The following is a 72089-nucleotide window of genomic DNA, read 5'->3' as shown; positions in this document are numbered from 1 at the left end:
ATACAGACTGTTGGTTTAGCTCTCTGTAACTTTGTAGCAAGTACAGAGGGACCAACACTTTACATTTTGCGTACTTTTAGACTTTTACTTAATATTTTACTCTATTTTACTCGCTTTTACTTCAGATTTTTCAGTCATTTTCTATTAAAGGTATCTTTACTTTTACTCAAGTATGACAATTTGTCACAGGTGTCGTAGGGTTTAGAGCAAAACGCAGCGGGAAAATGTATACTCATCTTCTTTTATTAACGGACAAAGAAGGAAAACCAAAAAAAACACGTATACACAGCAACAGCACAAAGCTATACACAGCAACAATCTCCCACAAAATCCCATGAAAAAGAAACTCCTAATTATAGGACCTTCAATCAGAGGCAACGATAACCAGCTGCCTCCAATTGAAGGTCCAACCCCAATTAACTAAACATAGAACTACAATAGACTAGACAGAACATAGAAATACACTAACATAGAACATAGACTAACAAACCCCGAACCACATGAAACAAACACCCCCTGCCACGTCCTGACCAAACTACAATAACAAATAACCCCTATTACTGGTCAGGACGTGACACAATTGGGTACTTTTTCCACCACTGGAAGTAGCCATTGCAACTCTGAGATTAGATGACTCATCTGTCAAGGCTGCGATGATGTGCAATTTTATGTGTTCGGTGTCTCTGAGTGGTACATGTCGAAAGCCTGTTTTCCAGTGTGTCGTCTGCCCTTGCTGGATCCACAGATTTCTACCCAACAAAATGCTGAAAAACCTTGTTGTACAGCATAGATCATTCTTCAATTCTCTTACAATATATGACAGTCCTTGGTGTCTCAATACCCTTTGACTCCAACTCTGTGAGCAACTATGACATCGTCTCTTCAGGGTCAGACAACACCTTCTTCACTGCCAGTCTGATGTTGTCCCTGTCAGGACTTTTCACCACCTCAACACATTGCTTCATTCCCAGGTGCATGTTAATTATGCTCTTCCTTGTAGCCTTGGAAGCTGTAGGTTTGACAGCCAATACAGGAACTGGAACTGGTAGGAGTGACGGCAGCTTGCCAACTATTCCACAACACTTCCGAGAGCAACCTCCTCCCCCTGTGCCTTCCTCTGTGACTTTATAGGAAATTGGATTAAAAAAAAATACAAAATGAAATGCATTAGTTGTCATAATAAAGGACTAAATAAAACTGTTTCAATGACAACATTGTCATGTTGAAGGTATGTGCTTTGTGTTAATTGAAAGGATTGACATTTTAAGAGAAGGTCCAACATCATTTTTTCTTCTGTGCTATATACTAAAGCGCACAGAAGTCTGATCAAAGAATTAGCAGGTTTCACGCATCAGACACTCATTTTACAGGTCAAATAATACCAGGGCATATCAAATCATGTGTGGGCAATTGACATGTACACACATACACAATTAATACATACACATACACAATTAACATGTACACAAAAACACATGGCATGCCTCCCATCCCACATATCGTAGCTGTAACCAGTCGACGCAAGACTAGATAGCACAAAACTCAACAACGATATCTTGATTTGTTGTCTATGAGGGGAAGAGATGACAGAGAAGAGAAAGCAAGATGGAGTCATAATTATGACGCTCGGATTGAAAGACATTGAGAGCAGACTACTGAAATTAAGTGGCAGTGGAGTATCTTGTACAGTAGAGTGTCTTTGACTGTGAAGAGTTCAGAATGGAGTGTTCATTCATGATGGAATGCTGTGTTTTTATTGCCTCAGGTCACCCTGTTGTACTTCTGTTGCTGTCTATTGTCTCTTGCAAACTGACACTCGGCTCTTCTCTCTCACCATTTAGGAGAAAATCTGTCCCGCTTCTTTCTTTCTCTCTCCATCTCTCTCTCTCTCTCTCTCTCTCTCTCTCTCTCTCTCTCTCTCTCTCTCACTGTGTGTTGGCTGTGCTTCTGAGAGGAGCAGGAGACAGACTGGGTCTTTGACTTGGGCGGTGATGTTATCTCTGCTTTCAGCCCAGTCTCCCAGCACAGGCCACATATTCTTCTCCTCTCCACCGCCACTGCTCTCCTTTTTCGCTGCGCTCACTCACTCTACCTCCTACTGTTCCTCTCATCCCGCAGACTCCCTGCCTCAATAGACACACATATAAACACAGAAAAAAACAGAGGGTGAGAGAGGAAGCAGAGAGAGGTGTAGAGAGAGGGTGAGTGGAGGGGGAGGATAGTTTGGTTGGATGGTTTGGTTTCTCTTTTCTCTTTCATCAATTAAAGGGGAACACATCATCAAGGGGACCCACCACCAGTGTTGGAGTCGTTACTGCAAAAAAGTTATATATTACATGTTATTCGTTACTTCTTTCAACAATAACACATTATTTTACTTATTACTCGCTGGAAAAAGTAATTCATTACATTACTTGTGATATTACTTTGCGTTACACCTCAAAACTTTGAGCGTCCTCAGTCAGTGTTAACACTGTCAATGTTACGTAACGTAGGCGTGTACATCAACACAGGTAGCCTAATAATGACAGGTTCTACCATGGATAAGGGCAGCATTTCTTGTACTACATACCCAGGTATAAGCTTGTTCTTCAGTTTCTGGGTTACAGCCTGTGCTCCTGAATGATTAAAATCAAGCCTTGGTTGTTTGGATGAGGTAGACCTACAGTCAGTGGTCAGGTCTTGGGGGTCTTTCGCAACGGGTTTTGTGTTTACGTGTTGCCTTTGCAGATGCTTCAAGAGATTGGAAGTTGTGTTTATAGCAGTGGAGAGTTGTTTCTTGCCTGGGCACAGTTTACATTTGACAGTTGTATTCTTTCCATTTTGAATTTGGTGAGAGGACAAAAACAATTTACAGTTTGGGTGGGGGAATTTTTTATATTGAACCAACAGAGAGGGAATAATAATCCCAAATATTTATTTGATCAATATATGTCATAGGAAAGGAATGATAATAAAAGTAATAACCTATTTCTTTGATCAGTAACTGTAATATTACTATTCACATTGGGAAAGTAACTATTTTATACAACTCTTTATTGCAAAAAAGTAATATTATTACTGTAACATGTTACTTTGTAATGTGTTACCCCCAGCACTGCCCACCACCACTCTCTCTGTCTGCTGTGTTCACCACCATCACTCATTCATCTCTCCTCTCCTACTATACAAGCACACCGCACTGCCAGCTGCATACATTACCATAAGATATAATAGGCTTTAGTTCATTAGCTGCTGTGGTTGTGAGTTATGATCGCGGTAATGTGTCTTTCTCTCTCTCTTCCTACTCTCTGATGCACATTTATGTAGCCTATATGAGCGTATACAAATGGATCATATTGTATATCCCTGGGAAGAGATTTAAATCCATATTCAGAGCCAGATATATTGGGTAAGTGTCTGTGAAAATGTCACTATGAAAGATTATGTTACTTATTAGACCACACTCACAGTCATGATGTGAAGAACTGCTGCTGAGTGGAGTAAATCTAGGTATGGTTAGAGACATCTAAACATCAGCTGAAACCTAAGCTAAATGGTAGCATTTTCCATCTTATTGATTATTCAGATAGAAATGTACTGTGTAGATTAGAACAAATAGGATTCCTTGACATGGAGAGCAATTGTGCCAGTTCTGTATTTCACATTTCTATCTGCAATGTTCTGAACATGTCAGCCTTCTGATCACACCCCAGATTTAAACACAACAATATTCTAGACCTGGGGTGTCAACTCATTCCATGGAGGGCCTAGTGTCTGTAGGTTTTTGGTTTTTCCTTTGAATTAAGACCTCGACAACCAGGTGAGGGGAGTTCCTTACTAATTACTGACCTTATTAATACATCAATCAAGTCCAAGGTAGGAGCAAAATCCCACAGACACTCTGCCCTTGGTGGAATGAGTTTGACACGTGATCTAGACTTTGCAGCGCTTGCTCTTTTAGAAGGGTGTGGTAGCTTGGTGAGACGACAACAATAGAGCCATGTGGGCGGGCCAAAAGGAGAGCTCCTTGAGCTGATTGACAGGTGGGAACCCCCAATGAGTGGCTGGTATGTCATTAAACCTAATCAGTCAGTCAGTCTGTCTGCCTGTTTGTCTGCCATCTTGCACGCATGACGTACTCATCATCCGCCCACACACACGACACACGCACGCATGCACAAACAACCACATGCACACACAAACACGAACACACCAATCACTTCACTACATTATGTGGGCTTCCCGGCATATCGCCGCAGCAGGAGTGTGTGTTTGTTAGGCATGATGATATGAGTGAGTGGCAGGTCTGCTCTGGTGGTGGGTAGAATGGAGAGAGAGACAGAGAGAGCACAGGATCAGCGCAGTAACTCAACCAGGTGAGCCCATATACTGATAGTGTTAAACACAGGGCTCAGACACAAGCCACACGGAACCATATCAATGGGTCCCAGTAGCACTGTGTACACACACTGATCTCACAGCCTCCCTTAACGTGTCCCCATAATGTTGTCTTCTCATCCCGCCACAGTCAACGAGAAAGGTTGAAATTGACATGGACAGTGAGGCGACCTAACATTGGATTGAACTGGAAACGGGTCCCAGGATTTATGTAAAGCTATAAGAATAAGGATGGATTGTACAATATATATTCACCCCCAAAAAATCTTTGGATCTAGTTAATCAAATTTTGGAAAGTAGTTCCACATAATGGAAACAGATTATTTTTACATTAAATTATTAATACAGATCGATTTTATTTAACAGTGTAATTGAAACACTATTGAATTGAGAAATAATAATTACAAATGATTATGTCGGACTGAAAAAATTAATTCAGGTATTCATGTTTTAACTCACTTAGAAGTATCTCCCAAATTAATCAAATGTGTCAGTTCTAGCTCTTTGAGTTGAATTCATCCTAACTACTAAATGAGAAAAGCACTTCTTTACATTCAAAAGTTTGATTTCCAATTAACAATGGTATAGTGACAATTTCAGTAGGGAGCTTTGTGCACCCATCTGCTTCTTGCTCAGCCATGCACATCTCTGTTAGTTCTTAAACCAGCAGTTGTTGAAGTCCTACTTAACACAGACCAGTTAAACTACAACAACATTCTCAGTATCAGTTACATAAACATTTTATTTTTTACATGTGGTTGTTTATCTATCTTAATTGAATGCACTGACTGAAGTTGCTCTCGATAAATGCGTCAACTAAATGACCAAATTTGAAATGTAAATGTACAAATGTACGGTTGCAAAACTTGCTGGGTATTATTCTAATGAGCTCTGCCCCCCTCCTAAAAAGACAAACTCTTTGACCAAACGAAATTCAGACAGTTCTTTTCTACATTAATGAATCTGGTGTACATTAGGGTTGAATTGTGGCAGTCCGGTTACCGAAATTTAATGCCCAAAACCACTCCCCTTTTCCGGGATAAATAACTGTGAGAAACCAGTCAATTATAATAAATGATTTATATGAACAGCATGGCGTGAATTGGAAATGTTAAATTATATGCAATGTCTAAATCTGGCTTCTCTACGGCCTTCTCTCTGCTCTTTGCATGACCAATCATCAACGCTCAGGGTGTGGACATACAGCCCATCTCATTATGGAGCGCAGTTCACAATGCATGTAGACCTATCATCTCATCATGGTAACTTTTTTTCTTGTGACAGGTAGACCTGCATTTGCTGCAGCATAGCCTATGCTACATAGCCTATGCATGTTTAATTTACTCATCTCCATCTGGCTTTTGCGGGTCACCTTATTTTTTTATTGTAAATTGTCGTGGAATATTCTAATCAAGTGAGAGAGACTTTGTCATTTCTTCAAACAATTGTCTTTATTTAACATTGATTAATTATTGCAATAATGAAACTGTCGACCCCACACTCTTGAGTGTTGGACCGAGAGCTTCCCTGACAATGGAAAAACAGAGATCTTCTATAGGAGACCTAAAAATGCTTAGTCGTTGCTGGTTCCACCCCTCCCATGCAGATCGGGGGTCATTATAAGCCATCTTGGGTTCATCTTATGATTATCTGCACCTCGTGTCGTTTTAAACCCACCCCGGCTTAGTCTCCCAGATGCCAGGATGATGAGGAGAAATTAGGGTTTGTTTTATTCCTCCAGGCTCTCTCTATCTTGGGTCACACACCCCACATCTTATCTATGGAATGCCAGCTGTAGGTTTTTATCACCAAGTCATAAATCACTTGTCAGCTCAAGCTATCTCTAGTAAAACCAATGTCCTTTGCCATACGCCCAGACTAACTGCAGGAGGCTAGAGTGGAAACTATAAAAACACAGCATTAGTAGAACAGAAATGTCTTACTATTGTTCAGTACAGTATATCATTGTTAAATATCAAACAAATCAGGTAAATATGTACTTTTTCTCTCACAAAATACATATATATATATATATATATATATATATATATACGTATATACAGTGCATTTGGAAAGTATTAAGACCCTTTGACTTTTTCCACATTTTGTTACATTACAGCATTATTCTAAAATTGATTACATTCATATGTTTTTCTCATCAATCAACACACAATACCCCACAATGACGAAGCTAAAACAGGTTTTTAGACATTTTTGCTAAAGTATTAAAAATTACAAATCTGAATAGATAGACTAGAATAGCTTGCTGGAGGAACTGATGAGATGGCGGCAGAGGAGATGGCTGCCGTTTTACAGGCTCCTAATCAATTGCGCTATTGGGTGCGTTTTTGTGTATTATTTGTAACTTATTTTGTACATAATGTTTCTGCCACCGTCTGGTATGACTGAAAAGAGCATCTGTATATCAGGACAGTGATTACTCACCTCGTACAGGACGAAGATTTTCTCTTAAATGAGTTGGACGCAGAGGGTTTACTTCAGACATCTGACAAGGCCCAAATCCCTGTCATTCGCATGAAGAATAGACAGAGATATCGGGGACGTAGGCAGGGATCCGACGGAGAGTGAGTTATCCGCAGTTACCATTAGTCCTATTAGCCAACGTGCAATCATTGGATATCAAAATGGATGAGCGCCGATCAAGACTATCCTACCAACGGGACATTAAAAACTGTAATATCTTATGTTTCACCAAGTCGTGGCTGAACGACGACATGAATAACATACAGTTGGATGGGTTTTCGGTCCATCGACAAGATAGAACAGCTGTCTCCAGTAAGACAAGGGGTGGAGGTCTGTGTCCATTTGTAAACAAGAGCTGGTACACAAAATCTAATATTAAGAAAGTCTCAAGGTTTTGCTCGCCTGAGGTAGAGTATCTCATGATAAGCTGTAGACCACACTATTTACCAAGAGAGTTTTCATCCATATTTCTCGTAGCTGTCTATTTACCACCACAAACCGATGCTGGCACGAAGACGGCACTCAACAAGCTGTATAAGGCAATAAGCAAGCAAGAAAATACTCATCCAGAGGTGGCGCTCCTAGTGGCTGGGGACTTTAATGCAGGGAAACTTAAATCTGTTTTATCTAATTTCAACCAGCATGTTACATGTGCAAAAAGAGGATAAAAAACTCTAGACCACCTTTACTCCACAAACAGAGATGCGTACAAAGGGTTGTCAGTGAAATGGGAATATCTGGGCTCAGGTGTGTCTCACGGAAAAAATACACCTTTCCCCCATTCATTGAGGAGACACTCTCCACGCAGACACACTGTATTTTTGGTTGTGGCATTTTGTGGCTTGTTTGTTTTGGCACCTCTCAACAATCCTCATTATCACCATCTATGCACGCAACCATTCACTTACACTACTGATTACTGACAATGCACACCATTGCTAATTGTCTATAGTTTACTTTAGTTAATAAATATATTTTTGTTATTCCGATATCTCCACAATGTCTCCCTATTTGTTATGGGCTATGAGCCATTTCGTGACACAAGCAAAAACTAAAGCAGGATGTACCAGTGGTCAGAATGTTTTGCTAGTACTGACTGGAATATGTTCCGGGATTCTTCCGTTGGCATTGAGGAGTACACCACATCAGTCACTGGCTTCATCAATAAGTGCATCGATGACGTCATCCCCACAGTGACCGTATGTACATACCCCAACCAGAAGCCATGGATTACAGGCAACATCCTCACTGAGCTAAAGGGTAGAGCTGCCACTTTCAAGAAGCGGGACTCTAACCTGGACACTTATAAGAAATCCCGCTATGCCCTCCGATGAACCATCAAACAAGCAAAGGGTCAATACAGGACTAAGATGTAATCATACTACACGGCTCTGACGCTTGTCCGATGTGCCAGGGCTTGCAAACTATTACAGAATACAAAGGGAAGCACAGCCACGAGCTGCCCAGTGACACGAGCCTACCAGAAGAGCTAAATAACTTCTATGCTCGCTTCGAGGCAAGCAACACTGAAGCACGCATGAGAGCATCAGCTGTTCCAGACGACTATGTGATCATACTCTACGTAGCCGATGTGAGTAAGACCATTAAACAGGTGAACATTCACAAGGCCACGGGGCCAGACGGATTACCAGGATGTATACTCCGAGCATGCGCTGACCAACTGGCAAGTGTCTTCACTGACATTTTCAACCTGTCCCTGACTGAGTCTGTAATACCAACATGTTTCAAGCAGACCACCATAGTCCCTGTGCCCAAGAACACCAAGGTAACCTGCCTAAAGGACTACCGACCCGTAGCACTCACGTCTGTAGCCATGAAGTGCTTTGAAAGGCTGGTCATGGCTCACATCAACACCATCATCCCAGAAACCCTAGACCCACTCCAATTTGCATACCGCCCCAACAGATCCACAGATGATGCAATCTCTATTGCACTCCACACAGCCCTTTCCCACCTGGACAAAAGGAACAGCTACGTGAGAATGCTATTCATTGACTACAGCTCAGCGTTCAACACCATAGTGCCTTCAAAGCTCATCACTAAGCTAAGGACCCTGGGACTAAACACCTCCCTCTGCAACTGGATCCTGGAATTCCTGACGGGCCGCCCCTAGGTGGTAAGGGTAGGTAACAACACATCTGCCACGCTGATCCTCAACACGGGGGCCCCTCAGGGGAGCGTGCTCTGTCCCAGCCTGTACTCCCTGTTCAACCATGACCGCATGGCCAAGCACGACTTCAACACCATCATTAAGTTTGCCGACAACACAACAGTGGTATCACTGATCACCAACAATGATGAGACAGCCTATGGGGAGTAGGCCTTCGACTGCCAGGATTATAACCTCTCCCTCAACATGATCAAGACAAAGTAGATGATTGTGGACTACAGGAAAAGGAAGACCGAGCACGCCACCATTCTCATCGACGGGGCTGTAGTGGAGCAAGTTGAGAGCTTCAAGTTCCTTGGTGTCCACATCGCCAACAAACTATCCTGGTACAAACACACCAAGACAGTCGTGGAGATGGCACACCAACACATATTCCCCCTCAGGAGACTGAAAAGATTTGTTATGTGTCCTCAGATCCTCAAAAAGTTATACAGCTGCACCATCAAGAGAATCTTGACTGGTTGCATCATCGCCTGGTATGGCAACTGCTCGGCCTGCGATCGCAAGGCACTACAGAGAGTAGTGCGTACAGCCCAGTACATCACTGCGGCCAAGATTCCTGCCATCCAGGACCTCTATACCAGACAGTGTCAGAGGAAGGCCCTAAAAATTGCCAGAATCTAGCCACCATAGACTGTTCTCTCTGCTACCACACGGCAAGCGGTACCGGAGCACCAAGTCTAGGTCCAAAAAGCTTCTTAAGGGCTTGTAAGTAAGCATTTCACTGTAAGGTCTACTCTTGTTGTATTCGGCACATGTGACAAATACAATTTGATTTGATTTGATTTAGATTTTTTTTTAATACCAATAGACTTTTCAAAGAGGGATGCAAGCTCTTGTTTGCTGAATGTTAAATACAGCAGGCAATAGAATTCACAGGTAGAAAAAAGAGTGAACGCATGGCGCTAGACTATAGCAGTTATTTCTTCAGACCCATAACCATTCAATCTTCGTGAAGAGCAGTGAAAGTTGTCTGCATCTAATTATAGTCCTATATTAAGCAAGCATATCACTAGAATGATGAAGATAAGGACAACAAAACATATTTCATTTAACTGTTGAAAGAGAGGAAGGAATGAAGCAACAGTAGAGAGAGAAAGAGGAGGTAGGCTGTAACATTATGGGAAATATTTTTAAAAGTACTGTATATATGAGTCAGTCTACTAATTATAGAAATAGGCCTATTATATTTCAATATTAAAATCAAATTCGCTAGCTTATACTTGTAACTTTGTAGGCCGCATGTGCTGCACCATAATTAGTCACACCCTGATCTGTTTCTCCTGTCCTTGTGCTTGTCGCCACCCCCTCCAGGTGTCACCCATCTTCCCCATTATCCCCTGGGGATTTATACCTGTGTTTTCTGTCTGTCTGTGCGAGTTAGTTTTGTTCGTTCAAACCTACCAGCAGTTTCCCTTGCTCCTGTCTTTGCTATTGTCCCTGTTTTCTAGTTTCCTGGTTTTGACCTTTCCTGCCTGCCCTGAGCCTGCCCGCCTGTCGTTCTGTACCTTTGCCTTTACTCTAGATTACCAACCTCAGCCTGACCTGACCTTGAGCCCGCCTGCTGTTCCGGTGCCTTACACCCTCTCTGGATTATTGATCCCTGCCTGCCTTGACCTGTCGTTTCCCTGCCCCTGTTTAAAGAATAAATGTTTGTTTCTTCAACACTGTCCGCACCTATGTCCTACCTTAAAACGTGATAGAATTGCATGTTCTCTTCCAACTATATCATGGTTTGAACGAGGTGCGTAATTCCAGTCCACGTAATACAGTATAATACAATACAGCACAGTCCACACTCAAAAATATTAGCCTACTGGAGCTTGATTCATTTATTTACCCAAGAGAGCATATAGCTGGCTACATCTATGTGCTTTTATGTTTTTATGACGTGTGTAATGTGCAGTAGCATATACTGTATATTGGATAATGGCACAATCGTTTGGGCTTGCTTGGGCTCATGAAATGTCTTTAATGTAAGGCTCACTAAACATATTTAACGTATGGCTCATCAGCCTCAGGTAGCATCAGGCTTGAATTTTTTATCAAAGCTCTAATCAAATCCAGACAGGCCTATTTATATGCTTTTGAATTACACTTCCGATTTTGGCGCAAAATACTGGGTTACACATGAGAAAAGTGTTTTTTCTCAGAGTGGAACATTTGTAAAATACCTGTAAAATATTCAAACCTAGTGTACATCAAGTTCCACGGAGTTAAGTCAATTCTACAAGAAACAATTACATTCCGCCATAAAACATGAATTGATTGTGTAATTTTAACAAACCACTGCATGTTCGAACAAAACCAATTTTTATTCTTTGTACAGTATTGGCCATCTAATATCATGGCTGTGCGTTTTCCACCACAAATCAGAGAAGATTTAGCCTGCGCCATCACAGGACAAATATAATGTTATTCATGCACTACGAAAGAAAACGAGAATTTGACTGTACTAACCATGCCCCATCCCTCTTTGTCACCTCGTACTTGTCCTCTCTTCTCTCTCTCTCGTGCTCCATCCTTCCAACATCTTCACTTCTTTCCCACACCCCTTTCTCTGTCATCATCTCCATCCTCATTATTCCCTCTCTCTCTTTTCTTAGTCTCTTTGCTTCATTTTTGCCCGGCCCCACTAGCCTCTTCTTCCTCAAACACATCGCTCTTCCTCCCGCTCTTTCTGTTTCTTTCTCACACACACACACAGGACGCGCATATACATTCCTCTCACACATCTCTCTCTCTCTCATTTACTCTCTCTCTCACTCACACACACTTATCATCATCACCAGCCCTTCACTCTGATCAACACAGAACACCAATCTGGAGGATTGTGGGTAAAAAGGCTAACTAAACTATTTTAGCAACCAGGAAATGGCAGAGCAATTTCTGCATATTGCACCTTTAACCAAAGGTCTAGAGGTGTAAAAGCACCTGCTTTAGTTTACTTCCCTCTCAAGCACTGAGAGGGTATGATATATATACACACACACACACACACACACACACACATGCATAAAGGGGAAGCAGAGGTGTCATATATGTCTAATGAAAGGGGAATCTGTTCCGTAACTCTCTCCTCACTCAGAAGAGATGAGAGCTCTGTTAGTGGTTAGTATTAGCAGCTAATGTTAGCGTTAGCGACACAGAGAGACTTCCACTGATTAAAGCCACCGTGTCGCTAGCAGAAGGCTTTGCCGCTCGCTAATGGGAGCCAGAACAGGGGACACTTCACGTTGACTGTACAATAATGTTAGTATCAGAAGGATATTCACTTGATCCTAGCCAATTACTGGAGACTCTCGGTGTGCAAGCCTGAAAAGGAATTCCATGATGTCAAACAGTTGTGAGACTGACTGAAGTCATATGATTAACAGCTGAGAGATACGAGAGGAGAAAATGTGACTTTAACATGAAACATGTTTCCATATAACAGAGAAAAGAGGAAGCAAAATAACCAAGTTTAAAAGTGACAGAAAGGAAAAAGAAAGAAGGGCAAATGAGAGAAAGAAATGAGTGGGAGGAATGTGGGATGAGAGTAGTGAGGAACAAGAACATCAGAAAAGTATTTTCTCCTATTCCTCCTTTCTGTAACATCCACTAAACACATCTACTAAACACATCCACTAAAAACTGATCCATCAGTACTTTGACACAATGAAGGGCTGGGCCGTACATGTGTACAATCAGTAGACAAACTGGCTGAGGCACATTTAGGTGAAAAGGAGGGAATGGCCAGCGGTGTTTGTAAACAAAGACACAGGGTTAGTTTCAGGGCTGCGAAGGTGTTGTCTACAGCAAAACAACTAGCTCATTGTCATGGTAACAGCACAGGTCACCACCACCCAGGGCTTAGCGAAAAAGTCCCCACAGTGAATCATACAGAGAACTGTACTCTGCAAAAAAACTGAAACGTGTGTGTACAGATCTGGGTATCGGTAGAAATATGACACACCATTTACACCAATCCAATTCAAGGAGAAGTTAAGAAGAGCACACTTCAGGGAGAGAATCAGAATTGGGCCGCATTGTTTCTATGTTTGTCCTGTGCTACAGTACAGAAGTAATGAACACTGACGCGTGAAGTGTCTGCGGTTTCTCCTGGGCTAGGAATACTGTATTAGGAAATGGATGCTACGCTACAGGACTGTTTTGCTAGCACAGCTGGAATATGTTCCGGGATTCATCCAACGGCATTGATATTTTCAAGCTCTCCCTGACCGAGTCTGTAATACCTACATGTTTCAAGCAGACCACCATAGTCCCTGTGCCCAAGGAAGCAAAGGTAACCTGCCTAAATGACTGCCGACCCGTAGCACTCACGTCGGTAGCCATGAAGTGCTTTGAAAGGCTGGTCATGGCTCACATCAACACCATCATCCCGGAACTCTTGACCCACTCCAATTCGCATACCGCCCCAACAGATCCACGGATGATGCAATCTCAATCACACTCCACACTCTATGCAGTCATTTCACCCCTACCTACATCTACAAATTACCTCGACTAACCTGTACCCCCACACATTGACTCGGTACCAGTACCCCTGTATATATCCTCATTATTGTTATTTTATTGTGAAATTTTTGTTAATTAAAAAAAAGATATATTTAGTAAATATTTTCTTAACTCTTTCTTGAACTGCATTGTTGGTTAAGGGTTTGGAAGTAAGCATTTCACGGTATGGTCTACACCTGTATTCGGCGTATGTGACAAATAAAATTAGATTTGATCTTCACATGGTAATAGGGTTAAATTACAGACACACACAGAGCTTCAGCCTCTTCCTCTATGATGAACCAGAAATCTTCCTTGAGTTAAAACCATATTGAAGCATCGCAGTGCCTCGTCGCCCCTCCACAGCCCTCTGTGGTCCCCGGCTTGAAAGAGAAGAGATGTAAAGGAAACTTTAAATGAAAAACATCTTAAAGTTTGGCAATCAGAGCGTGCCGCGCAGAGAAGATGATGACGGACCACCGTGACAGAGGGACGAGGGACGATTGGAGGCTTGATTTGTTTTCTCGCTTTGTTCGTTTTTTTCCCCCAAGTCATCCTCCTCTGATAGAGTTTTTGGATCAACAGTTAAGGGAAACCCCACACAAGCATAAGAACATTTGAATGATATACTGTAAAGTAAGAGTTTGCCAGAGAGCATGGCTATTGCACAGTTATATAGACCTAGACTAGTGAATGGATTGTGATATGTTGCACACAGCACAGTAATCCAGGATGTGCTGTTATTAACCTCGACCAGTTGCTGATTTATGGAGATTTTGACCTCGACACAGGAATCTATTTGCTGTTCGTGTCCTAGGTAGTAGCAATGGTGACATATGTAGCTAGATGGAGGACAGCGGCTGGGTTTAGAATAGTCCAGCCCCTAGTTTAGACTTGGCCCAGGCAGGGCAGTGGCTGGTCTGGTCTGCACTAGGCTGTTGAGCTGTTGGGCCTATTCCAGAGAGCCAGTGTCCCCCGCTGGGAGCCGAGAGGCCCCCTTAATCACAGCCCCGCTATGACATCATCACCCCTAGCTAACACACAATGGACCACCCTGCACAGGGAGCAGAGCAGAGGACCACACCTATACAACTGTGTGTGTGTGTGTGTGTGTGTGTGTGTGTGTGTGTGTGTGTGTGTGTGTGTGTGTGTGTGTGTGTGTGTGTGCACATGCGTGCGCATACGTCTACTGACATGTACAGGGATACTACTGCATTCTAACATTACAGAATATAGAAATATTGGCCTGGACATAAACATACTCAGACAATGAAAATACTTTTGCACACACAGACACACAACATAGAGAAACACATTACTTTTTTCCTAGCAACTACACACGAATATGTAATTGTCTCAATGCTTATATTAGCATTGACAGACCATATTGTAACCACAAGTCTTGCATAGTGTGATGTCCTGTAGAGATCCACATGTTCGTAAACTCCATCTATTTCAGACATAAATACAGACAGACGGCATGTCCATAGGAAAAACATTTTATTGAAAAACATTTTCAGTTCGTAACAGACTGGTGGAATGTGTGTCATTTTTCCTCACTTTCATTTCTTTCGTTTTTTGAATGTTTAATCATTTCAACGGTCTGGCCATCTCAAACTGCAAGGGGAGTGGCTACGGATACAGCCACCTGGAAACCTATCAAAACAGACTAAAGAAACCAGGGAGACAAATGAACAACGCAATCATAATACTGTGTTACTTAAAAACTGGACAGAAATCAAATCAAAAACAGAAGAAAAAAAACTAATTCAATAAATATTTATGGTACACACTTATGGCACGAATATGCAGCAGTCGGTTTGGCAACTTTTTCTCAATTTTTTTTTAAAACCAAATTTCCATGGAAACAGTGCAAAAGGGGAGGGAGTGGGAGGACACGGGGCTTTCCAACGAGCACTAGCTAAAATACATAGCAAAAAATTGAAATTTTATACAAAACATCTTACTTTAAGAGTTTATAAAAAAAAAATTTTTATTGGGTTCTTGTCAATATTTACACAAGCTATTTACCAAAAAAAGTAGTATGCTCTGTTTTACTGAAGTGTATTCTGTTTTTTCATTTTTTTTTTCATTTACTTTCCTAAAAAGGTGAATAAGGCTATCGTAACAACCCAGGATCCATATACAATACAAACATTAATGTATTTACAGTTTCTTACCTACAGAAGAACGGTGCAAAATTACTGAGTCAGGTGACCAAGGGCTGACCAATACGAGCAAGGCATTTTACAGTAGCCTGAAGTACTTTTCCTAGCCAGGTTACTAACATTCTCTCAACATTGCCGCGATATTTCATCCATATAACAAGACAGAAAATCTACCCGAGGAATGTTAGGAGGATATCAGTTGTACGTTAGCTAGGATAAGGACATCAGATTCAAAGAAACTAATAAGATTGTCATATTCTGCCGCAGTCAGACAGCAACTAAACAGCAATTTGTATGTGATTCCTAGTGTTTTTCGCTATTTCTTAAATAACTGTCCAGGTGCATTTCATTTTGAAAATGTTTCTTTTTTCACAGTTTACCTTGGAACTACGGCACACAGTCAAAAACAAAAAAAAACGCTTAAAATAATACTACAAATGAAAACCTAACAGCAGGCTCGTGTGACGTACTTTGCTAGTTTTGTTTTTGTTTCGTTTGTTGTTACATCTCTCAGTGGTTTAAGAACACTTTCCATAGGTGTAGGTTTCTCTCAATTCTTAAAAAAATAAAGAAAAATTGCATATTGCAGATTTTGTAGCCTCTTAGAGGCACAAACCTTGTATCATACAAGGCTTGGCTTTTTCGGTGAAATTTGATGTTCTTAATGAACTAATGAGAATGTTGGTAGTGAGCAGATACATGTTTGGGGCGTGGTCTAAGTCACAATCTAGTTCTCGTTTTCTTTAGTGAATAAACAGGCAAATAGCTGTCTCACTGGACTTGCTCAAGAGGAGGTACACACACACACACACACTCACTCTCACACACAGAGAAAACACTACCACGTGGTAGTGAGGGGGAAGGGGGCACAGGGTAATCGTGGGAATCTTCCCATGGTCCTTTGGGAGATGCTACAGTGGAGTGTGGGATATACTGCTGGTCTGCCTCGTGCACCCGGTTATGCTATTTTGGGTCCAACAACCTCCTCTCCCCTTCGGGACATGCGTCCAGGCTGCCCTCCCTGTCCCCTTCCCAGGCCCTAGCCCTGTATATCTGGAAAAAAAGGCAGCCATTTGGGTGGGAGTTGATGAAAAGGTGGGACATTATGGGTGAAATAGATATCAAATCATCAAAACCCTAGCTTGCATAATGTGCACTTTTATACCATAATATATTAACGTTAACTTCTCATTTCCGCCTTTCTGACAACACCTGTGCTCTGTGTCTATCATAAATATATTCTGCATTTTTCAGATGTTTTTTTGCCTTCCTTTTTTGTTTTCAAATGTCCTCCTTTAAAATGTACACCTATTTTGTTACAAAAATTATAATAATCAAAAACTCACAATAAGGAAATGCTAAAGATGATGCTTGAAAAACAGTGACAATGCGCTTTGATGTCCCTGTGCTTTTTAAAAGTTGAGTATGAGAGCACCAGTCCACCTGTTCGGGCCATTTGGGGGCCTCCGGGGCCCTTGCTGCCCCTGGGAGCAGACAATACAGTACCTAGAGCTGTTTTAGCCAGAGGCTGGGTTAAACTCAACTAGACCTGGGACTCTCTTATCTTTACCTTTCTTCAATGTCTCGGAAACTGCAGCAGTAAGGCAGGTTGGGATATCTGATTGCCTGTACTTCCAGTTTAATTAACACCTCTTCATGTTGTAAAGTCCTATCTGTGGAAAATTCAAGCCAGCCCTCGCTACTGTTATCCATTACTGAAGGGATACAGTCTCTCTCTCACACTCACACTACCACTGCCACTCTCTCCCTCTCTGTGACTGACTGCCTGGGTGGAGGGATATCAGGGGGGTTAAAAGTGCTGCTCTATTGTTCGCTTAGCTCCCACACCCTTCCCAGAAGCCACCTGGCTAGCCCTGACCCCACAGAGGGGGTATAATGAGCACCCTATACCCTGACGGGGTGGAGCCCACATAAAACCCCTCATCTTCTTCTCCCTCTTTAAGTCCTGCTCTCTGCTCTCCCAGTCCTGGGTTGCAGGGTGTGTATGTGTGTGTGTGTGTGTGTGTGTGTGTGTGTGTGTGTGTGTGTGTGTGTGTGTGTGTGTGTGTGTGTGTGTGTGTGTGTGTGTGTGTGTGTGTGTGTCACATACACCATCACGACATGAGCTGCGACAATACCACATCACAAAAAATATATATATCTGCAAGTTCAACAATACCAGCAATGAAAAGCAGAAATCAACCAACAACATGACACTACGAAAAGGAATCATGTTCTTTTACAAACCTTTTTTTCAAGTAACAACTTTAATGAATCATGACGCTAGAAAGTAAAAGGTGTCGTCGGACAATGAGGGAAAAGTGGGCTGTAACTAGTACGAGGACCTGAACAGTTCACAATGAGTGAGAGTGGGTGAGTGTGTGGGTGGGTGGTAGGGTGAGTGGTGTCCATGTGTCAGTCAGGAAAGTCCCAGAGTGGATATTTCCAAATCCCTCTTGTTTTTTTCCCCTCTTCCATCATTTAATCCACAAAGTGTCTCTGGCCAATGAGGAGAGGGACTGACTGACATTACTGACATGAGTTCATGGTCGGGCCCTTCCTTCCTTTTCCTCTTCTAATCTCTCTGCCATCCCTCTATTTCTCCCTCCTTTGTCTCTTCCCCAGCAATAGTCTCTCTCAGGGAGAATACCAGGGTAGGATATCGACCTTCTCCTCATCTGTCCATCCTATTTCAAAACAAACGCGTGGGTGCGTCTTTCTGTCTCTCCGTCCGTCCGTCTGTCCGTCCACACACAAACACATGCGCTCGGATCCCCCAGCGTCAGTCGTAGTGCGCAAAGAAACAGAGAGCTACTGTTAGAGGAGAGGAGCGGAGAGGAACGGAGAGGAGGGATCCCCAAAAAGCCCCAGAGAGCAGCAGCAGCTTTACTCTGTGAGATCTCCAACGAATCCCAACAATGAAGAATAATAACAGGAATAGTAAAGTTCAACAAGAAAAACAACAGAGATGTGGGGGAGGATGGAGAGATAGAGCGTTCTGGGGGGCGTTCACGGAGGAGCGGTGCCTGGGGGGAGGGGGGGGGTGGAGCTGAGCTCAGACCTTGTAGTAGATGTTGGCGGGGCTCTGGGGGGGCATCTCCTGAACAATGTACACCGGGTGACCGTAGTCCCCGCTGACTTTCTCGTAGTGTGGGCAGAAGACGCTGTCTGCAGTCCTGAGCGGGATGATGATGTCACTGGGCTCCGAGCCGTTGTTGTTGCCGCTGCCGCCCCGTTTGGGCGTGGCCAGTGTGCTGAGGGACAGCGTGGTGGCGTGCTGTGGCGAGTGCTTGCGGTGCCGCCGCCGGTACTTGAGCAGCAGCACGACCAGCATGATGATGATGATGATGAAGATAACACTGCCCGAGGCGATGCCGGCAAACAGGGCCACTTCAGAGCCGATGACACTGGAGGATTTCCCGCCCGTCCCTTGGTCGCCCTCACCCTCCCTGTACGACGGACCTGAGAGGAGAAGGAGGAGAAAAAAGAAACAGTGAGCGAAAATCTTTCTAAAACAGAGTGTCAGGTCATACAGATTGAGAGTGACATGGAGGGAGGGAGAATGGAGAAAGAGAGGGTGGGGTCGTAGAAGGATTAGGGGTCTCCTTCCAGTTTTATCCTTCCATTCTCTCTCCATCTTCATTATGTCAGAGTGAAGGTGAAAGGCAGGCGGATGGAGCACAATGACCAGAGAGTAAAGGCTCCTTTCACACAGCTCTCCCCTTAAGGTCACATTCGATCTCTGGTCTATTCAAATACAGCTGGTGGTCACTACGGCCTTGGAGCTACGGCACAGTACAGTCCCACATAGCACAAAATGGCTGAAGTGGGTTTTCAATGCAGTAGCATGTCAATGAAAAACATGTCAAAATGAATGTAGAGACGTTCCTTTTCTACTTACGACTAAGGAAGTTGATAGTATTATACGATGAAGCAACATTCACTGTAAAACCCAAGCAAGCTGTGTCATCTCCATTAATAACAACGACTATTGTATACATCCAGGACTCAAGGGCAGGTCGATTCCCTTCTCCCCCTAGGATAGGGGCCTGGGAAGCAGGATTACTGTGTCTCCCTGTCTGGCTCCACTCCCCTGAGGGCTAGTGCTGGAGCTATGGTGGATGGCAGTGGGCCCAATGCAGGTACCCTTCCGTTGTTTTACAAGGGGATTATGCTGCCTCAGACACTTTGCTCGAACCACTGACGCCCATGTGCTCCTGCTCCGAGCCGAGGAGGAGGGATGAGGAGGGGAGAAGATGCTGAGGTCTGCAGATTGGGTTGCCAACGCGGATTTAGTGGCGCGCTGGCAGATTTGTGCGCCGGGTTGTCAGAGGGATTTGAGTGCGAACACAGAAAGGTGGGGCTAAAGGAGCCGCGCCCTCGGTAACAGGGCAGCGAGTGTCTCTACGCCTCCACCGCAGCAGCGTTTATATAGGTCAGCTTGTTTTCACTCCTCGACTGATTTTTTTCCCCCTCGAAATAAAGTTCATTGCGGAAATTGCGGGTCTGGTTTTCTTTGGAGATTTTAACTGCTATTTAATAAGAGAGATAAGAGCGGTCGGTGTGTGTGTGTGTGTGTGTGTGTGTGTGTGAGGAGAACAAATGCGAGTCTGTGCTCCGAAGCCGGTAATATGTTGGATGGCGATTGGATCATTTTCCTGAAAATGTCACTTTGCGGACAGGAAGTGGGGCGAGGATGGTGACACTTTAAGTTTGGGAGCCCAGCAGAGATGCCTATCAGTTTTATGGGCAACTTTCAATTACCAGGAGAAGAATTGCTGACCTTTATTTCCTACGCTTACCCACACACACACACTCTCACACACATGCTCACAGACACTCTCAACCTGCTTTTACCTAAACTGTCTTAGAAAGGTAGACCTGAATGCCTGATGATTTCGTAAGTCTCTCTTAGTACGCTTACCTTTCTTCTCCAGCACTTCGTTTGGTTTGTATGACTCCTTGTCGGGGTGCTTGGGAGGGTATCTGGTGGGGTAGTCTTTGGGTGAGATAGGGTCAGAGGGATCTAGAAGACATAGATAAGGAACACAACTATCAGACACAATGACATGGATGATTCACTTTCACTGTGTGTGCGTGTGTGTGTGCTGTGCATATGTCTCGCGCAGTGTGTGTAGCATGCTTGCACGTGTGTGTGTGTGTTGTGTTGTGTTGTGTTGTGTGTGTGTGTGTGGCGCTGCTCTTAATGAAACGCAGCACTCCTGATTAATTCCCTGACCTTCAGCAGTTTTCAGTGAGCTGCTGCTGTTGTGGATGGCAACCTCAGGAAATTACCCCATTGGGTGGCGAGGCAACTGATTTATGAATAATCATGGTCATTAATTACCGGCAGGTGCCGGGCGGCGGGTGTCACCACAGAGGACAGATGTGGTGTGTGTGTGTGTGTGTGTGCGTGCGTGTGTGTGTGTGTGTATGTCAACTGGGGACATTTTGCTCGTCCCCAAATGGTCAAATGCTATTTCTAGGGTTAAGGCTAGGTTTTGGGGGTAAGGATAGGGTTAAGGTTAGGGAAAATAGGATGTGTGTGTGTGTGTGTGTGTGTGTGTGTGTGTGTGTGTGTGTGTGTGTGTGTGTGTGTGTGTGTGTGTGTGTGTGTATCCATCTCCTGATCCATCACAATTCAGCTCCATTAAATCTGGAGACCCACCACCAGTCCCTCTCTCTCTCTTTCTCTTTGTCTGTCGTAAGTGTCATGGAGGCTATTGGGCTGAATAATGAAATACCTCACAATGCCTCAGATAACCTTACTGTGTGTTATGTAAATACAGTCTCATACAATTATGCTGTCCCTCAGTCTCATACTCATTTCAATTTTCTATCAGGTTATCTGTTTATAACTATACGCCGCCAGCACTCACATACACTTACAAATGCCATTTGAATGAAGGAGTAACACTCACTTTGTCCCACTTTCATGATTATCTTCATGGACTTCATCTTGCACACCCCTCCTTCCTGGTTCTCCAGGCCCTCCATTGTGCCATTTGATGTTGCTGAGAGAGAGGAGGGGGGAGGGGGGGGGGGGGGGTTAGCATTAGCCACTGTGCTAACATCATCGCAAACAGCAAAATAACAGTACAGTGATATGTACATTACGTCTGTCTTGGGCTGAACAGCCACATTTGAAAGACGTCAGGGAAACGTTGAAAGCCCCTAACAAGCGAGTGATTTCTTTTTAATAAAGTCACAATCCATCCCCTCGCCACCCCAGTCACTCCAAACTGCTGCCAGAATATTCCACGTAGCCCACGCCTCCAAAGTCAATTAGCTTGAGTAATTGTGTTTGTAATATCTCTAACTGAGCTGACTGGCCCAGTGGAACAGCCAGTTACGGAGACAGAGAGATTCGGAGACAATAGAACAGGAACAATAGGTGCTGAGACACAGGAAACTCTTCAGTGGCTTATAGGACATTAACACGTACGACACTCTGGAGAATGCTACAGCGGTATTAGAAGAACCGACTAGCGCAAATACAACTCTCAAACACTCTAACCTAAACCTGCTGAAGGGTATAGAAAAGGGAAAAAAACAGGAGGAAATAAATGATTAATAAAAGAGAGGGAAATAAACAATCGCAGGAAAGGTCAAATCTTGTTTGGGTTTTTTTTTCCCCGTTGAAGGCGAGATGAAAAGGCAGTGAAAACAACTGAGGGAATGGATGGAGGTGCTAAATATTTCAGTAACCCTTAAATATAAAAGAGCTTAAAGGGTTTGAGAAGCTGTTTAAACAGCGGCAAGAGCAGCAGAAGTGGTGCACTAAACACTGTGTTTTGGGGAGCGCTGAGCAGCGGTGAGCAGATGTCGGAGAGCGGATATGAGGGAGGCGAAAGACGTCCCACATGTGATAGAGGAACAAAATGGGCCCCTAAACAGATGCTGGGAGGACTTTTAAAGACAGAAAAGCAGATTAGAAAATAACATTAAAACGCTGTATACAGATGTAGCCTGCACGCCCATGGGCAGAATCAGTAGACTGTGACTAGCTACATTATAAGCAGTGAGTGCTGCTCTGTGGATATAGCCATGGCATGGACCTCCATACTGATTTCACACTGGACCTCCCTGCCTGGGCCTATTCTCTCCCAAACCCTCCCTGCTTCAGCCTATTCTCTCCCAGTCCCTCACTTCCTGGGCCTTTTCTCTCCCAGTCCCTCTGCTGCCCCTAGAGGCAGCTGGTAGCACTGCATCTGGCATGGGGGGTTGGGAGAGGGGGCTTGTGGTCTATCAGGTCAGTAACACAGAGGCTAACGAGCAGCCAGGGCTTAGCGGGTTGGCCTCCCGCCAGCGTGCAGTGGCCCGCATTCAATGTTCCCCCCTCCTGCTCCTCTCTCTTTAAACTCCCTCCCTCTGTCCAATGCCCCCTCTCTCTCTCTCTCTCTCTCTCTCTCTCTCTCTCTCTCTCACTACACCCCTCCCCTCCACAAGAAGACAGGCGCCTCACAGCCTGCTCCCTCCCTCCTACCACCCTCACTCACCACCCCCCCTCGCCCGCCTTGCCCCTCACCCCCTGTCCCCATCTCTCCCACCCACACCTCCTCGCGCCAAAGCCTTTTCATCAACCGGAAGGGAATTTAAAAGCAGGTGCTTCTGTGCTATCCCTGCGAAACCAGCGTTGAAAAAAAATTCGGCTCTGTACTGCCCACCGCTTTCTCTAGCTCTGTTTTTTTTTTTTTTTACATTCCTCAACTTCAATCACTTTTATACGAACATTTTGGACTGGGATGGAAATGGACCGACACAAAGAGCATGTTTACAAGGACTGTGTTTTTCCTTTCTATCTCTCCCTCGCTCTTTCTCCCTCTCTCCCTCTCCCAATCCAACCTATGGATTTTTGTGGTGGGACGACAAGCACATTATGTGCAAAGCTTCTTAAAACCTTGTGCGTTCTTGTGTGTGTGTGTGTGTGTGTGTGTGTGTGTGTGTGTGTGTGTGTGTGTGTGTGTGTGTGTGTGTGTGTGTGTGTGTGTGGTGTAATATGCGTTATATAGCTCTGTTTGTGTTATCCTGTCTTTTCCTCATTATGAGATGATTATAATATCGCTGATAATGACAATGTGTGTGTTTGCGCGTACGTATGTGTGTGTGTGGGTGAGTGAGTGTGCATGCATGGGTGTGTGCATGTGCATGTTTGTGGATAGCAGGACAGGGTGCAGGCTTGAGGTCTCAGGATGAACTGCAACAGCAGGCATATATCTGGGTCTTCTGTCCCTCCAATACCTCCAAGGTGCCCTGTCTCTCTCTCTCTCGCCTCAGCCACTCCTACAAAACCCCTTTGCACCACAAACACACACCCAAACAGTCAACCCCCTATAAAAACGTGACAACATAGGCTGCTAAAAGTAGTGGCCCATCGGCACAGCTCTAGGATCAGCTCATCCTCCCCAACTCCTTACCTTAACCATTAAAACAAACACACAAAACGGATCAGTCTCTGGGTGAATATTCATTCCTACTGAGCTAAAAGCACACAACCTACCCCCTAGCTGGCTTCCTCGGCAGTACGGCAGGGGCTGGAGGCTAGCAGCAATGAACTGGTTAAGAACAGAATGGGATTTTTGACTGGCCTGCCTGGCTACCTGACTGCCTCGTTACTCTGCACTGGGCTGTTTGGCAGGAAAAGCTAGCTGCTAGCTGTAATCCCTGTGCTAAAGGAACGTCAGGGAGGATAGACTTCACTCATACATGCCCCTCACAAATGGATTTTCTTCCACCACCAGCGCCTTACAGAGCGCAGATAAGACTTAGCTAGGCAGAGAGAGAGAGAGAGCGAGAGAGCAAGAGAGAGAAAGAGAGAGAGGAAAAGAAAGATTATTCCATCATGCCCAAAGATGAGAGAGTGGTTCGGCTGCTGCTCGACCTAGCCCAGAGGAAGAAAAAAGAGTGAGAGATGGAGAGGACGAGAGAGGGAGGGAGCGGAGAGAGATGTGACGTGTCACTTTTCCTTCAGGCCACATTCACTCAAATGTCCTTGCGGATTTAGGAGTCCATTTTGTCATGCTAACTCTTTTAGCTCTCACTCAGGTTGCATGTTTGCTGGGGCTAGTTCCTTTCAGAGCACTTCCAAAGCATTCTGTGTTAAACCACAAATTCACCGCGTGCACACACACACACACACACACACACACACACACCACCGAGGGAGATGGCTGATCAAGAGAAATCCCATACTGGAAATGGCAAATCACCTCAACGGATAGAAGTGACAGCTCTCACACACCCACGACCAATTTAGACGACACACAAACACATACTCTCAAACAGCAAAACACACACCAACACAAACTCACAACATACAGCAGTAAGTGTGGCCAAACGTTCATCGCTTTGAAGGCTTTTTTAGTGTGTGCGAAACAGCAAGCAACAGAAATAGCACTGCCATAAATATCCCAAACTCTCCTAATTCTCATCTCTCAACCACTACAGCTAACTCCCTTTGTCTCAATAGCACCGATACTTCAAAGGCTATCGTTAATCATTCAGCCCCTTAACTCCATTTATTTGTTTTGATCAAATCAGGAGACTGAAAATAAGAATATGCCTCTTTAATGAGCGCTATTCAATTGTGTGTTTCAATCAAGACCGAGGATGCAGACTTTCAGCACTTAACTCAATTTCCCCGCCCGGCTAATACAGCTCCTAGTAACAAACCCCCTCTGTGCGTGTGAGTGAGCATAATTAACACACCACTCTGAGCCAATGAGGAGCCATCAAAACACAGAAATAGAGTGCGCGAGAGAGATAGAGCGGTAAAGACAGAGAGGTAGAGTGAGAGAGAGAGAGATTCAGCTATGGTATAAATGACGCCCTCTCTACTTGCTGTGGGGCATGAAGCCATCGTCATAGCGCTGGGGTCGTGGGCTAGTTAGCGCTAGTCAGTGTCGTGTACCTTAATCTCCTGCGACAGAGGGGGCAACCTCTCATTCAGGCCCACCGTGAACCCCCAGAACAGGCCGGGGAAAGGCAGGGTCAACCCAAATATCTACCAACCCCCCTCCCTAACCCCCCCCAATCACATCTCAGCCCTCCCCCGCTCCTCTGATGTCTTAATATGGTCATGTAATAATATAGTCATTAATCAGACATTCATCCAGAGAGACTTCAATAATATTCACATTTCATCAATACGTGTGGCCCATGTGGCAACCAATCCCCCCCAACCATCATCTGTCTGTGTACACACACTGTCCTACGGTTGAGAGGTTGGAGCGAAGTTGTGACAGTAGGAAATCCCCTCAGTGCATGAGTATAATAGAGACAGAATAGTTTTAAAAAAAAATCTATTTTCTATTTTGACTGACAAATAGGTGATTAAAATCTTAATGGAATTCCCCCATGCAGCTCCATAAATTCAGTCAAATATTCTGTCTCTCCCTTGCTCTCTGTCTCAAACCCCCCCCCATCCCTCCCTCCCTCCCCCCCTCCCTATTTAGCTCATGTAATCATCTTGCTCACTAAGTTCCCGGCTGCAGGCAATGCTGCCTACCACAATCACATCAAACTCATCTGCCTCCAACTGGAGCAGCATTGTAGCCCAGCTCTTAGAGTATGCTGCTCTAAAAGGCACACACACACACACACACACACAGAGAGAGAGAGAGAGAGTAAAGCAAATACACACAGTGTAACAATGTAGCTTTCAAAATACAGAAATCTGGCCCGTATGGTGCATTTTGAAAACTTGATTGCTGACTTGAGTCCCAAAATGCAAAAACATTTTGGGACTATATCAACAATGGACTAATGAAACAAATACCAAAATATATTTTTGGGGAGGAGTTTTCCTTTAAGGTTTATGATAGGGTTAAAAAGAAATCTCCCAGTGGATGCATCTCTGGGGACCTGGACAAACATGTAATACTGCAGTGGATCTGGTGTGACCAGGCTGAGAATGCACAACTACACTGACAACCAACTACGTGCACACTAATAATTCCCTATTAAACTGATTATGGCAATAGGCCGAGAATGACATTAGCCATGTAAACACCTTATTCTGCTTATCATAATCGAAGTAAAGTAAGCATACGTCGATTAAAACATCTGGTTTTCTGAGCAATCCTTTGAATTACTAGGACATGTAAACAGCTTAATTGCCGTTCAAGCGGTGCATTTGATTTTATCTGCGCGTGTGTCAGCACCGGTAGCCTCCCTCTTATGCGCGAGTGAAGGGAGTTTTGGAAAAACTGAAAATATGCATCTTAGAAAAGTGTTTTCATGTACAAACACACAAATGTCCGAACTCAGAATCAAATAGGCTTCACAAAAATACCACGGCCGCTCTGGTAGAACGTTTATTTCTGATTGGCCATTTTCTGTGTCTATTTAAGTGTAATCAGGCGGCCTGATTTCAGTTGTGTCCATGCAAACAGGACTATTAGGGACGTCGTTCCTCTTGCAAAGCATGTAAACGTTTTAAACAAACGATTATATAAATCTGACTATCCACAATAATCGTATTATGGTCCGCATGGATCCGTACTCAATAAGAGTGGGTCACGTTTAGTTTATGAGAGGCGGGTTGCGATGTGTTTAAATCCAAAACATTATTTGAGACACAAATTGAAGAGCTAATGTCACAGTTGTTTGAATAGAGCCTGAAGGGACGTTCCTCTTGAGTCTGTGTCTGAGCTAAACACAGCTAGGCAGAGCTAATCCATTCGGTTGATTCAGAGATTCCATTGATGTGGGCCAAACTGATTAAAAGCCGAAATCAGGATTAAACACTCTTTAATTAATTACTTATTGAGTGCCGCTCACCACCAAAAACCCAATGAAAATCCCAAGTGAACTTTTCCAAGGCGGAATTGGTCACAGTTCGATGCGTTTTTTACTGCACGACACACACACACACAAAATACAAAAACACACAGTCTCACAGACACCGTCACATTTTTTTCCGAGGCGGAATTGGTCACAGCTCGATGCATTTTTACTGAAGAACATATGCACATACACACACACACACACAAAATACAAACACACAGTCACACATAGTTATAAAAAAAAATGTTGTCTAAAATAGCCTTTGTCTATTTAAGATCTCACACCAAATAGACAAAGGCAAAATTCACAGCAGAAGTCACTCACATAACCACATTTAGCAAACACAAACCTACTCTCCTTCTTCCCTCCTACACACACTCACATTCATCCCTCCATTCCTCCTTGTTCTTCTCTGGCCCCGGTGCTAGGGCTTGTGAAGAGGAGGCTGTGTTATCTACCTAGTGTATGTATATACATGCTGCAGTGCAGCTCTGCCTTGCCTTCTTGCTTTTCCAGCTGCAAGCCTCTAGCTAGCTACCATGCTACTGAACAAGAGGCAATTAACAGCTATGTGAACCCATGCTCGGCTGGAGAAATGGCCCCTTTCTCTCTCCCGGCTATACATTACCATCTAGGTAAAAAAAATGAATAGGAGAGGTGGGAGGGATGGGGCATGGGGTGGGCACCATGAATCTGCAAGTGCAGCAAAATTGGATTTTCTTCCTTTTCTTAAAAGAAAGTTTGAATAGAACTTCTCTCTCATCTCTCTCTCTCACACACACACACACACTCTCTTTCCCTCCCTCTCCCTCCCTCTAATCTAATCAGCTTGCAAGCCTGATTGAGTGTGCTGGTGTTTGAGAGGAGAAATGGTGTGAGTGTGTCAATTTGAACTCTGAACTGAGAGAGTTTCTGTGCGATAGAGAGGGATAGACTGACAGAGAAATGGATAGATAGAGAGGGCTTTGTTGACATAGCCGGGTACTGTGTGTCTGTGTGTGTGTGTGTGTGTGTGTGTGTGTGTGTGTGTGCGTGCTCTATGTAACCAAGTATCTGTTGGTGTTTACCTTTTTTCTACACAGCCCTAGCTGTGGAAGCCAAATAGAGAGATGTGCCGGGCTCATCCCAGAGTGTGATCATAAGCAGCATTGGAGACGCAGAATGAATAAACAGCAGCACAGCCTCATTAATAATGAACGTTGTGTTGAGGCAGGCGGCTCTACTGTACTGTGTAGTGGCTGCTGTAGAGGTGGGGGGGGTGTGGTCTCTCTCTGCATCACCCTCTCTCTGCCCTGCAGGTAGCTACTGAGGGAGTTTGATCAACCCTTTGTAGTCCCCCCATCAACCATACCACCACACACAGACCTGTTTATACAGCTGTGTGTGTGTGTGTGTGTGTGTGTGTGTGTGTGTGTGTGTGTGTGTGTGTGTGTGTGTGTGTGTGTGTGTGTGTGCGTGTGCGTGCGTCAGCTCATCGGGTCCTTTTACAGTTCATCTTAACGTAACAGAGTGTCAAGAGGCGAGACGTTCAAAGCCTAGCCTGCTGTTAGAGAACACAACCCATGTGTCTGTGACCCTGGCATAACATATTGAACTGTGACTGTTTACCTAACACTTTGCACGTGTCTGAAGGGTAGTTCAACACAAACTGTATCTACTAGTCTCCACTACAGGCTACTGACATGGCTAGCTCGCATAAAAACGTGGTCCATCTGCAAACTTAGAGGACTCTATTTACTAAGCTGACTGGGAAACAGTTTCTATTCGTTCAACGTATAAATGCTAGCCCTCCTTTCCTTCTCTTCCATCCTCTCCTCCTCTCCAGTCAGTCAGAAAGAGGGCCCTCCCCTGGTTTGACAGCTCACAGATGGCAGTGGCAGAACCACCCAGATGGTGCTGTTCTCCCCCCCCCCCCGTCAGCACACCACAGATGGTTCAGTCCAACACCCATCTTTTAAAACCAGGGGGTTGTCACAGCATCACAAAGTATGAAGACACCCTAGTAGTAAGGCACCCTTGCCATGATCACACAAGAACTGGAAACCAAAAATCAGTCATCTTTGCCTAGCGACAGCAATACCTAACTGTGATTGGCTATCAAACAGCAGTGAGTGCTCATGATAAAAACAGAAAAGGAAATGCACTTATATATGTGTTACTATGAGGCACTTACAGATGATGTAGTAGTCTTTCCCTCTGAAGAACTCCAGGCCCCACAGGTTGGGGCTGAACTCCTGAAACTTGAGTGTGAACTTGACATCCTGGTCAGGCTTGTCACAGTTGAGCAGCGGCGTGTCAGCCTTGGTGATGGTGCAGCTCTCCAGCTGCTCCCTGGGAACCATGTGGATCTTGTAATACTCCACCCCATCACGCACCCCTCCGTCCACCCGTGGGCACACTATGTCCAATTTATCTCCGATCTGAGGATATAACACCAGGCCCTGCCCTGGCACGAATCTGGAGAGAAAGAGATGGGAGAGGGAAGGAGAGGGGGGGAAGAGATGGAGAGATGGGGGGAAGAGAGGGAGAGATGGGGGGAAAGAGAAGGAGAGATGGGGGGAAAGAAAAGGAGAGATGGGGGGAAAGAGAAGGAGAGATGGGGGGAAGAGAGGGAGAGATGGGGGGAAGAGAGGGAGAGATGGGGGGAAGAGAGGGAGAGATGGGGGAAGAGAGGGAGAGATGGGGGGAAAGAGAAGGAGAGATGGGGGGAAAGAGAAGGAGAGATGGGGGGAAAGAGAAGGAGAGATGGGGGGAAGAGAGGGAGAGATGGGGGAAAGAGAGGGAGAGATGGGGGAAGAGAGGGAGAGATGGGGGGAAGAGAGGGAGAGATGGGGGGAAGAGAGGGAGAGATGGGGGGGAAGAGAGGGAGAGATGGGGGGAAGAGAGGGAGAGATGGGGGGAAAGAGATGGAGAGATGGGGGAAAGAGATGGAGAGATGGGGAAAGAGATGGAGAGATGGGGGAAAGAGATGGAGAGATGGGGGAAAGAGATGGAGAGATGGGGGGAAGAGAGGGAGAGATGGGGGAAAGAGATGGAGAGATGGGGGGGAAGAGAGGGAGAGATGGGGGGAAGAGAGGGAGAGATGGGGGGGAAGAGAGGGAGAGATGGGGGGAAGAGAGGGAGAGAGGTAAAAACCAGTTTGATACGGTCAACAATTGACCTCTCGTTCTAATTCATTAGGTATTCAGTATTTGTGCACATTAATGAATGTTCCTTTCCCAAAAGAAGGCAAAGTCAGTTGAATTATTGATGAGTTAATTACTAATTAGCTTCATCAATCCAAGCGACGATGAAAGATAATGACAGTGTGTAGCAGTCGTTTCGGCAGAAGTGACCCCAATATTTCAGGACAAAGTCAAAGAAGTGTTTAACACTAATCTGGCCGCGATGGAGGGAACAAGTAATTACACAGATAAAGGACGAGAAGACAAAAAGATAAAGCTCCTACACACTATCAGGGAGATGTTGGCGATACTGAACGTCCCCGTGTACAAATTAGGAAGATCTTGCTTATAATAAAATAAGACAACTTTTCACACAGACATTCACACCACACACACTATGCCTAGAGGCCAGGCCTATTTTTACTGGTGGAGTTTCATCCCCCTACCCTCTGAGGTATATTCCCCCTAAATGCAAAACATGAAAGTTTAGGAGCTTAGTGGAGAGCCCCCTCCAGCATTCCCTGTCTGGCTTTCCTCTTCTCTCCTCTCCGTACACAGTCGGAGGCGCTACCTCATATTCATGGTGTTAACTAATCTGCCCCGTGCTTGAATGAGAAAGGAAATGTTTTCCAATGTTATCCTTGAAGCACAACAGGTTCTATCCAAAATACTAGGGGGGGTGAGAGTGGCAGAGCAAAGATAAAAAATACAGTTAAATACAGTTGAATTTTAATAGCTATAAGGACATGTACAGAATAGGCTTAAATGCTGACCCCCCCCTTGTTTTTTTTATCGGAGTACTACTGTATTTGAAATCTTATCCATTGGCTTGGGTCTATCTGACACAGTGTTGTGTTAACCTCTGGAGGGGGGTCACAATACTTTGACCCTACTGTTGGGTTTATATGGGGTCTATATGGGGAGCTAGAGGGACACACACACAGTCCTCAGGGGTCGCTTTTGCTTTCATTTCTCTCTCCCGCCCTCCCCATCTCTCTCCCTCCCTTCTCAGCTCCTTGGGTTGTGTGTTGGATTGTGCTGGCAGAGGGCTCATTATCTTCAGTCACCTCTGACCCCTCAGAGAGCGCATGAGGAGTTGAGACTAGGCCATCAAGGGTGATTATCAAGCCTAAAATACAGCACTTCTCTCCTAATGGAGGGAAACACACACACACACATTTTCCCTGACTACAAAAGCATGAGCAAACTTGAGGAACTTGTACGCAGGCGAATGGTGGCAGCCATTGTACTCTGACTATATTCCAATTAACAAACAGTTCTAAGTAATACTAACAGTGAAAACTGCAGAGCAATGCTACAGACAATCACTATTTACAGGCTACCTATACCCACACTTTCTGAAACAAACACATACAAATCTAGGATCATAATTTCAGCCAGTTTGATAAAGCAGGAAAATAATCCTGCAGCAACACGAAATGTTAATTATTATGTGGATTATAATTAATGAACATTTCTGTAGGAAAATCAAGTGGAAGTGGACATTTCAAACTATAGAATACTTTTTGAACCTCAAATACACAACAAGTTGTACATTTCCTGCATTGCAGGAAGTTCTCCTGCAACATGGTGATCAAATTAAGATCCTACATCTGTAATATCTATTTCTCTCTGTCTCTCACACACACAAACACCCCATGTGCACAGTTGCATGCACACACGGTCAGTGTGCTTATCTAGGGCGAGAGAGTGTTGTGTCCCCCCTGGGGCGCTACTCAGCAGCGGTACAGTACAGCATGTCCACTGAGAGCCCAGAGAGAGGCAGAGCCGATGGGAGACTAAATGTATGGATGTAGTATCATCATACTACTACAGAGGAGGGGAGGGGTCGAGACAGAGAGAAAGAGAGAGAATGAGATAGGGAGAGAGCGAAGGAGAAAGGCCTACAGTGGCTTCAGCGATGAGGAATGGAAAATGGAGATATGATTGTAGCGCTAAGAGATATATAGAACAATTATTGTGTGTGTGTGTGAGAGAGAGAGAGAGAGAGAGAGAGAGAGAGAGAGAGAGAGAGAGTTGACGGGCCAGGGAAGTAAGTGTTGAGGCGTTTATCTCCATGGCTGATCTAGCATTGCTAAAGCCTGTGGCTGGTGCGGAGGGCGTCATGAGCGTAATGAAAACACTACTGCACAAAGAGCTAGACATCAGATCACTATCTCTCTCTCTCTCTCTCTCCTTATCTATCTCCTTGCTCAGTTTGTCCCTTGTTTGGATAGTCAGGTTGAGGAAACAGTCACTGCCCACCACTGCTTTTGTGCTTTTGTGAGTATGACTGTATGTTTGCATACGAAGGTGAGACTTCTCCTCCCGCCCTCTGTCCACTCCCTCCACACACAAGGAAACTTGCACGCTGACACACATTCAATCACACACACACACATTCACACACACAATGACGTAGTCTGTATAAAGATTTCATTAGAACCTCGACTGACAATACTATCGGAGTCAGCATCATGCAGCATTCTCCTGGAACCACTTAACTTCCCTTTAATACTAGTGGTTTTGACTGCATGAAAGCTATCTCACAGGGAGTTGTACCTTCAGGAGATGAATATAAACACCTCCACACTCACTCACACAGAGAAAGACAAACACACACTCACACAAATGTCTTCTGTCAAACACCTGACCAAACACACACACACACAGTAGGCTACTCGACCTCATCCTTTTCCTTCTCAGAATTTTCATTTAAAATGGAGATCTGCCTTCGCCAGGTGCAGAAAGACACAGAGAGAAAGAACTGTCTTACTCTGAGACAGTTACATTTCAAAAAGGGGGGGGGGCGAAATAGAGAAAATTAGAAAAGAAAAACGGAGAAATTGTCTGCTTATACACGCGTTCTTTTGTATCCCTCCATCACTCTCTCCCTGGGTTGTCCTGTGCGGAGGGATCTGTTTGTAACACACACCCGTCCCCCTGTCCCTCCCACTGGCAGCCATTAGAACAAAACACCAGGTAGGCAAGGTCACCTAGACGGGTGAGGAGACAGAACCAGACATTACAGCTCCGCCTGCCCTGCACCTCAATACAGTCATGACAGCTACCGCTCAACAGCTGCATCTCTCACACCCCGGGTACAGGCCAACGGGAGAGAGAGCGAGTGGACGGAGGGCGAATAGTGTGATGGAGAGAAGGGTGGAAAAAACGGAGGGAGGGGGTAAACAAGTAAAAGCCTGTCCTAGCTTCTCGTGTTAGTAAATGGCTTTAACCCTCGCTTTAAGGCACACTTGCCCCTTCACCCCTCCTCCTCTCCCTCCCCTCCTCCCTCCTCCCCTTCCCCCTGTTTGTCCCTGCGAGTGACTGAGGTTCTGTGGGTCATAAATATATCCAGGGCTGTGCTTCATGGCTGTGCTTCAGGGCTGTGCTTCGTACAGCACTCTGCTTGAGTGCTGTACGAAGACCACTATACGGTGTTTATCACTTGGCTGTACTGCTGTTAACAAGCCCACCATGGGCCTCCACACATACATTATGACCTGCTATAATCCCAGAGGCTGGGCCATGGAGAAAGGTATGGGGATGGAGAGGTGAGGGGGACAGGAGAGTGTGTGAGTGTGCATACGTGACGGTTTGTGCGCATGGAGATTAAAGAACAAACTGAAGTCCAACCCTGTGGGCATGGAGTATGTGTTTGTGCATGCATACGTGTCAGTGTGCAGACGTGCATATGTGCGTGTACGTCTGCGGGCCTACCCGTGACGTACAGGGTCCGGAGAATAGGCACAACAGCGCCCACCTCAGGAGAAACAGAAGAAAAGCGATCACAACCCCTCCTATACCCCTCTGATCTATTACGTTTCTTCTTGAATTACATACGACCCTGTCTAAATCCACTGGTGCTGCGCTCGCCGCGGCCCGGAGAAAAGTCACAATGTGGGTAAAAGCAAAAGTAAGAGTGTTGCCTCGGTTCGAGCAGGCGGCTCTCCTATAAACCTACTGTCACTCCATTTGGTGCCGAGGTGAGAATAGCCACAGGTGCCTGCTCTTACTACAGCTCTCTCTCTCTCTCTCTCTCTCTCTCACTCACTCACTCTCTCACTCACTCACTCTCTCACTCTCTCACTCACTCCAAGGATACGTGACAGAAAAGAAACGAGCCGGAGCACAGGTGGGTGAGACACGAAAAAAGGGTCTTGACAGTAAATCAACGAGCTGACATCTGTTTTCCTCATACATCTCATCCCCCTCTCTCTCTCTTTCAACTTTGGTGTCTTTTTTAGGGGGTGCCGTGGGAGGATGGGGGTGAGGTTTCGGGCCGGGGAGGGGAGGGGAGGGTGGTGTTTCTGCTTCCTGGGGTTATGACCGTCCCATCTGCTGCCAGTAAAAACCTGTAAGATCTATCCTTCATTTCTGTCTTTCTCACCCCTTCTATCTCGCTTTCTCGCTCTCTAAATCCTACATTTCTTCTCTCTATCTTTCTAGGTATCTTTCTTAAATCCCGGACGAGCTATTTGTGTGGCCTGCCAAGAAGAAAAAAAATACCGATATAATGAGAGCCAAGACATAATCCTGTCCCAATAGCCCCTGCTCCTCAATCCCAGAGTTCTAAGAAAGCCCTGAAAAGAGGGAGGATAACAAAGGAGAGGAATATAGAACGATGGAAGACAACACAGTGGGAAGGAGGGAGGGATACAGCAGTGTCTGACTTTTAATCATAGGCCCACTATGGATATGAATTAGTCTAGGGGGACAATGAGACAAGACAAGGGATAGCAGGAGTTAATCCACCCACGCTGTAACCTCTTCGCCCTTTGTCGGCCAAGGGGACAGGGGTCTTTATCCCTCCTCAGTAGACTGCCACCCTATCCCCCCCCTTTCCCTCTATGTCTCTCTGCCTTCGGCCCTAACTTTCATCCACTAATCCAGGCCTATGGGGCCCTCCTCAGCCCACCCATAATTACCCCACGGCCCCTACAATTGTATATGAAAACATACAACTATAAGGCAACCAGCTGCAATAGGACCTTGAGTTTGCTCAATCCAATTTTCACATAAACCTTTTGTTAAGCACCCTCCAATCCTATCGCAGCTGGGTGCCTTACGATTGTACGGTGAACCATGTCTTCTTTTTTTTTTTACAGTGTAGGGGCCCACGCTTCTCTCCTTCTCGCTTTACCTCTCTTTCTCTCAATCTCTTTCCCTTTCCCTCCCTCCGACTTTCATGAATGCGACCTTAATCATCAACTTTTCTTCTGGGCGTTGTCATGGGAGACCTGTCTATTGAACCCTACCTCTCAGTACACTGTGTTAACACAGGATGATTTCACTCTTTCCCCCCACAATCCCTCTCTTTCTCGACTCCCCGTTTCCTTCTCTTTCCATTTTCTCTCTGCAATCCCAGCACGAACCCGACCCACCCTTCCCCGATAGACAGAGAGCTAAATTAAAACAAGGGGATTTTTTGGGGGTATTTTCTTTCCTTTGAGAGAGATAGAGGGGGGGGATAGACAAAATCAGTGGGGACTCCCTGGGTAGATCGTGATGGGGTAAAATGGTAGAGGGCGAGATGGGGTGGGGAAGGAGGAGGACAACGTTCAGCCTGCCCTCGTCACTCATTCATGATGGATCTACATCTCTATGCCCCCTTCCCCTCCCTCCCCCCCCCCCCCCCCCCCCCCCCCTTCTCCCCCCATTCACAAAAGGACTGTGCCTGCCTGCCTGCTACAAAGGCCCGGGGTTCTATGTAATCTCTTAATGAACTGCACTGGAGAAGAGGGACCGTTCCCTCACATAAACCGTGTAAAGCAGGCCTCCCTTTTGTTTCTCGCACCCAACTACAAAATGGATTACTAGAGGAAGGAGGCAGGGGGGTGGCTGTGGCATGGGGGAGTTGGGGCGCTAGTCTTTCTGGGGAGGCTCAGGCATCAGTGGTAAAGTAGTAAAGCATAAACGACAATGAGGTTTAAATCGACACACTGAGGGCCCTATGGTGTGAGGAGAGTGAGAGAGAGATTGTCAGAGAGAGAGAGAGAGAGACAGAGAGACAGAGAGACAGAGAGACAGAGAGAGAGAGAGAGAGAGACAGAGAGACAGAGAGACAGAGAGACAGAGAGACAGAGAGAGAGAGAGAGAGAGAGAGAGAGAGAGAGAGAGAATAGCATAGCTCCGGCCTTCTCCACTCTCTCAGCCTACACACAAAGCCATTGGACTGGCCCAAAGGCAAGGCAAAGTAAAGCAATTTAACATCCCCCCCTCCCTGAATACTAAAAGAAGAAAACGACTCAAACTACTAGGGAGAGAGGCTCTGTTCAACTTATTGGACTTGAAAATCAAAGATTCTTACGCTTTATAGAGAAAGGCATATCATTGAATAAAATGAAATATAAATAAATGTTTTAATGACAATAAAGTAAAATGCTTTACGGAACCGCTATCTTTCATGACAATCTTATAGCACATTTAAAAACTTCAATAGAGAGATAATGAGATTAGGCATTCAAAATACATTTAGAGGCTGTATTTCAAGGCCCACTCAACAGTTTGATCCCATATCACTAGGTAGGCCTATTCCAATGATGTAAAATGTAATTAACTTTGTAATTCTGCCAGCAGAATATAGCAAAGTTGAATTAGGCTACTCGGGGTCAAAGGGTTAGTATATGGCCAGAGAATAACGTCCCCTGACCTGATCATTAGCTTTGAACTCGTCACCCAGACAGAACGTAAAGAATGTGCAAACACGCTCATTCCAACGCTAGAACACACGCTAATTCAGTGGAATGCCCGCTGTCTTTGTGGGCCTAGTAAAGGCCTAAACTTGCTTCGAGGGTAGACCATTTTTCGGGCTATTTTCAAAAAGAAGAGTGACATGCCACATTAAATGACACATAGCAATTTGAAAGGCATGCTTTCGCTGCTATAAATGTGGCATGTGTTCCATTTAGAACGTTCCCTTTACAGAAAAGAAAAGATAGGCTATTTCTACAAGCACGTATTGTGGAGGTCTAGGCCTGCTAAAAACATAAAATAGATTAGAATAGGCTTTGACATACGTATAGGCTAGGCATATGCCAACCAGGCTATTGTATTATGATTAATTGATGATTTTAACAATGAATTATGTATTTTATTGATGATGTTTTTACCCTCAATAGACAACAATGTGCCACGGCGGAAGGTTAAAAGTCGGCCTAAATAAATTCACATTAGGCCTCGAGTGGTGTGTGACCAATTTTGACTTTGCGGCTGGCCTATCTAGCAAAAACCGCTTTTAGCTCTGCCTCCAGGACAAGATTCATCCCAATAAACATGCACCTGCAAACGCTTAACGCAAAGCAGGTGTCATTGCGACTTGGTGTAGCCTATTCGCATCAATCGTCTCGCATCCGCGCTACAGACCCACTCAACTCCAAACGGTGATCTAAGAGCATAACCACTGCGAGTGCGTCTCATACCTCTGTGCAACCATGCATCTCCATCTCACACACTCGAGGCTGCTGGTGTAATGATTTCAAAACATGTACAGTAAATATTGTATAACATCGAGAGAGAAAACAAATATATATACGTATTTGTTAGTGATTTATAGGCGATTCAATGATAACGACTTCTGCCAATCCTTCTTCGTGATCATCATCATTCCTGCCGAGTGCAAACGGTTGTTGCCGCCATCATTCCACGGCCAGAAAAGCCTACAGGCTAAAGCCAGACACCAATCTATACATGCGGAGCAGCTCTTCATTAGGATCCATGCTCAAGGTAAAAGCCGAAATCCTCTAATAAATTCCGACGATAAATAGTACAGCAATAAGGCCAACAACGCCATCAGAACTCAGAGGTGAATCCACAATCTGATAAAGGATAGAGCGCGCATTCATAAAAAGGTGATTATCAATCATTAAGAAATAGTAACAAGGGACACCTGTTAGACTTTCTATCGTAACGTTCCCGATACCACTTGTTTCATATTTACTGATCTATGCCTGTTTGGGAGGGATAGCTAGGCTATATTTGCAAGATCCTTGTTGAATTGAAGCCAAAAGTTAAATTATTAAGCGAGTTCGAGTTTCGCCGTGACGAAATGGGCACAAAGAGGAGAGCCCACCCATTGGGGGTTTGACCCCCTGAAATTTCTCGTCTGAGGTTGCAATGTTTAATGCATAATTCAACTCTGGGGGCTATTTTCTGTCCGGTGAAATTCCATTTTCATGGGGCTGACTAGAGTTAGTGATGGTTGCAAATGAGACCACAAGTTAAAAGGGGATATAGGCCTTCTGCCTTTAACGTATTCAGTTCAATAGTAGTGACTACACTATCATATTTCATCTCATATTATGCAATTTTTACTGTAAGTAGATACTTAAACCAAGTATTAATTTGGACTGGGCCCCTACTGTAAATTCTGAAGTTGGTTAGGCCTACCAAACTAAAAAATGTGGCCCATAGAACAGCTACATCGACTAAAACTAATGTCAACAAATATGATCCAACTTTCTGTGAATAATATACAATTACAAATAGGCCTTATGTGAACATTTATTTTGATATAGGCTAATAACATTCGGTTAAAAAGCCACGGATGTATTTAATAGGCTATCCAAAGTGAATGTATAATGTAATGTATTCCATTTAGTGCGGAAAATGAAAGCAATGAAGAAAAAATGAAAAGGCTTTATCATATGCCTCCATTTGAATTCAAATTATTTAAATTGTACGATTTTCCATATTTTGGTGAAGTAGGCCTGACTATTACTGACCAAGAAGAAGTGGGGCGTAATATTAATTCCAAAGTCTGTTTGGCTCAACATGCTATAAGCACATCTTGTCGAAAAGCATCCGTTATCCCTGGTGTGCACAATGTACCACTATGCCATCTACAGAAGACACACGACAACTAAGAATCTTCTAAATACCTAGCATTCATCATCCAACGCATCATCTCACTATCAACATCGCCTATACGTGTACATTACCACCATCACCCCGTGCGCGGCCGTCAGCGCAAACCGGCATCTCAACGCAAAATCACCCCATTAAAATGGATATCAATGAGCTGTTCTATCACTTTATACGTTAAGAGTATTACACCTATCATGTCAGGTAGCCTATTTCTATAGAAACCTCTGTAATAAAATAACGTCACAAGTCTTATTTACAAAAGTCACGGACAGCGCTAAATACTGTATTTTTGTACATATTTTCCCGTGTTCAATGAGTGTGGACGACGCGTGCTTCACTTACTTGGTATTTGTTGTGTTCCAATATATGGACTCCAGAATTATCGCCCGGGACAAGTTCACCTTGCACGCAATAAACAAAACTCCAAAATAATATCTCCACATCGAGTCCCCCATTATTTCTGTCTTCGGGGAGGGTCACAATCCGTTCCGAAATGATATGTCCAAAAAAAGAGACGTGAAACGCACAAGAGAATGACCGAGGCAATTAGACTCTATATCCCGATCAAATAAGCTAAAAAGGGACGAAGAAGCAAATGCGTACGCCGAATCAAATATAGAGCATTTCCAAGAAAGGACCTGGTGCCGAGTTAGTCCCTTTATAAGAGCTCCTCGGGAATACAAAACCAGAGGCGCACGGCAGTCTTTCATACAGAGAGAGTCGAGAAGAGAGCGCGTTGATATTCTCCCTCAGTGAGCAGACCTTCGCACCGGGTACATTCCTTACAACAGAAAGGCGACCCGTGTCGCCGCCGATGTCCACTTCCACAAGCGCAGACGCAAATAGCCTATTAAATCCCCAGTTTGTCGGGTTCTAGGTAAACCAGCCAAGGTACCAATCCAAAGTGCGCGAGCTTCTCTCGAATAGCAGCAGACAAGAGAGAGAACGGCTCGAGGTATAGTATTCCCCCTTTGAGCTGGTGGTGTGCAAACTGGCTGCAAATGAACTGTGGATGAGAGTAAAAAAATTAAGAAAAAACGATGATATCGAATGAACAAAAATAAAAATGAAAGAAACCAAATCAACTCAAATGAAAGTTATCATACTATGGGTCCCTTTCGGTTGCAAAATAATTGCTGTGGGTTGAATCCTGCAGATCCGAATGAAATGCTTGGCGAAAACGTAGGGATGCTTGAATGCAGCGCCGAGCCTGGATTGCAAGTAACTGCAAGTGATCGCGACTCGGAATATTTGGCAGAGCTTGTTTTACCGAGACTCCGCCCACGTTTATGTTCATTGGGCAGCTCTCCGAAAGTCAATAGGAATACTCCTGTCAATCAAACGAAGCAGCTCGGCAACTGGTTCAACTGCAAAACAGCAGTATTAGCTAATGGAATAGAATTGGAGAAAGCAGTCGAATCGCGTTATATTGTATCAATAGGCCTAGCGCATTGACCAAGACGGATATTTTATCTAAAAAACGGTCTTTAAAATAAAGTGCAATAGGCTATGCATGACACTTAGTGCGCTGAAAACATCACTTTAGGCAACATGATGTATAGGCCTAGCCTTTATCATACTATAGGTCAAGTAGTATAATAACCAGGGAATATGAGCATTTGATCATTAACTGTAAAAGCCAACCTCTCACATTGGAACACTTGATGAAATTCCTACATTGTTAAAAAAAGCCCTCCCCCCCAAAAAAAGTCGCCACAGCATGCACGACTATTTTCTACATGTGGTTTTGTTAAATCAATATAGGTAAATATAAATATTCCACATTTGAAAATGTATCATAGTGTACATCAGATTGTATCTAAAATGTCCCATATTAGGATCCACATTGAGCGCCTCACACGACATGGCACTGAAGCCAAGTTTTTCCAAAAGGCAACAGCGCACACTAGCGGATGCGCGATTGAAGAAGGGTGAGTCTACGTTTTGAACCATCGAATATTTATTTTATTATGTTTTTATGCAAATGTGTGATTAACATTTAACAATAAGTTATTTGAAGAGTGATTCTAAATCTTTATTATCGATAATTATTTAATTTATCATCAACAAAGCTGGCTATTATAAAACACAAATCTTTGTCTTATGGTTTCAGTGTTTGATTTATTTCCGAATACAATTCTTTATTTTATTATAATTATTTTTATTCGTCTATTATAATAATAATTATTATTATGTTATTACAAGCTTATCGCCACCAGTCTACAACAATGTGATTTCTAGATAATAGGCCTATAGAACAAATGTTTTTTTTTTTTACGAGATTCACCACATGTAACCTAAAATTAACTTTTGTAGACGAACCCGGTAAATTGAGACAGCTCAAGGTAGCCTGCAATTTAGTTTAATGGACGCTGATTTGATGAGTCATTGCAACCCACACACCTTTCCAAACTAAATTAGGCCTACGTGTATCAGTCCAAACGTGTGAAGTTGACACTTTTGAACAGCTTAATTTAATCAGTGGTGTATTTAAGGCTACAATTGCTTATTGCACTGTTTGTTTAGCTGATAATCAACGGGGTAAAGTCGCAGGAGATAGATAATTGGGGGGTCAGAGTGGAATGCGGCGGCCGGGATTCGATTCTCTTGACTTGGAATCAACACACCGCGGACTGTGACAACCTTACCAGTCGGGCTACACCGCTAGAACACCCGCCGTCGAGTTGATGTTTATTGGCGAAGATTAAGAGCATTAGGCTACATTCAAATGAAAGATGAATGAACGGTTAAGGAGGAATAACAAAAGATCGAGATACACATGTTAATGTTATGAAGAAACGGATGCCTGCATAAAGTGCTAACGTGACACTAAAATAAGTTCCTTGTTTCTTCATTTTATGGGCCTAACGTTACTTGTAAAAGTGATCAAATAAAAGGTGCAGCCTATATAGACGCTTAGCCGTTTTACCTTCCCTGAATACACCGTAGGAAGAGTGTCCTGAAATAGTGTCATGAGTCCAGATAATATCCTGCCTTCGGGAGAAGAGAGGAAGCGGTGAGTTCCTCTGTCTTAAAAATACCCCCTTACCTTGCTAAAATAAGCCGTGAACGATCAGTAATGACTGCTCTGCTCTTTTCAGTCAGCAAGTCTAGAAAGGGATCGGGAAATACACACAACCTCTCTTCAACACATTGGATAAGCCTCTGAATACTGCCTTACACTTTTATAGCACATTCAGCTTCAAGGAAAAACTAATCATTTGTAAGAGGAATTTGAGAGTTTTGTGAAGCATATAATCATTGAATATGTCCATTGTGAAATAGGCCTCAGGTGAAAGGCCGTAATATACAGGCCTAATAATAATTATAAATGTATGCCTCCTTACAATATCAAAACGTTTTAAATTAAACACCAGACAGCCCAATAAAGTATTTCAGTAATTATATTATGATTATTATCATGTACAGTTTAGCTAGAATAAGTCTCTAATCAGGAACGTATAGGCCTTTGAAAAAGTTCAAACTTTCCATCTGTAATTAGTCTTGAATTGCAGTACTAGGCTACGAAAAGACTGTAAAAACAATAGGCCTAAAGCATTGCGTTGTTAAAAGAGCACTAAACATTAATAGAAATTAGTGTGTGAAATTGTAAACTCTCTTTCTCTTATATAAAAACTATATATAGTGGATTAAATTGAATTTCATATGAGGCTATCACTGAGAGTGTCTAAATTGCTGGAAAACGTTTCGGCAAAAATAGTTGGGCAGAAAATAGACAAGCAATTAAAAAGTGTTTGTGTTGCTTTTATCTTTACATAGCCTACTTATTAAACAAATGAAACAAACAAAAAACAAAGACTTGATGTGGCTATACTTTCCATATTTTCTCATTTGAAAGGCCCTCTAACCACAGGGGCGGTTCTGGAGGGGGGCCAGTGCCCCTGTGACAACAATTTTGGACCCCTTTGTGGCCCCCCTAAATGTGGAGTATGAAATCATTTTTACAATCGTTCTTTTTTTACATCCGTTATTAGACAGTGGCAACGCGGAACACTAATGATTATGAACATGGTCTTTTGCCTGCTAATGCCTGCAATGCAGTGAAAGTAACAATATGACAACAATAACGTCTAATGTAACTGGCCCCAGCTTGCCCCCCCCCCCCCCCCCCAGTTGAAATGGTCTAGAACCACCGTCTAACCAGCGGGACTGAGTTCTCATGGGCCGTACCTTTGTTTATTCAGTTGCTCCTTAGTGTTACCAACTTAAAACGGAGAACATATCAGGTCCATGGGGGTCCTGAGCCTTTATCGTGATCAAACGGAGTCCTGCTGAACTCCCTATGCACCATGTCGCTGAAAGTACACTTGCCAGTGAAAAGTGACCTATAGCCTTACTCTATTTTCCACACTTTTCCCGGACCTAATGCTTCGTTTCAGAGCTGATGGGCTCTTTCAGTTGTGTTACAACGGTGTCATATTGGTCTTGGCACTTAGTTTCTGTGTGCGTGTGCGAGAGAGAACATCACTGTCACTTTTTACCCTGGATGGCTATATAGTCGAGGTTCGAGCGAGGGTATAAAGGTGGTTACTCACGCATGGACGGTCGCTTTCACGTCCAAGGTTTGTCATGTCAAATATGTCAGTTGAATCTTGGGGCACGAGGTCCTATGATGCACCTGGAAGTTCAGTGACTCGGAGACTCGCGTCAGGTACCGTCTTCCAAAGTTGCTGAGTAATTACAAGCACATTGTTGATTTGACATTGATAAATAGGGCCCACAGAGAACGTAGGGGTCCCTGACAGATAATTTGTGTTGCTATTATATTGTGTAATAACTTGCTGACATCAAGATGTTGCCAATACTTTCATTACTCTATGCATTTTGACAGGACAGCCTTGCCATTAAAAGAGACTAGATAAAATTATCCAAGCCATGCGCAAATTACGCATTCAAAGGTGTGAGGAACAATACTTACCTTGGGACCGCAGAAGAATTGAGACGTCGCTGAGACATTCAATTAAATCAGCCAATCATGAACCTCAATTTACATCACTATAGAGACCAACTAATTGTCCAAATACAAATGTATTAAAAAAAACCAGTACAAATTGCAAATCTCCTCCAAAATATCTAAGCCATTAATTCTAATTAACAATATGTTACTATTTGACAAGTAAATACAACTCTAGAAGGGGTTACAAACTGTAACCCAGCTCAAAGGTAAACTCCCCTGGAATGTGTGTGGAGAGATCCAGTAAGGAAATCCTAATCCATGAGCAAAAAGTGATACTGTATCTTCTGCACCTACATCTTTTGACCAATCAGATATTTTGCCAATAATTGGGGATGCCTATGTAAATGCAGCAATTTACATTAGGAAGTAACCATTGACTAAAAACCACAATCTGAGACAGTTGTACGCATTCAAATGGTTTTATTGGTGTATTGTTCAGTTCCCATTAACACATCAGGAAATTACCACAAGACAAGTTTCACTTACTCAAGAAGCCCCTTAAACCTACCAGAGATCAGCCAGTCAGACATACTGACACACACGCGCACACACACACGTCCAAACATGCACATACACCTGGTCAGATCTCAACATGTAGCTAGTCAATCTTACCTGGACTTGGACATCCTTTACGAACCAATAGTTATTTTAAGGGGACCCTTTAAGGGCGAGGTTAATATACTACACCAAAACTAAGGAACAGAGGTGCACTGCTTCCACCGTCTACTTGACTTGAGAGCACAATTCACTCGGCGATTGAACAGTAAGAGTTCAGTAAAATGATGCAAGATTATAAATCCCTGTCGCTTTTGTCTTTCGTTGTTGTGTGGATTCATTTCTATCTTACAGGAGTAGGACACCAAATCACAGCGATTCTAATATTACATAATACAGGAAATGTCTGCCCCCCCCCTCCACTCCCCTTCCACCTCCTGACCATGGATGAGACGCATCATTTCCTGTTCCAATCCTGCAACGCGCCCCGGAGCCGCTCTATGGGCAGTTTGGGAATTGGCTTGGGTTCACCTGTGCAGCAGAGCGTCTTTGTTCACATGCTTGGTTTTTCTATTTGCCGCTAAACTATCGAGGAGCAAAACATTGTAGAAACCTGGTAAAAACGTGAGGATCAATCATCAGAGCAGATGTGAGGTGTAGGGAGGTGGAAGACAATCCTGTCAGCTAAAGTGGAGGTGACTGTGTGCTTTACTGCATATGTTACCTCTGCCTTGTCAGCTTTCTACGTTAGACACACACGGCACAGGAAAACCCAGGCCAACTTCCAAACCACCCACAAAGTTTTAATGAGCCTTAACTGGACACACACAAGTTGAGTTTCTGTCCTAGCTTGCTCACTGTTCAGAGTAAGACCTAAGTAAGGGCAGAACCAAGTAGTGACAGCTTTCTACACGACAGTTCAGATCCTTAAAATTGGAAATAACCCCCCCCCCCCGAAAAGATCAATAGTCACTGGGGGGTGGGGGGGGGTGAGAGGCCGAGGAGAGGGAGGGGGGGTCAGACAGGTGTTTGACGGTGTGCGGGCATCCCTCCCTCCAAGGCTTGGTTGGGAAAGGTCTGTAAAGCAGGGAGGTGCGTGACAGGAGAGGAGCCATGCCTCTTCCAGTGCCATGGGCTGCCCTTCGTTCAGCTTTCCACACTTAAAAACACACAGCGAGCGTTCCAGAGAGGAGGAGAAGGAGAGCACTGGGGGGGTGGGGTGATGGAGGAGTGCAAGAGAGGAGGGATGAGAGGCTCATTCGGTGGCCTTGAGGGAGAAGGAGAGCTTGGGCCGGGACTTTCCCTTGCCCAGGATCATTTTCTGCTCCTCCTTCTGCTGCCGCTGCCGATCCTGATCCAGCTTCATCCTCTCCTCGTGAATCTTTCTCTGCTCCTCTACGATACGCAACTGCTCCTCGGCCTGGTGGGGGGAGACACACACAGAGAACGGGTCAGTTCAGGATAGAGAGATCCTGCAGTGCCAAAATGCCACAAACTGTTTGCTGTTACTTTTGATAAACTGTTTGATATTAGCCTTGAGATATTAATATAATGTTTGTTTTGCTTTCTGTCTTGTTTACTACAATCTTGGCGTGTCCATGTCGTGTCCAAATCAAATAAATAAATCTTATAAACGAGTTAATTGCCAGACAGAATATAAACAGGCAAGGGAAAAACAATTATTGTTAACGGCTATTGATAACCATCAATATAAAACCTATGCCAGCATGCAATACTATGTTGTACTTTAGTTGTGTTTCTCATAGTTTCCCTGGAAATCTGTCAATAACCACAATTTCATAACAAAAATGCCAATACCACTTTCGCATGAAATCTACGATGACCACGTACTTCAATATCAACACGACCACATTTCATTATGGAATTGCCCCGTTTGCATTTTGGGGTTTGGGAAAGTAGCTAAATATCTTTTTCTCTTTGTACAGAACAGAGAGGAGAAGCAGAGGCAAGTAGAAGAGGGCGTACCAGCTTGGCCTGAGCGTCGGCAATCTTGCGGTTATTCTCCTCCAAGATTTTCTCCAGTTCCTCCCGTTTGGATGTTTCTTCCTCCTAAAGGGGTGACACGATGCCATGTTAGCGCGCACACAGGCTACGGCCGCACAACATCCCTGCACAGACACACACTCCCACATCATTGACCGCTCCACATACACACACACATTGGCACACTCACTTGTCTTCATCCTACCACAAAAGGAGTCTGCTCAGGCTCTCCCTCGCACATCATAACCACTCTTTCCCATTCTTTCTCGCAATCAACCGGAATGCTTTTAGAACACAGGAGAACAAAATTTGTCAAAAGGGAAAAATAACCCCCCTTTTTTCTCTCCCGCTATTCGTGACAATACCCTCCCACATAGGAATCACTCAATCACACCTTTAGCCTTCACTTGATCATTAAGACATTAAAAGGGAAACCCACTCGGCACACTCATAAGAGACAGAAACAGGTATAAAAAGACAAAACATTCTAAAAAATCTATTTTCCTCTTTCTTATCATCATCATCATCATCAATAATAAAGAGAAAAAGGATACAAAAAAGGAGTGAATAGTTTTGGCTCACCAATGTACGTATACCTACGCATTTTCCTTGCCTGTGTATCTACACAACTGGTGAAAGCATTCGTCATTAAACGGTTGAATATTTACTGTCTCGTCCAGACTGTGTCCCCTGCAGAGAGACAGAAGCGCTCCTGGGGAGGGGGGGGGCTGCCATACGCGCCCGGCCCGCCTGTGGCCTTCCTCTTTAAAACTGATCTCTGTACTGCTAGCCTGCCGCCTGCAGCCCAGCTCGCAGTGACTCTTTAAAGCCGCTCTCAGCTCACATCGAGACAACATAATGCAGCAGCAGAGTACAGTGGTGTACAGTAGTGGAGCAGTACTGTGCGGAGGAGTAGGGCTGAACACAGTACAGTACGTGAGTGAGCTGGGAGCTGTCTGCAGGCCAGTTCAGGTCAAAAGGTGTTAAAGAAGGTGGTGTTAACACAAGTTGTGTCCAAAATCAAAATCATGAACAAAAATTTAAAAAAAACACCCCTAAGGAGAAGCAAGTCATGAGGACGTCACAAAGAGTACATGTTGTTTTTCTTTAAAAACAAGTTAGTTTCAACACAAAAAAGGAATATTAAATAAAGAAAGAGGGTTAACAGACAGGGATAGACCAGAGATTGTTGACCTTGCAAACAGGAAACTGGAAATGGAGGTCCGTCATTGTTATGTATTCCAGAGCGGATGCCTTCTAATGGGAGCTTTTCAAAACAAGGATTATTAAGAGCGGGGAGGATAATATCAACTTTATAGGACACAATAAACTAAACTGTGTATGTAATTGTAGCCTATTAAAACAAAATTCACTCAAAACAGAAAGCGGCCCTCCTAGTGTCAAAGTAACTATTACCCTCCCTCCCCAAAAAGTACGTCTAGGATGTGTGTGTGTGTGTGTGTGTGTGTGTGTGTGTGTGTGTGGGGGGGATCTGAATAGGAGAGATGGGGGAGGGAGAGCTCAGCGAGGCGCACTGGGGCCACATTTCTCACCCGATTAGTACCGAGCCACTGGCCGATTCCTGTTTGAGTCAGGGTCGCTGGGCATTGGCTGCTCCTCTCATTCACATAACATTATGACTGTACAAACCATGGCCCTCATTAATGAAGCCTGGAGAGAGAAGGCCCCGCGTCTAGTCTACTCAGCAAAGTGAAGGGCCTCAAGACGACTACAGTCCACACTAGCTGCTAGAACAAATAGAAAAAAGCTAAATTGGGCTAAAGGGGACTGATTTGTCACTAATAAGCCAAAGCTTCTCATCCCTATTTGTTTGTGGTTGGGCAAACCTGTGCTTGCTTCCTACCTGGGGCAATACAAATGTGCACTGAATATTGGACACAAACAGAGAAAGTGACTGATAATGGAATGTCAATTTGAAGACAGCTCTTTATTAGAGATGTAAAAAGGAGACATTTACAATAATGAAAATAAAAGTTATGAATAATTCTGAATAGGAATGTATGAATGGGGAAGGAGGGAGATTTATGAGATTGAATAAAGGGATGAAGTCTGTAAATTCTCATGTCTGCCATGGCAAAAGTTTCACCTGAATCCCCCAGTGTCTTACTTTGACTGTCAACTGCCAAATATCGTCAATTTCTCTTTCAATCTACTACCTAAGTAGAAACCTGAGCTCTTGCCCTTTTATCACTCCATCTACAACTTCTGAAGCTCACAGAACTCTATCCCACCTATCCTGTACTGAGCATCAGCCATGGCAGCACTGCGCTAACCTCTCACCCTCCATGTAGAAGTGAAACTTGTGCCATGGCCATGTCGGGGGAAGGGGGGAACCCACTTTCCAGAGTAGTGGGGAGGGGGGGGAGACGACTGCGTTCCCAACGACCGAGCGTTACCTCTCTGGCCTTCTGGGCCTGCAGCTCAGCATGCCTCTGTCTCTCCAGCTCCTCCAACAGCTGGCGCTCCATGATGCGCTTGGCCTCCTCCACACGCCGCAGCACCTCCCGCTCTATCTCGTCCCTACGTTTCTCCAGCTCCTCCTCCACCCGCTTGGCCACCAGCTCCTCCACGCGACGCGCCGTCTCCTCCTCGATCAGCTTCTCCTCTATCTCCACCTGACGGCTGCACGGCATGGGTGGGGAGAGAAAGAGGGGAGGGTTGCTGACATGGTAGCAAAAGTGACATGACACGATCAATGCATATTCAGTTACCGTTGAATCAATGTACCCTAAAAGCCAGATTTCTACAGAAACAACCTCTGGGAATTGTGCATTTGTAAGCTTATCAGGGTTATAAAACTACTTATGTAAAAAAAAAAGTTTTATATATATATATATATATAAATAAAAGGTTTAACTTAGTGTTTCATTGATTTGCAGCACATGGCACGATGGAATATGTACTAAACGTGTGTGGGGAAGAAGATTTACCCCACTGACTAGACAGACACCCTGGACAACAGGTGATAAGAGGGAGTCCTGATGCGACTAGACACGATGACCCCCCCCACCCCATCCTCCTTTCATGGAAGGAACTGAGCCTGTCCAGAGCAGCGGAAGACTGGGGGGTAAAGCTAGGTGTGGGTCAGTCCAAAAGGCATGCTCAAGGGAAGTTGGTTTGTGCACATGAACACAAGGCACGCATTTAAACCATTTCAGCTGCCCTATCAAAAGGACGTGATTGTTGTCACATTGCTTCAGGCACGACTGAAAACCCTGTCCCTCTCGCCAATTTAATTTGGTTTAGTCAAACATAACCAGGAAACCTAAAGCCCGGGTCCTTGCTTATCAGGTAGCCCTGTGGTTAGCCAGTAAAAGGCCACACAGCAGACTAGATGACTATTGTGTTGTAAGTATCAGGTGTCAATCAGCCACTGGCCAAAAGGTGCACAACAGCTGCTTCCCCCAGTCTTTATTTCTCTGTCAGACCAATATCAACTGCCTACAAACAGACAAGATGTGGGCATTATGTGAGGTGCTCGCTATAGCAGAAAATATGTACACACACACTGACAGTCAATCTTAGTGTTGCAGGGGCCAGATGAAAGTCCTGTGGTTGGACTTCAGTGGTTCAGAGCCAGAGGGGCATACCTGACATTTTTAATTTGACAGGTGAGCAACTTACTGTAGTTGACGCCCCTCCCTCCCCTGTTTCATTTAACCAGTGATTAGGCCTAAATTATAATTATGACATTAAAATGTATTAACTCAAATTTGGAAATAAATGTCACATAAAACACAGCTTGGAGGCAGGATTAATATTGTTGACAACCTTTTTGAGGACACGTAAGCTAGCCAGAGAAATCTCTGTGTCACATCATCCATAGATCGTTGATATCGTCACTAAATCGTTGAATTGTGATGCATGAAACATGACATACAAGGTGGCCACTCAGATTGCCACTTACGCACAAATATACAAATGTATAGTTACTAGATGCATGATAAAAGGATTTGAAATGTATACATCCCATTATTAGACTAAAGAAACAAGTGAATTGCAGCCAAGTGCCTTAATTAGTTAGCTGGTTGGCTAATGGTGCAAGTACTAGTAGGCTTACATAGCCGATTTGGGCCTCCTCTCCCAAGACACGTAGCTAACGTTAGCTAGCCAGTTTACTAGCTTGCTAACTAACGCCTATGCCTGAGTGTATGGACGGATCTATTAGCATTGTAGCTAACTAGCGAATGTAGCAAGCTAGTTAGCATGTCATCCATATTGGATAGAATATTCAGTTACGACTCACATCTTCCTCTGTCTTTCCATCTCAACCTTCTTCTCCTCCTCCTCCTTTCTCTGTTTTTCGTCCAAGGCGCTTCTCTTGCTCAACGTCCTGCCGAATATGTCGATTCTCTCCGGCGGTGTGACCGCTCTCTCCCTTTCCCTGCGGGTCGAGACTGTGGCTGACCGGGAACGAGAACGCGACTCTCTGCGCCTGTTCCTCTTCGCTTCACGGGACTTGGATCGCTTCTTGGACCTCTCCTTGTCCCTTGAACGCGACCGGCTCCGTTTTTTGCTGTGCTTGCTGCTTTTGGAGTGTTTGGAACGGGACGAACTGCGACTCCTCGAGCGACCCATGGCTAACGTTACCTCCTCAAGTCGAACGTTCCCAGTTAGCTAGTTCTGTCGTTGGAAATAACACAGTAAATAGCACGGTGATACTCTTACACCTCACTACCTGCAATATTTGCTCAAACTGTATTGCTAAAACATTCGTATGTCTCAAAATGTTTCATTCGAACGTGGTTATTATTCTGCCCTGATAACCTGCGGCGCTAAAGCAAGATGGCGACTAGCTCCTTTTTCCCACAATGCAATGCATTCGGCCTTTTCCGACTATCTTCGGAATCTGCCCCTCCTGTGCTGAGTTGAACTCGGCTGTGCTATATGCAGCATGATGGAAATTAAATGTAGTTAAAAAATAATCAACCAAATCAAACTCGTTTGATAACATCAAGGAGGTGAATTGACAGGAGTGTGGTCAGACCAATCATGTATATAAACCCTGGATTGATGATCCTATGTATTGGCCATTGAAAGGCTTTTCTTTTTTACAGGCTATGCTTTGAAGACACCAGTCGGCCATATTGGCACTCCCCAGTAGGCTCAATCCTCCATAAGAATGAACGACATCCTATAGCTTTTCAATAGAAGGGTTGGTTGTTTAGCAACAAAACCGATGCACGATCTATGGGGCAAAATAAACTGGGTTGGCTTAGATTTTTGACAACATGTAAACAATATTTTGTCTCCAATGTTTATTGAAAACATAAATGTGCACAATGAGCACTTGTTGTCTCAAATATCATTACATTTGTTGGTTAGCTAGCTAGCGAATTTGAGCCATATTAGCATAGACATGACATCAGTCAAAACACCTCAAACCAAGACATAGCAAAAATAAGATAAATATAGCTGAAACGAGCCGAGTGGCACAGCGGTCTAAAGCACTGCATCTCAGTGTTCGAGGTGTCACTACAGTACCTGGTTCGATTCCAGGCTGTATCGCAACCGGCAGTGATTGGGAGTCCCATAGGGCGGCGCACAATTGGCCCAGGGTAGCCGTCATTGTAAATAAGAATTTGTTCTTAACTGACTTGCCTAGTTAAATAAAAGGTTAAATACAATTTAAAAAAATAAAATAATAAAACAACTATGATTCCCCACATGGCAGCTTCTTGTCATTGCCGCTTGCTATCTGACCATCCCGAATCACAACAACACATGAACTTCTGCCCCACTGAAGCGTGCGCATCGTTTTCGTGATCTTGTCTGTTAACCAGTCTATTACGTTTTTTTTTGTAGTGGGGACAGTAACATTAGTAATATACATTTTTTTAATAATTGTTTTCATTTGTATGTTTAGCTCACATAATATAATTTAAATGTATGCATTTAGGTGTCTGTAATATAATACATGTGGCAAAAATGAATGTAGACATTAATAAATGGTTTTCTATAGCTTCCAAAATATTTGTTACGCTGGTGGGGGAATGCCAAGATGGAGGCACAGTGGCTTAAACACGGTGTCCCATTAGCCAATCTAGTGTATATACAAATCTTTGGGTCAGACCTAACCAAGTCATCATCACACTGAATTTGCCAGTGGACGCCTGACCGAGGTCACCTAATCTGACATTCCCCTAAATCAAATTATAAATGTTCCACTTGATCTGTAACAAGGGCTGCGTTCAATACAAAAAAACATAATGTAACATTAAATTAAACTGAAGCGGTGCTGTTCTGAACGACCAGTTGAAAAACGGGGAGAGGTTGGGTTTTGGGTTCAAAATGCAGCGGGGCGCATTAAATACGTCACTCATTGCTTCATGCCGCACCTGTCACATCCACCAAACGGAGCAAACGTACCTAAAAGGGCGCGTTCCTCTGCCCAGGCGTTGCTGACACATGCCAAATCTTACAATGCCTAGATAGGTATTTTAAGTATCAGTTAACCACATCATATGTTATAGCAATCTGTCAGTGAATGACGTGGCACGCAACCATTGATTGATGCATGCAACATCTGAGCAGTGGAACACGACCAAAGTCTGTTCGAAAAGGTTGAAGAACGCTTTGAGGAAACATGTCGTCGTTCACTACAAGCCATTACAAAACGTAGCAAACGTTTAACCGAACTGAATGCACAGACAACATGGCAGATTCAAACAGGAAGGATGACGGTAAGACATTTCATAGGCTCCCTTTTTCAGGTTCATATACAGTCAATTAACTCTGTAGACCAGACCCAGCTGCTATCACATTGGTGCCTTATGGGAGAGCCACCCCTTAAAGCTGCACTTGATAAAATTCTAATACTTCGTCTAATTTCAGTTTACGTGACAAAATAACTAAGCAAGTATGATGTAGAAAATGATTGTACCATCTAAACCGCTGTGAAATAGATTTTCCATAATCAAAAATATTGTATTTTCAGCTGTTTGAAGCTGGTGTACAAAACCGAAATTAAAAGACCAAAAAACGAAACGTAAGAACAGAAAGCATAGTGATAGCGCACATAGAACAGATCTACCGCTTCTTAGACTTGCTTTCAATGAGAGTGACAGATCTATAACACACATTTCTATGTGAATGTGGTCGGGTCGCCCAAAAAGTTACATATTTCAGCTTTTTAAAAAAATCTATGCTACACAGCCTTTATGGGATGTCTTCATTTTTTCACCATCTTTGATGTTGGTGCAAGCAGAATGTTTTGGGGGCAAGGTGGCGGAATCGCGTTATCTGAGGGCAGCCCTGGTTGTGGCTATAGATATGTTCAAGTGGCGATGGGGCCAATTTTAGCATTTTAACTAACATCAACCCAGTAAGAAAAATTATGTTGAAAAGATGTGCATTTCAGGTGCTGAAAGGTTAGAAGACGTATTTTCCGGACTTCGAAAATAAGTAATTTACAGATGTTGAAAATATGTGTTTTTCAGTCATTGATTCTATGGACAAATTCCAACTGCGCATACATTCTCAATGAAGTAAACATATCACAATAATAGAGGAAAGAGGAGCCAACTGAAGACTGCAACAGAATATTTTTTATTGCTCCCATCTGTCACATTCAATTATGTTAGCTTTTTCAAAAGCTTTAAAACTTCCACGTAGTCCAACATCACACTACAGTACGGCTGTTTATGACAGTAGAGCACAGTAGAGTACAGTACAGTATGGTATAGTAGAGTTTAATTCAGTAGAGTACAGTAGAATGCATTAGAGTAAGGTAGGGTACAATACAGTACACTAGACTGTTCTTTTCTTTACTGTACTCTGCTGTGCCACTCCTGCGTTGTCTTGGCTGTGTGATTAGGTTCGTTGTCCTGTTGGAAGGTGAATCTTCACCCCAGTCTGAGGATCTGAGCACTCTGGAGAAGGTTTTCATTTAGGATCTCTGTACTTTACTCCGTTCATCTTTCCCTCGATCCTGACTAGTCTCCCAGTCCCTTCCGGTGAAAAACATCCCCACAGTATGATGCTGCCCCCACCATGCTTCACCGTAGAGATGGTGCCAGGTTTCCTCCAGAAGTGACGATTGGCATTCAGGCCAAAGAGTTCAATCTTGGTTTCATCAGACCAAAGAATCTTGCTTCTCATGGTCTGAGAGTCCTTTAGGTGCCTTTTGGCAAACTCCAAGTAGGCTGTCATGTGCCTTTTACTGAGGAGTGGCTTCCGTCTGGCCACTCTACCATAAAGGCCTGATTGGTGGAGTGCTGCAGAGATGGTTGTCCTTCTGGAAGGTTCTCCAATCTCAACAGAGTAACTCTGGAGCTCTGTCAGAGCGAGCATCGGGTTCTAGGTCACCTCCCTGACCAAGGCTCTTCTCACCCGATTGCTCAGTTTTGCCAGGTGGCCAACTCAAGGAAGAGTCTTGGGGGTTCCAAACTTCTTCCATTTAAGAATGATGGAGGCCACTGTGTTCTTGGGGATCTTCAATGCTGCAGAAATGTTTTGGTACCCTTCCCCTGATCTGTGCCTCCACACAATCCTGTCTCGGAGCTCTACGGACAATTCCTTCAACCTCATGGCTTGGTTTTTGCTCTGACATGCACTGTCAACTGTTGGACCTTATATAGACAGGTGTGTTTCTTTCCATATCACGTCCAATCAATTGAATTTACCACAGGTGGACTCCAATCAAGTTGTAGAAACATCACAAGGATGATCAATGGAAACAGGATGCACCTGAGCTCAATTTCGAGTCTCATAGCAAAGGGTCTGAATACTTATGTAAATAAGGTATTTCTGTTTTTATTTGTTTATAAATTTGCAAACATTTCTAAAAGCATGTTTCGCTTTGTCATTATGGTTATTGTGTGTAGATGTATTTAACCCATTTTAGAACAAGGCTGTAACATAACAAAATGTGGAAAAAAGTAAATGGGTCTGAATACTTTCTGAATGCACTGTAGATTTCTATGATAGGTCTGGACCAAATCTGAACCAAACAGACATCTATGTTTGCTTCAGATTTGGTCCGGACAGGACCAAGAATCAACATCCTTGGACGTTAAAATCAAGGTTGGTCCGGACTGCACACAAAAAAAGACCAAGAAAAGACGGACGTTCCAGACAGGACCAAAATAAATCCTAATTCTCCTGACCTGCTACGTTAATTATTCTAACCGGCTGCATAAGTTCTCCTAACCTGCTACCTAAAGTCACTTCTGTCCAGCTGTATTCCATCTAGTCATAACCGTGAGTAGATGTAGCCTATTTTGAAATCCTTGAAATAACATGAATATAAAGTCAGGTGTTACAGAATAGCAAGCCTACCATCGGTGATGGGAGGTAGCAGGCCTAAGATACGTACTTCATCAGAATTTCTGCATTATGCATCTAGTTCCAAGGATTTTGGTATGCTTTGCCGATTCCTCTCTGATAGGCCTTCCCACACATACTGTACAACTAAACCAGGAAAATTCCATATCTGCACCATAAAGCCAGTGCCACTGCTGATATTTATTATTCCCTTCAAATCGAGGACTGATTTAGACCTGGGACACCAGCCTTCCTCCCCTCAACCTCCTCTGGACACCAGGTGGGTGCAATTAATTGTAGAACAGAAAACCAGCAGTGACAGAACTTCCAGGCTTGGATTTGAATACCTGTCCCCAGCCATAAACGACATACAATGAGAATATGTGTTTAGTGAATTGTTGCACATCATATGGGTAGTTATTTCGAACAGGTGGACAGAGCAAAAAATAACTATGCCACAGCACTTCTACATTAACTAGTTTAATTACGTTACAAAAATATGTTGTGTCTTAGTTTTCAAAATAGCTAACTGATCTAAATTTACCTATAGCAGTTTATAGTTTTACCCTTTTTAGAGCACTCAGTGTCTACATGTGTCTCTGTATTTATCTGTGTTAATCTCTGAATGTTTTTTTCGGCTGAGATACGTCCCAGTAAACATGTCCACATGCTGGATAAAATGTTGGCCCCATGTAGTCTGCCCACATTCGCTCCACATTGGTCCAGTGTGACCTAGCGTGGGCAGCCCATATCTGTTGAGGGCAGCCCTCACTTTGCCTGAAATAAGCCCATCTTTTCCCAGCAAACATTCCCACATGGGCACCATGTGGGCCTAATGTGAGTAAAAACATTGGACCCATGTAGGCTGCCCACATTTGCCGATGCACCTTTGCTCATCGGCTCTACATTGGCCCGAAGGCAGGGGACCCCAACGGCAGCCCTCACTTTGCCTGAAATAAGCCCATCCTTTTTAGTGACAGTTCGTTCACGAACGAACAGATCTTTTCGAGCTCTTTTTGGTGAACGTTGGGAACTGAATCGCATCGATGGCTCCCTGATTTGCATACTGCTACGACGGCTTTTTTTTGCTTCAAACAACGATTATCTGCATATAGATGGGTTGATTGTTTAGCAACAAAACCGACGCGTGTGCAACTATGGGGCAAAACAGACGGGGGTTGGCTTAAATTGTTGACAACATGTAAATTATATTTAATCTCCAATGTTTATTGAAACATAAATACATTTGCACAATGAGCACTTGTCTCTCAGATCCATTGTTACAGTTGTTGGTTAGCTAGATAGCGGATTTTTGCCATATTACCATTGACATGAAGTCAGTGAAAACCAACTCAAACATTGTTGGTAGCTATCTGGCTATCCAGAACTCACAGACTTCTGCCCCATTGAAGCGTCCACATTGTTTTCCTGACATTGTCAGCTAACTCATCCATAAGTTAGAAAACCATTCTCCGAAGATGGTGAATCATCACTGCAGAAACAATAAATAGTGGGGGGAACACGTCACTCTGATGCACGCTCATTTTTGCGGTGCGTAAATTTGGATGGGTAAAAATGTATTTTGAACGTGCATATGAAGATCTGACGTAATGGTAGCCTACTGTTTTGGCTTTACAGTACTAGAGATGTGCAATTTTCATGGTTCTAGGTCGATTTCAAGCATTTTGAATGAAGAGCCGTTTGGGAGCCAAATGATCCGGCTCAACGAAAAGACACAGAATGCTGATAACCTACTGTTTTGAATTGGCTGAATATTACATTGTATCAGAAAGACAACAGTGGTCCACCACCCAAAGGACATCCAGTCCACTACACACAACTGTGGGAAGCATTGGAGTCAACATGGGCCAGCATCCCTGTGGAAAGCTTTCGAAACCTTGTAGAGCCCATGCAGCAACGAATTGAGGTTGTTCTGAGGGGGGGTGCAACTCAATTTTCGGAAGGTGTTCTTAATATTTTGTACAGTCAGTGTGTGTGTGTGTGTGTGTGTGTGTGTGTGTGTGTGTATATATATATATATATATATATATATATATATATATATATATATATGACAGCAACAAGCAACTTTGATACATACGGGAAACTGTTGAGCGTGAAAAACCCAGCAGCGTTGCAGTTCTTGACACAAACCGGTGCGCCTGGCACCTACCCTGTTCAAAGGCACTTAAATATTTTGTCTTGCCCATTTTCCCTCTGAGTGGCACACATACACAATCCATGTCTCAATTCTCTCAAGGCTTGACAATCTTTCTGTAACCTGTCTCATCCCCTTCATTTACACTGATTGAAGTAAATTTAAGGATTCGCCCCTTTTTTTCCAAATTTTCGCCTAAAATGACATATCCAATTCTAACTGCCTGTAGCTCAGGACCTGAAGTAAGGATATGCATATTCTTGGTACCATTTGAAAGGAAACACTTTGAAGTTTGTGGAAATGTGAAATTAATGTAGGAGAATATAACACATTAGATCTGGTAAAAGATAATACAAAGAAAAAAACAACTGTTTTTGTATTTTCTTTGTACCATAATCTTTGAAATGCAAGAGAAAGGCCATAATGTATTATTCCAGCCCATGCACAATTTAGATTTTGGCCACTAGATAGAAGCAGTGTATGTGCAAAGTTTTAGACTGATCCAATGAACCATTGTATTTCTGTTCAAAATGTTGTATCAAGACTGCCCAAATGTGCCTAATTGGTTTATTAATAACTTTTCAAGTTCATAACTGTGCACTCTCCTCAAAAAATAGCATGCTATTCTTTCACTGTAATTGCTACTGTAAATTGGACAGTGCAGTTAGATTAACAAGAATTTACGCTTACTGCGAATATCAGATATGTCTATGTCCCGAGAAATTTTCTTGTAAATTACAACCTCATGCTAATCGTATTAGCGCACATTACCTCAACCATCCCGCGGGTGGGACACCAATCTGTAGAGATCCTTAAGATTAACATCAACAAGGGATCATAGACTAACCAGGTGAATCCAGGTGAAAGCTATGTCATAGAAAGAGCAGGTATTCATAATGTTCTGTATAATCAGTATATACAGTACAGTACCAGTCAAAAGTTTGGTCACACCTACTCATTCAAGGGTTTTTCTTTATTTTTACCTTTTTCTACATTGTAAAATAATATTGAAGACATCAAAATTATGGAACAACACATATGGAATCATGTAGTGACAAATATAAGACTGAAACAAATCAAAATATGTTTTATATTTGAGATTCTTCAAAGTAGCCACCCTTTGCCTTGATGACAGCTTTGCACACTCTTGGCATTCTCTCAACCAGCTTCATGAGGTAGTCACCTGGAATGCATTTCAATTAACAGGTGTGCCTTGTTAAAAGTTCATTTGTGGAATTTCTTTCCCTCTTAATGCGTTTGAGACAATCAGTTGTGCTGTGATAAGGTAGGGTGGAATACAGAATATAGCCCTGTTTGGTAAAAGACCAGGTCCATATTATGGCATGAACAGCTCAAATAAGCAAAGAGAAATGACAGTCCATCATTACTTTAAGACATGAAGGTCAGTCAATACGGAACATTTCAAGAACTTTGAAAGTTTCTTCAAGTGCAGTCGCAAAAACCATCAAGCGCTATGATGAACCTGGCTCTCATGAGGACCGCCACAGGAAAGGAAGAGTTACCAGCCTCAGATTGAAGCCCAAAATAAATGCTTCACAGAGTTCAAGTAACAGACACATCTCAACATCAACTGTTCAGAGGAGACTGCATTAATTCATGGTCGAATTGATACAAAGAAACCACTACTAAAGGACACCAATAGGGCCAAGAAACACGAGCAATGGACATTAGACCAGCGGAAATCTGTCCTTTGGTCTGATGAGTCCAAATTTGAAATTATTGGTTACAACCACCGTGTCTTTGTGAGACGCCGAGTAGGTGAACAGATGATCTCTGCATGTATGGTTCCATGGAGGAGTGATGGTGCTTTGCTGGTGACACTGTGATAGTCACACTTAACCAGCATAGCTACCACAGCATTCTGCAGCGATACACCATCCCACCTGGTTTGCTCTTAGTGGGACTATAATTTATTTTTCAACAGGACAATGACCCAACACACCTCCAGGCTGTGTAAGGGCTATTTGACCAAGGAGAGTGATGGAGTGCTGTATCAGATGACTTGGCCTCACAATTTCTATTTATTTTACCTTTATTTAACTAGGCAGGTCAGTTTTCAATGACAGCCTAGGAACAGTGGGTTAACTGCCTTGTTCAGGGGCAGAACAACAGATTTGTACCTTGTCAGCTCAGGGATTTGAACTTGCAACCTTTCAATTTCTAGTCTAATGCACTAACCACTAGGCTACCCTGCCACCACAGTCACCCAACCTCAACCCAATTGAGATGGTTTGGGATGAGTTGGGCTGCAGAGTGAAGGAAAAGCAGCCAACAAGTGCTCATCATATGTGGGAACTCCTTCAAGACTGTTGGAAAATTATGCCTCATGAAGCTTGTTGAGAGAATGCCAAGAGTGTGCAAAGCTGTCATCAAGGTAAAGGGTGGCTCCTTTGAAGAATCTCAAATATGACATATATTTTGATTTGTTTAAGACACTTTTTTGGTTACCATATGTGTTATTCCACATTTTCATGTCTCCACTATTATTCAACAATGTAAAAACAGTAAAAATAAAGAAAAACCCTTGAATGAGCAAGTGCGTACACACTTTTGACTGGTACATATATATTAACACCAGAGAAAATTAAAGTTTACAATATATATCCTGTGCACTTATATAAGTCTTCTTACAGACTTCATCATTGGCAGTGTACAAGTCATTTTATTTTAAAGTCATACACCACAACAGATAAACTGGAACGACACTCTCACTCATGGTTGCACAAAAATAACTTGTGACCTTTGACCTGTAAGGTTCTGTCTGAAATAAAGATTATTCCGAGATAATTGGCTTTAAAGTACCAAAACCTCATTGGTTTGAATGGTATCAGCGATTTTGATCTAGCATTCTTTTTTAACTTAACAACATGAATTGGGGAATTTAAATCCATGGCCCCAAATATTCAAATGAGCCCCGCCTCTACATTATGAAGCAGCTGGGATTGGTATGGGCTGGCATGTTGGGCTGGTGTCCAATAGTCTGTGTTGGTCTGGTGTAGGCTAGCCCATGTTGGGCTGGTGTGGGCTTAGTGTGGGGTAGCCTGTGTTGGGCTGGTGTAGGTTAGCCTGTGTTGGGCTGATGTGGGCTTGTTGTGGGCTAGCCCGTATCTGGCTTGTGTAGGCTTGGTGTGGGCTTGCTTGGAGTGGGCTTGCCCATGTCGGGCTGGTGTGGGCTTGCTTGGTGTTGGCTTGCTTGGCGTGGACTAGACCTTGCCCACCTTGCCCACCAAATACCCACATTGGGCGAGTTTTTCTTATCTTAGGTCATTCTACAGGGACAGATAGTGGCATAGGCCGGTCTATGTCAGAATGAATGGGGCAAAATGACTTGACAATGATACAATCACAACTGTGAGATTACCATCCTACTCAGGCAAATGAGGCCATTGTGATAACTCCTGAATCTTTGGAGTGCTGCTCTAAAAATAAACTGCCATTACTATATTTAACACTCATAACTCAGTGGTCCAGTGAGTCAATGGAAAGGTCAGTACCTGTGCTAAGAATGAAAGTGCTCTAAAGAGAGAGATTTTACTTGTCAGTTTGTCTGCTATTTTGAATCCAAACAAATTCTAATTGAAGAGGGGCACGACTTTTATCATTGAGTCATGTCTTTCTAAACATAATTTTGATGATGACATCCATAATTCTGTTTAGTAGCCTAAATGCATTGATGCAGTTTCCCTTCATGTTTCCTATGATATGACAATCACATTTGTACTTCCTGTACCAGGTAAAAAGAGACCTATCCTCATCCTTAGCGTGTTACTGCATTCTGCGGGGAGGTTGTAGTTGTACTATTGCTCTCTCTCTCTCTCTCTCTCTCTCTCTCTCTCTCTCTCTCTCTCTCTCTCTCTCTCTCTCTCTCTCTCTCTCTCTCTCACACACACACACACACACACACACACACACACCCTCCTGCTCCCTCCTTAGCTAGCGAATCAATTTCCTCCGACTTTGGTGTTTTTTTTAATGATTCATGATTTCAGCTCCTTGAGATGAGTTGAATCAGCTTTAGAGAGCCAGGACATCTTATTTTCGCTTGTTACAGTTTGACATCATGGAGAGATGCTTAAAACTCTTTTGATGAATAATAGAAAGTGTTACATAAAAGTCCCCAAAAACATTACTTATATGATCTCATGGGGGGAAAGAAATCGGAGAAATGGTAGCGCTGAAATGAGAGTTTGGAGAGTTTATGGTTTCATAGAGGCTGGGTGAGAAATGGTGGAAGAAGTGACGTGGGCAATAACATGAGACATGAATAGCAATTATCGCATTGTCTCATACCTTCCAATGATAACTTCACCATTCTAATATCTCTCAGAGATAGATAGAAAGACAGACAGGCTACCACGCGCATCACTCAAGTTAATCAAAAGTGTAGTCCTTTTTCATGTATGTGATCAAAGTTGGCCCCTCTCTTTTCACCGGTCACTTTTCAGATCCCCTGCCCCTGCCTTAGGTGCTCTTCAGGGGCAGAAACACTTAACAAACACAGGATCCCTTTTAAAAGGGCCAGCACATTGTCATATTGTCATGTTGATGTCTCAAGGCTCCTGGCATAAAGCCCCATTGAAGGGGAGAAAGACCTGAAAGCAAGCTTTTCCCTGTGAATGAGGGTGTTTCTTTCCCCTGGGATGAATGTATGAGGGTAAGGAGGGGAGGGTAAGGGAATAGAGATAGGGGTTGGGGGTGAGGGGTGAGGGAAGGGGGGTGGCAGAAGTTTAGGGGGTCAGTGGAGTGGTCAGTCCCAGTCAGTGAGTCCCTGAGGTGTCCCTGGGGTTGGGCTCTGTGAGGGCCCATTTCCTCATCTCAGTGATGGGGAGCTGAGGGCCACACATCAGATACCAGGATGAAATATGGGAGCACACACACCCCTCCCCCTCCCCAAACTTCATTAGCGGTTGTCATTGATAGGTAATGCTGAGGAGTAGGTGCTGAGAGACATGCTATCTCTTCCAGCATTCAATAATTCAATACCCTGGCCCTCTATAACATGTCTATTAACCACGGGCTCCATGTATCTCATAATTAACTCAAAGGTCTGTATCTGCGAGGGTCACTAAAGGGGTTTGGCCTCGTGTCTGTCCACATCTGACAACTGTGTCCCCTCTCTTCCCAAAGGAGACGTGATTATGTGTCACATAATGAGGAGCCTCAGAGGAACTCTGTGACAAAGAATTATGGGCGGTGAAGGTTGTCACCACTATATATGAGATATGGTCACAGCAGTAGGATCAGCTTTCCCAGGACTGGGTGGACAGAGAGAGAGACAGGTGAATCTGACAGACAGGCTGAGGATAGGAGTGAGAGGTCAGGGGTCAGGTTTGAAGTATTGGACATGAAAGCTGATCTGGTTAAGCTCTTGTTTCCATCTTAATTTGAAAAGGACGGTGATGTCCCTCTGCTCTAACTAGGAGCATCCTGGAGGTCCCCATAGAAAACAACAGAACAAAAGTTAGAGAAAACGAGAAGGTTATCAGTTGAAATTAAAATCTGTCAGGTAGTGAAGAATATTCCTTCCTGTGTTTGTTTAACTGAAGTCAGCACAATGTGGAGAGGATTGATAGGTGCATGTATTGTGTTGTATGTCAGTACGCCACATCGACTCTCATTGCCTTACTTTTATGTGAAAAAAGAAGAAAAAAACATAGCCTGTGACTTTAAAGACTCTCCTGTCCTCCTCTGTGTCTTTGGCAGTTCCTTTGGTCTAAGGAGAATGAGATCTACCCCTTCTCCTCTTTCATCTCTCCTTCCTTTCTTCTCCCTCTCTCTCTCCCACAGTATGCCTTTAGAAAGCGTGTCTGTTTACCGCTATCCCGTTTTTGAGTGTGTCTCTGTGTGTCTGTGTGTGTCCCTGTGTGTCTGTGTGTGTGTGTGTGTGTTTCTGTGTGTGTGTGTGTGTGTGTGTGTGTGTGTGATCCACAGCATGGGAAAAGGAGCGCTCCTACACAAACAGGAAGAAAGACATCTATCATGAGTACAAATCCCCCCCACTGCCGCCACACACACACACACATACACACACACACACACACACACACACACCCTTTATCTTAGAACCTGCAAGCGTTCTCCACTGTAACAATGGGTATATCCTGAAGGCTTAGGTCACAGTGACGGAGTGAGTAATGGTGTGAGTGTGTGAAAACTCTGGAACTGGCGAAAGGGAAGAGGCCAAGGACAGGCCTTACTCAATACCCAACATCACTCAAAAGGCTTTTACTGCAACAAGGAAGGCTCATACTTCATTCCTTATTAGTCATACCAAAACTTCTCACTCAACACTTCACATCACAGCATTAATCAAACGTTTTAGAGCAGGAAGCACAGCTCAACGGCTCTCTGCTTATGAATACAGGCATGAAGCAGCAGTTTGGAGGTTTTTAGAGGAGCAGAAGCCGGAACGTTGCTGGTTCACATCCCAGATATGGACTTGGCTGATGTGTAGAGGTGAGATGAATGCCAAGTTATCATGATTGACCTCAGGGTAATTTACAGAAAACACAGTTGATAAGATGGTAACCCTGGAGGTTGGCAAGGAGGCACTTTACCCCCGCTTTACCCACCCCTTCCGCTCCCAAAAATAAAACCGTTCCCATCAGTTCTTTTCAAGAGAAGAGTCAATTGTTGTCACACGAGAGCAGGCTGATGGATGCATGTGTCATGTCTTAGCTCATACCCAGTGTGTATCGGAGTGACAGGGGTCTGCAGCTGGGGGGGCGGCTGCACCCCTTCTGCACCCCATCGGCTTCAGTGTCCTGGCTGGGCACAGCTGTGTTTCTCCCAGGGTGACAATATGGAGTGTGTAGACATGTGGGGGAGAGGTGGGGTGCTGGGAAAGATCCAGGGTGTGACAGGGAGCCTGGGTCTGTTTGTAGGAGCTGATCGTGTTAGCTTTCATTAGAGCTCCACCACTAGGCTAATTTCACAGTGTGTTTGTCAGGGTTGGGCCGCTCAAAGAGCTGGGTGCCGGGGGGACAAAGGAGAAGGGACCAGGGTCTCGCTAGGGCTCTTGCCAGGGGGTAGAAGCTCACACATGACCCCACCAGGAGTCAATGCCCCCCCCCCCCCTCTCCACCTGCTGTTCTGCACCAAAGCTAACGTGATGCTGTGCTGGAAAACTTTGAATGAATAGATTTTTCTTTTCATTTCTTTTCAAAGTAATAATTTAGGGATTGTGTTTATCATCAGCAGCTGTAGGCTCCATAGTTTATATGTGTTGTGAACTTCCTAACTAAATGATGTGTCTGTGAATAGGCTTCGAAGTAAATGCATAATTTTTTCTCACACTCTTGCTTTCTCCCGCTCCCTCTCGATTTGATGAGCACCAAAACACTGCAATTAGAGCTGTAAGCTCTTGAGACAGGAGTTTGAGCTGTAGTGGTTCTCTAGCCTGCATTGAGACTCCTGGAAGTGACTTATTAAGTCTGAGAAAGTCTGAGGATCAATAGAGCACAGTCTGTTGATTTCTCACAGCGCTGTGTGTAGTAAGACGAGTCTGTGCCTGTTGCTTACGTGGAAGTGGAGAGAGACCAGCCCTTCTCCTCATTTCCTCCCCCTTACCACTGCCCGTCCGGGGGTTAGACATGATCACAAAGAGCCCCTGAGTCATGCCCCCTCCTCTAGGACACACACACACACACACACACACACACACACACACACACACACACACACACACACACACACACACACACACACACACACACACACACACACACACCTAGTCTTTGACTGATGTCCTGAGTAAACCGAAGTGTGTGATTGATACATCATATCCATCACCTCATCTGTCTAGGGCACAGTATGGTGTCATCCCCCTCGCCCCTCATTGTGAGTGTGTGCAACAGTGTGTGTGTGTGCGCACGCTCGCGTGTGTGTGTGACAAATCTAATTGGACTTTAAAGAGGCAGGGGTAATCTAATGTATTTGACATGTGAGTCCATGGTGTTTTGTGAGTCCATATGTGCACATGAGAGTGAAAGTAAGTGAAGTGGTTGCGCACAGGGCACGGGGGAGTGCGCACGTGTCAGACACAATCTAGATGTCACGTGCCTTAAACGAGACTCTTTCTCTGTGTTCCTCTCCTCATCCATCTCCCTGACATAGGCAGAAACAGTAGCCTCAGTCCCTTAGCAGAGCAGAGCTGCAGGGGGTGCTGCTAACCGTAGGTGGGCCTAGATGGTATGTATGGAAGCCTTGTCTGGCCTGTTCCTGAGGACACCCCACAGTAGCTGAGCTGACCCCTGAATGCACCGCCAGGGCCCAAACTCGTTTGTCTTCCACAGATATCACTGTGATAACGTGAGGAGGAGAAGGGAGGGAAGGGGTAGTATCAACCCCATCTGGAGATAACTAGGAACAGAGGTGAGGGGTACAGAGAAAGGACAGAGAGTTTATTGGCAGACAATTTGGTACTCCCCCATCTCTTTTAGGAAAGGCGTTGGAGATGGACTGATGAGATAGCTTTTGTATCTAATGGCAGAGGAGTGAATGAGAGTGTTTGGTGAAGCAGATAAAATCCTAGTATAACTACTGGAGTCTCAATTTGGCTATGTTTGACATGGATTTCTTCCCAACTTATCCCTCTCTCCAGCACTGGTCTGATCAGCACCCTGGTATTATGAGACCCAGAGGGCAGCTTAACACAGGACATTTACATTTTTACATTTTAGTCATTTAGCAGACACTCTTATCCAGAGCGACTTACAGTAGGGAATGCATACATTTCATACAATTTCATACATTTTTTCTGTGCTGGCCCCCCGTGGGAAACGAACCCACAACCCTGCCATTGCAGACACCATGCTCTACCAACTGAGCTACAGGGAAGACTAGATGGAACTCATAACTAAAAAGAAGATTCATGCAAAGCTTTTATTTTTACTCATATGAGTAAAATGTCTCTTCTCAGTACTTTTTTTATACTTGAGACACTTTGTGGATACAGCACCTGATACTGCAATTAAGCCCTGGCCTAGAACATGCCCGATATGCAGAGAACCCAATGGCTGGGAAAAGCTGCTTTAATGCCAGAGACTCTACTGGTTCATTGGGGCAGCTTCAAAGCAGTCAGGTAAGTTTGGTTCACCCAATCTTAGAGCTACAGTGACTTCAGAAACTTTTCCACATTTTGTTGTGTTGCAACATGAATTTAAAATTGATTACATTCTATGTTTGTGTCACTGACTTACACACAATACGCCAGAGTCAAAATTGAATTATGTTTTTAGAATATTTGACAAATAAAATATTTAAAGCTGAAATGTCTTGTTAATAAGTATTAAATCCCTTTGTTATGGCAAGCCTTAAGTTCAGGAGTAAAAATGTGCTTAACAAGTAAGTCACAAGTTGTATGGACTCAATAAGTGCAATAGTGTTTAACATATCTTTTTAAAAAGCAGACTGAATTAAAAACATACTTTATTGACATGAAAGAGGGCACATTATTTTATCCAAACAATAGGTTTATATGGGCCTTCCTTAATCCCAATTCAATATGGAGGTTAGGAGATAGCCGCACTAGATGTGGCTTTTCTCCTCTCTGATGAAACAGTAAAATAGTCCCCGCCTCTCAGGGGTACTACTAAACTTAGCTGACCTCTGACCTGGAACTTAAACCCCGAAACCTCCAGTCATAAACCGCCCCTGCTCTGGGGTTGTAAACATTGTTAATTGGTAGGCAGAAGGAAAAGTGGTGTGGTATAAAACCAGTATTCTGCGAAGCTCAAGACCCAAACGGGGTGACGTTGAAGGGTTTTCAAATCAACTGGCTGTTCTGATTTCCGGGTTGGAACTGATCATGTATTGGAAGCAGAAAATCTACCTTTGCATAAAGTTTAATAATCAAGGGATAAAGTAATCCCCCCCACACACACATACACCCTTCAGTGTTGTGCTCTGTAAAGGCGGATTGACAGGCCCTTTGATGGCAGTGAGGGGCGTGACACTGTGTCTCTAAAACGGAGTGGACTGATTTAAAACACCACTGACACCTCATACCAGCCCTTTTGACACCCTTAAGAATCCCCTACGGCACCCCCTGTGTGACACGTAGCACCTTAGCACTGTCACCCCTGACCCCTCACCCCTCACCTCCCACCCTCTATGGTCAAGATTACCCATCCACCCCTCATAGACACAGACACAAAAATGCTTATATGGTGTAACTAAGTCCTCATGAAAGAAGGGGGGAGGTATTAACTTTGGGTAATCAATCAATAAATTAATGTTTGATTGAATATCCAGGTCCAGCATTGACAGTGGTTCAAACATTGGCAATAGTGAAATTATTTGGTCAAATAAAATAAAATAAAATGTTGTTGGTCACATACACGTGTTTAGCAGATTTCATTGTGGGTGTAGTGAAATTCTGTGTTTCTAGCTCTAACAGTGCAGTAATACCTAACAATTTCACAACAATACACACAATATTCGGGTGGTTGTTGTCCTTGATGATCTTTTTGGTCTTCCTGGGACATCGGGTGCTGCAGGTGTCCTGGAGGGCAGGTAGTTTGCCCCTGGTGATGCGTTGGGCAGACCCTACCACCCTCTGGAGAGTCCTGTGGTTGTGGGCGGTGCAGTTGCCATACCAGGCGATGATACAGCCCAATAGGATGCTCTCAATTTTGCATCTGTAAAAGTTTGTGAGGGTTAGGTTAGGTTATGACAATGACCACAACAACCGGGTCAAAGTCAAATGTCTCTAGCTCAGTTGCAGCAAGCAATCGCGATATAAATGGCGATTGCCAACAAGAATGTGGTAAAAATGTGGTTGTTTGAAAGGGGACCATATAAACATTGCCCAATTCTTTTTTCAGGCAACATACCGCAATTCCTATGTGAATTAGGTATGTCTCTCTCTCTCCTTCACCTACATTCACAGATTGTCACATAACATGCATAGCCTCACACACACTCCTTCACCTCAAACATACCAGCGTTTACTGTTTACATCCCCTGCCCCCCCCTTCATACAAACACCGTAGAGCTCCACCCTTGTTTGATTTGTTTGATTTGTTTTGATTTGATTTAAGACCCCTGTTGACATGTTTGGTGAGGTAAGTGTGTGTCTCAGTGCTGTGTGTAAGTTGACTATGCAAACAATTTGGAATTTCCAACACGTTATTGTTTCTTATACAAACAAGAAGTGTTGTCCCTTCTATGGAGAGGTAATCATATATACAGCACAGTGGTTGACCTGGAGTTGACCTTCTCCTCACTGTCCCTTCCCCTTTCTCTGAGGTCGTCTGACTGTCTGACCTCTTCCTCTGGGGAAGCATACACTGTCATATATTCCCACGACCTTTCCTAGAAACGACTATCTGCCACCCTGCATAACCTGTTCAGTACATACACCAGGAGCTAAACAAAGAGGCTACCACACAAGAGATTCCCAGATCAGAGAGAGAGAGAGAGAGAGAGGTGGAGATGGAGAGAGAGATTCTCTATTACACAACTATCGTTACTGTTGCTACTGTATAGTCACACTGACCAGGCCAGTGCGTCCATCACCTCACTGCTCTCTGTTGTTCACATTAGCATTGCATTGTGTTATTAGCATACTGTAGTTATCATTAGTAATCTACACATGTATTGGCCCCAGGGTCCTGGGCATGCTGTGGAGCCTTGCAGGTGGGCAGCACCATGACCATCTGGCCAAGGTGACACGGAGTCGACCACTACACCTGACAGCCTTATTCACAGTGGCCACCTGCTCTGTATATTTCTGCCCCCAGTAGATTCAGTTTCTACACCTTATAGATTCAGATATTCATTGAATATTATTAAGAGCAGTGGTGGGGTCAATTCCAATTCTCTTCAATGCTTTTCAAAGAGAAACATTTAGAATTGGAACTGGGATTTGGTTTACTTTCTTAATTGACTGAATATTTTATTTCTTTACCCCAACCCTGGTTAAGAGATAGTGACAGTGGGTTTCTGTGGTCAGTGGATGGAGTTTTGTGTTATGACTGTGTCTGGTGTCCAGTGGTAAGTCACATGTGTCATTAGGGGGCATTTCTCCACACACACACACACACACACACACACACACACACACACACACACACACACACACACACACACACACACACACACACACACACACATGCACACGCAAACTACCTGCCCTCCAGGACACCTACAGCAGACTGATGTTACAGGAAGGCCAAAAAGATCATCAAGGACAACAACCACCCGAGCCACTGCCTGTCCACCCCGCTACCATCCAGAAGGCGAGGTCAGTACAGGTGCATCAAAGCGGGGCCCGAGAGACTGAAAAACAGCTTCCATCTCAAGGCCATCAGACTGTTAAACAGCCATCACTAACACAGAGAGGCTGCTGCCTACATACAGACTTAATATCATTGGCCACTTTAATAAATGGATCACTAGTCACTTTAATAATGCCACCTTAATGTTTACATATCTTGCATTACTCATCTCATATGTACAGTATATACTGTATTCTATACCATCTGTTGCATCTTGCCTATGCCGCTCTGTCATTGCTCATCCATATATTTATATGTATATATTCTTATTCCATTCCTTTACTTAGATTTGTGTGTATTAGGTAGTTGTTGTGGAATTGTTAGATTACATGTTAGATATTGCTGCACTGTCGGAACTAGAAGCACAAGCATTTCGCTACACTCGCGGTAACATCTGCTAACCATGTGTATGTCCAATACAATTTGATTTGATTTGACACGCAGACAGAGAGGTGGTACACATTAGTACTAACCCTGAAAACCTATATGAGTTAGTTATTAAAGTTGAAGTGTTTGTTTGTGTCCTTATTTGTAAACAAGCCTTTGATTGACTGGAGCATATGCCAGAGAGAGTAGAGTAGAGCAGAGTAGCCCCTCCACTTCCTGACCTGCAATAATTGAGCCTCAAATGATTTCTAAACTCCTTGGGGGAGGAGCTGAACATACAGTATCATGTGAACATATGAACGTACTAATCAACGATGGCACTTAGTCACTAGCTAACAACATGATCATAACCCAGCTGTCGATTGTGTTTGTGTTTAGCTTTACTGCAAGCTCATCAACTCTTTTGTATGCACAATGCAAAGATCTCCAGATGTAGGGATAGAGAGAGGATAGAGCGAGGATAGAGCGAGGATAGAGAGAGGATAGAGCGAGGATAGAGAGAGGATAGAGAGAGGATAGAGCGAGGATAGAGCGAGGATAGAGCGAGGATAGAGCGAGGATAGAGCGAGGATAGAGCGAGGATAGAGCGAGGATAGAGCGAGGATAGAGCGAGGATAGAGCGAGGATAGAGCGAGGATAGAGCGAGGAGCAATCTTAAAGGATGGTGGTGTTGGTTTGAGGGGGGGGAATCAATCTCCTGTCCAGAGAGGAAGACTGATCAGAAGACTAGGATCATCCATTATGTGACCTCACACACACACACACACCCGCATTCACACACACAAATACACACTCACGTGCACACACATACACACTCTCTCTCTCTCTCTCTCTCTCTCTCTCTTTTGCTCTCTGTCTTTCTCTCTCTCTCTCTCTCTCTCTCTCTCTCTCTCTCTCTCTCTCTCTCTCTCTGTCTGTCTCACACAAACACAGACCCTTGATGT

At 44.0% G+C, this 72089-nt stretch overlaps 2 protein-coding genes across 4 annotated transcripts; both read right to left on the bottom strand.

The window, feature by feature from the left end:
• Positions 1-15035: 15035 nt before the first annotated feature.
• Positions 15036-40794, bottom strand: efnb2a (ephrin-B2a). Its single transcript, XM_029703146.1, has 5 exons — positions 39879-40794; positions 29681-29964; positions 21642-21734; positions 20645-20746; positions 15036-19182 (listed from the first exon to the last, which is right to left on the bottom strand). Exons 1-5 carry the CDS (start codon positions 39989-39991, stop codon positions 18776-18778), a joined length of 999 nt encoding a protein of 332 aa, XP_029559006.1. The 5' UTR covers positions 39992-40794; the 3' UTR covers positions 15036-18775.
• Positions 40795-44917: 4123 nt separating this feature from the next.
• On the bottom strand, positions 44918-51850 carry arglu1a (arginine and glutamate rich 1a). 3 transcript variants are annotated; one of them, XM_029703147.1, is made up of 4 exons: positions 51281-51850; positions 49431-49695; positions 46996-47079; positions 44918-46429 (listed from the first exon to the last, which is right to left on the bottom strand). In XM_029703147.1, exons 1-4 carry the CDS (start codon positions 51610-51612, stop codon positions 46265-46267), a joined length of 846 nt encoding a protein of 281 aa, XP_029559007.1. In that variant the 5' UTR covers positions 51613-51850; the 3' UTR covers positions 44918-46264. The 3 variants fall into 3 exon arrangements, with proteins under 3 accessions (XP_029559007.1, XP_029559008.1, XP_029559009.1); XM_029703148.1 differs by having other exon boundaries at positions 49431-49656; XM_029703149.1 differs by lacking the exon at positions 44918-46429 and having other exon boundaries at positions 47074-49207; positions 49271-49695.
• Between the last annotated feature and the right edge of the window lie 20239 nt (positions 51851-72089).

Source organism: Salmo trutta, chromosome 20 (assembly GCF_901001165.1).
Source record: "Salmo trutta chromosome 20, fSalTru1.1, whole genome shotgun sequence".
NCBI lineage: Eukaryota > Metazoa > Chordata > Actinopteri > Salmoniformes > Salmonidae > Salmo > Salmo trutta.
The sequence above is the reverse complement of the archived record's forward strand: the minus strand, read 5'-3'. Positions and strand labels throughout refer to the sequence as shown.

Bases quoted from the DNA above. Each gene is read 5' to 3' on its own strand.
- efnb2a (XM_029703146.1), bottom strand. From the start codon at position 39,991: ATGGGGGACTCGATGTGGAGATATTATTTTGGAGTTTTGTTTATTGCG. The intron at 29,965-39,878 runs GTAAGTGAAGCA...CTTTCTCTCCAG, and splicing joins TGGAACACAACAAATACCAA to ATTCGTGCCAGGGCAGGGCC. The intron at 20,747-21,641 runs GTGAGTGTTACT...TATGTCTTCTAG, and splicing joins AATCATGAAAGTGGGACAAA to ATCCCTCTGACCCTATCTCA.
- arglu1a (XM_029703147.1), bottom strand. From the start codon at position 51,612: ATGGGTCGCTCGAGGAGTCGCAGTTCGTCCCGTTCCAAACACTCCAAA. The intron at 49,696-51,280 runs GTGAGTCGTAAC...CTACCATGTCAG, and splicing joins ATGGAAAGACAGAGGAAGAT to CAACCCTCCCCTCTTTCTCT. The intron at 47,080-49,430 runs GTAACGCTCGGT...TCACCCCTTTAG, and splicing joins AGGCCCAGAAGGCCAGAGAG to GAGGAAGAAACATCCAAACG.